Here is a 72,089-nt window from a genome sequence, read left to right on the forward strand (position 1 = left end):
TCCTCTGTCAAACAAGACCATTGTGATGCCAGTGCTTTAATTGCATTACTCACAAAGCAACACTATGCCCTGATATGAAAAGTCACATTTATTTTCATTCTGGACACTTGCTCTGTGGGATCACACCAGTGAATGCTGCTGTCATCCCCACTCAGCCTTAGTCAGCTGAGTTGGAAGAGATTTTGTGTTTGTTTTATTTTATTTTTTTAAAAAGGAAAAGAGATGAGTGAATACATGTCTGTATGAAAGCAAATTCCTTTTTGAGCACAACACCAGCTTGGAGCCCTGGTAATGAGTCCTCTCTCTAGTCATCTGGTGAGCCCTGACCTATGGATGAAGAGTATTAGATAATGAAAGGTTTATTTAAAGGAGAATCATAGATAAAACTCTACAGTTCCCTCATCTCACAAATGCACAGTTTTCTTTTCCTTTTATGCTCTTGTGTTACATCTTTTTGGAAGCTGTTTTCTCATTCAAACAACCCCTACTGGGCAAGCACGTCTGGACGAGCTGCAGGTGTCCCCAGGCCGCTGCTCACAAAGCCTGCTTGTTAATCAGCCCCATCACGTGTCTTTTGACCCCCTTCCTACCCTGATCTCCCCACATCTCTCCCAGCCAACCACCACTGCTCCTTCTAAAAGGGAAAAAACTGAACGGCCAGTCAAAAGAGCTATTATCTTAAAGACTCCTTTAACAAGGCCTGCGGCTTTCCAGTAAATTAGTTCAAGCGTTTGCTGTGCTCTGTCTTCCAGCCCTTCCAGCCACAGTGCCCCCCTGCACCTATTCACTGGTAACTGCAAAGCTTGTAGACTCTGCTACGTTCTGAGGTGACTGGACACTCCACCAAGTGTCCCTCCGGGAGCCTCTCGGCCACCGTTATCATATGCCAGCACCAGTTAGGAATATAAATCCACATGCAGATCATCCTGACTCCACAAAGTACAGCAATGGTGACCGTGCATGCAACAGTCTCTGGGGAGTTTTATTCAGAGGATTTGGAAGACAAATAAATCATGCTTTTTTTCCTCCAATCTTTTATACATGATTATTAACTGGTCTGCTTAGGCAAGTCCTTCCCCCACCACTTGACTCCAATGCAAAATGAGAAAGTTAATCCTGTGATATTATGACTTGGGAAGAAGTAATTTACTAATACGAGTCAGTGTTTGTAGAAGGCACAGGGGTTGGCATAGATAGATAATCTGTGTCAACTACATACTGTGAACCTGAAACTGAAGGAGGCTACACGCACCTGCAGGTCCTAGATGGGGAAGTTTATTTGCACCCCTGCGACATCCCCACCCCACTCCATAGGCAACTTGTCTCATGACTGAGTTCATGTACTCAGAAACCTGAAAGGAGGAAGTAGGTTAAAGTCTGTTTTTGGTTTTACTCCGTGGTATACCAGGAGAGGAATAACACCTTTCCCCAGAGTCCCTTGCACTGTATGTCCCTTGCAGGATTTTTCTCCTGGAAAGGGCCAAGGCTGCTTATTGGTAAAATGCTCTGTGTCTTGAGATCCTTTCACGGTATATTTCCTGTGAAAATCTAAGAAAAATAAAAAAGAAAGGAAAGAGAAAAGGCCACTTCACTTGAAGGGTGAATAAGCAAAGGAAACAGTTTTTCAGCAGGTTTATAAAACTTTATAACAGACAGTAAATGACCTGTTCTTTTTAGATAAATAGAAAACTTCTTTTCCTAACGTTGAAAAATCCTCAGGAGAACTTGATTTAGAGCTCTAGCTTAACTTTGTGAGTAAAAAACTCTAAGATATGGTCCATGGCATGACATCCTTATGGCTGAGTTTTGGCAAATGATCACTAGGTCTCAAAGGTAACGTTACACAGAAGGCTTCCTATAAAAGTCAGCAACAACACAGAGGTCAGGACCCTCGGGAGCCTTTTGACCTCGTAAAATCGAAACCGAAGCTGCCTTGGGGAAGATGAGGGGAAAGCAACAGGGATGGGCTGTTGAACCACTAAAGCATATGATGTTGTATCAGCCCTGGTTTATCAGGCAGCACTCAGTCTAAAGTTTCTGTGATATTACAGAATTTATGGATTCATCTGTCACCTACAGCAATTTAAGTTCTGATGGCCCTTTGAATGACGAAGGCTCATTGAGCTAAAGATACATAAGACTTCTCAGACCAGCTTCATCTTTCAAAAATAGGCAGTTATTTTACAGAGACACAGGTAATATCTCTTTCTAACTGTAATTAATATATACAACATAAAATTTACCATTTCGACTTTTTTTAAGTGTTCGTTTCCAAGGCATTAAGCACAAGCACATGGTTTACAGCCTTCACCACCCACCATCCATCTCCAGAACTTCTTCATCTTCCCAAACTGAAACTGCAGCAATTAAACAACAATTCTAAAGTCCTTCCTTCCCCAGCAGCTGTCAACCACCATTCTCCTTTCTGCCCCTGTGAACTTCACTACTCCAGGTACCTCATATAAGTGGAATTCTATAGCAATTGTCCTTATGTGACCGACTCACTTCACTTGGCATTGTGCCCTCAAGGTTTGTCCCTGTTGTAGTATATCTCAGAATTTCCTTCCCTTTTGAAAGTTGAATATGATTCCATTTTTCACTTTTTATAAACAAATTTTTTGAGGCCTTATTTACATAGCATAAAGTTCAAATTTTTAAGTGTGCCATTCGATAATTTTTAGTAATTTTGTCAAGTTCAATTATCATCACAATCCTGTTTTAGAATACTTTCATCATTTCAGTAAGATCCTCCAAGTTCATTTACTGTTCATTCTCATTTCCAAACCTCTTTCACACCTCCAGCCCTAGGCAACCACGAATCCACTATCTGTCTTGAAAAGTTGCTTTTCTGGATACTTCCTATAAATGGTAGCATACATTAAGTAGAATTTTTGTCTCTGGGTTCTTCCACTTAGCACTTAGCATGATGTTTTTGAGGCCCATCCATGTTGCCACATGGGTCAGAATTTCATTTTTTTAAATTAGGTAATAGTATTCCATTGTCTGGATAAATCATACACTGTTTATTTAATGACCAGTTGATGGATATTTGCATTGTTTCCATTTTTTAACTATTAGGAATAAGGGTGTAGAAACATTTGTGTACATGTTTTTATGTGAGCATATTTTTCATTTCTCTTAGGTAGTTATCTGGGTGGAGAATTGCTAAGCCATATGACAAATTTACAGTTAACTTTTTAAGAAATCTGTCATGATGTCTTCCAAAGTGGTTATGCCATTAGGAGCCTTTCTTTAGGGTAACCAAACAGTTTTTTCAAATGGGTTTATTTTTTCTTTGCGACCCTTCCCAATGTGAAATATTCTGTTTCTTTTCAACTCTGACCCCAGCTCAGTCAGAAAGCCAAGCAGTGGGTGTGATGAATTAATTCTTCAAATAGTTCTCATTTTCACATCCTTAACTCACAGTTGAATTCACATTAAAACCAAACAACCTTGAAAGCTCAGAGGAAGTGCTGTGAAATGTTCTATGAGAACTTGAGCAAGTCACATTGGTCATTTAGGGCCGCAGGGTCTCCACTGGTCAGTGAAGGATTGGACCAAGATGACTTCTAATATCCATTAACGGCATCTCTGGAAGTCTGTGGACCCAGAACAATCCCCTAATGGACCTCAAGATACTTAGGTCACATTGCCTGGGCGTGGAGGTAAAGAGTTTCTCAACCATGCAAATGCAAACTCATTCAAGGAACTGAGACTTTCCCCTACCCTTGGACCCTAAAACTGGAGAAAGAGAGGGCTATAGATGAAAGAGTGATCATTCTTAGGACAGGTTGAGTGAAGGGGCACTCTGACCTTCTTATTCCAGTGAACTGTCATGGTGGGCATTGATTAACATATCTCTGTAAGTCATGTTCTTTTGAGTTGATTTTTCAAAAATCTTGATAATCGATCTAGAAGCAGCAGGGTATATTACTCATTGGAACATTTTTATTTTAGGAACTATATTAGTTTCCTAGGGCTTCAGCAAAGTACTATCATCCCTCAGTAACCTCAGGTGATTGGTTCCAGGAGCTCCTAGCAGACCCAAACCTGAGGATGCTCGAGTTCCTTATACTAAACAGTGTAGTTTAAAGAATACAGTTGGCCCTCGGTATCCTTGGGTTTCTCACCCTCAGATTCAACCAGCTGTGAATCGAAACCCCTGGAAACAGAAGGCCAACTATACCAAAGACTGGATGGCTTAGAACAACAGAAATGTATTGTCTCATAGTGTCAGAGGCTAGAAGTCCCAAATCAAGGTGTCAGCAGGTCAAGCTTTTTGACAGCTCCAGGGAAGAATCACTTCCTTGCCTCTTTCAGCTCCCGATGTGCACTGGAGATCCTCGGCTAGCACATGCATCACTTCCTCCCTTGTGAAGTCACACTGTCTTCCTTCTGTGTGTGTCTGTCTCTGGGTCCAAGTTTCCCCCTTTTACATGGACACCAGTCATAGTGGGTTAGGACTCACCCTAATGACCTAAATTTTAACTTGGTTACATCTGTAAAGATCCTACTTCCAAATTAGGTCACATCTGAGTTCTTTTTGGGGAGAGAAGGAAACACAATTTGACCCATAAGAGTAACATTTTGGGGAAAAATGAGGTTTGCAATAATGTGTCTGTCACTGGATGCACCATCTAACTATAACTAAATTATAAAAGGAAAAAAATTATGTTCCTTCTTCAACACCTGACATCTGAGTTCTGTGGCACTCGAGCACAAAGAAAGAGCATAACAATCTTGAACCCCTGGCTCTCAGTCCCATATGGGTTGAGATTCCGGCATCTACAGTTATCCAAATAATAGCTTTCAGTTTTTTAGGGGGAGTGGAATCTATTCAAGGCTTCAAATATGATTCTGTAAATTATTTAGAATGGTTTATCCTAGGTAGCACTGTCTAGGACTAAAGACGGGGAGAATGGATGTTGGGAATGGTTTTAAAAAAAAGAAAAAAAAGGGACACAAGGATGTGATGCCATAACCACAGGACAGGGGCTAGGCAATCAGATTACTTGAATTTCCACAACTCCAAGAGGGAAGAGTGAACTTAGGCTGGCAACACGAGGAGATGATGATAACTCAGGAAGGAGAGAGGGGGTAGGACTATGTGTGCTTGTCAGATCAACCTTTAACTGGCTTGCTGAAAATATCATCTTCCAGCAGAACAGAGGGAACCCAGAAGGACAAATTTCACAAGCAAATTTTCACAAGACCTTATCCCTTCTCTCCTTACCCTTGCAATCCCCTCCCTGATGGTTTCAGGACCCCAAATGCCACCAAGACACGCCCAGCATGTCCCCAGGTTTCCAGTAGTTTCATCATTTCTCACCTGCGTCACCCTCTTCCCCTGTTAAATGCCCCTTTTCCCAACTTGCATCCCAATCGTGCCCACTTTTCCCACCCCATCTAGGCTCCCATTTGATTTCATGGGTTGTTTCATGGGTTCCTTTGGAAACTCCTGCTATTATAAGCAAAGTAGCTAAGAGTTTAAGCTGGTTTCAAACATGCCCCACTTCTTGCAATTAACTGAAACCTGGAATTCCCATTGATAATGTCTCTCCCACCCTCTCCAAAAGACCTCTCTTCACATGTTGTTTCCAAAGGCTTGGAAGAGAATGCCTTTGTTTTGTGGCTTCTGCTCACTGTGTTCCCAGTATTTCCCCTCTTCATCTTGTCTTTGCTCTTTTCTCGCCACACTCCTCCAAGCTCTTTTATTTATTTTTTTCCCTATGGCTTCAGACACCACTCTAGCAGGAGAACTTCTTTCACCAGATAGCTACCTTACACTTCAGGCTCCAACAACCAGAAACAAAATCCTCCAACTTCCCTATTTGTACTAATGACACCATCTTTCTACCAGTCTATTGAGGCTGAAGTTCTATTGGTTATCTTTGATCGCTTCCTCTACCTCAGAAACAGCACCAACCTCAGAGCTTCTGTTCAGTTTAAGTGAGAGAAGGCACATAAACCATTAAGCACACAGGGCTTGACACAGAGGAAGCATCCTATCATGTCAGCTATGTCAATACCTTACTCCTCACAGTGATCGGGAAGCTGCCAGTCCCTATAGCTCCTTCTCCTCCGCGTCTTTCAAAACCATCCATCCAACAGCCATTCCTTCCATTCCCCTTGCTGTGTCCCTTATCAAGGCCTACCTCCCACCTGGACCAGTCTCCTTGTCTCCAATCTTTTTCTTCTTCCACTTTCTAATCCGTCTGAACTCTAAGATCCAGATACGGCTAATGAAACACGAACTTGAAGAATGTCATTCAGCTGCTTAGAAATGTCAGTCCTCTACTGTTGGCTCATTTAGAAAGCAAGCCTTTCCTGTCTAGCGCCCCACACCATCTCCAAGCTCCAATAATCATGCTCCAGGCAGACTGGATAAGAAATCTCTCAGAGTCTTCTGCTCACTCACATCCATTCCTTTGTGGATACCATTCTCCCAGCCTGGAAAGTCCCCACCGTCCACAAACGGTAATCTTTCTCATCCTACAAAGCGTCCGCCCTCCCTGTAACCACTTTTTTGTGTTGTTGTCTCCTTTGAACTCTCACTGCCCCTAGCTTATCTTCCTCTCATAGAGCTTATACATTGTCTCTGATTCATCTTTCTTTTTTTTACCTTATATTCCCTCATCCTGTGCTTCATAAGCACAAGACTAAAACTGAACACCTCTCTATTATTTGAGGTCTCCTCTCCAACTGGGAAGGCACCAGGCTTGGATTTACTTTGGTCCAATCTTCACGCTGCCTAACCCCTCAAATACCCCAGCCAGCATTTTCAATGTATCGTTTCATGGTATGTATTTCCTCATTCTGCCTCTTCTAGATCCAAATTACTTTATCTTACCCACCCCAAAGCACCACCTGCCCCAGCCTTTGTCCGAGTTTCCCCCAATTTAACTGCTCTCTTGTACAGAATGATGCTCAGGGACTAAACCTTGAAGGGAATCACTCCTTTTCAAGGTCTGATCTGTATCAGCAAAGCCAAGCCATGCAGTTTAAAATGTCGTGAAAATGAACTGATAAGTAGCTAGGAGCAGAGTGCTGTGTATACACAAATTGTACTGCATTGCAGGGTGCAGTTTGGAAGTTCAAGCAAGAATTGTTTATTAAAATGCATGAGCTTACCGTAACTTCACTGAGGAGAGATAACACACTTAACAGTCACTGGTGGAGCCCTGCATAAGAGAATGGGTATTTTATGTGGATCTAAGTGACTCTTTTGAAGCAGTTTTTGATTCTTTTCATTAGGCGAGATGAAGCCACCTTTAAGGCCATGTCGCTGGCATAAAGTGATGCACATTATAGGTCAGCAACTACAGCATAATGCAGTTATTTTGTGTGAGTGCAGCAAAACACTTGAAAACACAGTTTATTTTGCAGAAAGACAGAATTAACCCTTCAATTGCTGTTCCATGCTACAGAACTGCAACCATCATATTATAACTTTTGCTTCTTATAATTGTGTGCTTTAGTCTGTTAAAGTATTTAAGATAAGTAAAGAGAGGAAAAAGTGGAAACACTGGTGCCTCCTATGTGCTTCATCCTGTGGGGTGTGTGTCCCCACCAGGGCTTAAGGAGGAACTCACTTATCCAACCCGAATCATGGGAACCAGGAACTTCTTAAACATGCAGGTTCACCCTCTTTCATGGTAACTGAATTGCATACACCTCCTGATGTCTTTGTATTTCTCCAGCAAAGATCACTGTGTCCCTTCCTGTTTATCGACATCTTCCCCTCCTGGGACTCAGTAATTGAGTGGGGTTGACTCTTCAGTTTTGTTGGATGCTGATGGAGCCTAAACAGAGCTTTCCTTCCATGTTTGTTCAAATGGCTTCCCCCTCACCTTGAGGAGAAAAATAGAGCTGAACAATCAGCACTAGGAGGGGAGCATGGCAGGCAGAACTGCCCATCAGTGGAGCCAGACAACCCTTGGTTCTACCCTCAGTAGCACCTCTGGGGCCAATGGGCCCTGGCTTCAGTCTTCTTCTCTGTGAAATGGGGATGCTACCCCTCTCATGGAGTTGCTTGGCATACGGTATGTTCTTAACAAATGTTAGTTCCACTTTTCTGCCTCTACACCCCCCCCCCCAATTCTATTCATACTCAGGAGAAATCAGTGAAGTTGCAGCACAGGAAGTATTTCCCTATAACCTTTCTTTTTCTTTTCTCACACAGAAGCCAAATTTCAAATACATGTTCTCTCTCTCTCTCCACTGCACATTCTCACCCTATCTCTCAGTGTAGCTATGTCAAGGAGAGATCACAAAGAGAGCAGGAATCTCAAGGAGAACCAGACTTTCTTCTCTAACTGGGCGGAGGCTCACAGGCTCATCCAGGTGGGCTGCCTGGCAGAAGTCCCGCATTGGAGTTACCGTATGCTACCTCTCTGAGGTGGGGGAAGGGGCAGAGGGAAGGCCCCAGGTGCTTTTTGTTTTTGTTTTTGTTCCTGTTTCATTTCACCGAATTCCTCCCCAACCAGGCGGGCACAAGGTGGTGACCTTAGCGCTGGCTCCCTGGAGAAACACCCAGGTCAAGGTACAAGCCTGCGGTAGGCAGCAGGAGGAAGGGAGGAGGCTGAATGGGTCGTAGGCTGTCCAACTCTCTCTTAAACGTTTTTTAGCCGGAGGACTATCTCGAACTCACTCTATCTCAGTGAATGAGTCACTTACTGGAAACGGTGTAAACACAGGTGTAATATTGGCCTGCGGAAGCCCTCGAGGTCCCAGCCTGGAGGAATACCAGCCCTTTCCAACCCTTGCATTCCAATTCCAGAAAACTAAAGTTCAAGAGGTTAAGCCATTTGCCCCAGGCCTCCCTCAGTCGAGGGACGGAACAGGACCCAGAACCCGCTGTCAGGATTCCCAGCCCAGCTGGGTCTCCCTCAGCCTCCTCCCACCCGCCACAGTCATGGGCAGTCTTGGTGCCCACGCAGCTTTCGGAACCAGTCTCGGGTCCTGACCTCATCGTTCCCCTGGTTCTCCTCTCTAGCTCTAGGGCGGCACCTCCCCGCCACTCTCGTTCTCTCAGGGTCTCACAGAGAAGGCTGCATGAAGAGACGCAGAACACCTCTGTGCACCTTTTGGAAAAGGGAAAACAGGCTTCAAGACAGCGAACCTCGCCCCTGCAGAGCTGCGCGGGCCATCCTGGGAGAAGGGTGCACAAGGGCGCTCGCTAGCTTGAGGGTCGGAGGGCGCCAAGTCTCAGGCTGGGGGCGGAGCTTCCTGGTCGCGGGCGGGAGGGAGGGACGGGGCGTGGATCTCTGCGAGGCTAGCCCGCCGGGGGGCGCGGAGCGGCGGCGGCGAGGACCGCGGAGGTGCGGCGGGGGCCAGGCGGGCGGCGCCACCGGAGGCGGAGGGGGCGGAGCAGCGCTCGCAGCTGCCACCCGGCTGCCGGGCCCGGGCAGACGACACCTCCCGCGGCCGGGCACGCACGGCGCGCACCCTCTCTCCAAACAATGCTCGGAGGCGCCCCGCGGGGCAGCTGGCTACTCGGCGACCGGCGGCGAGGCTGGAGGAGCGCGGCCCCGAGGTGAGCCCGCGGCGCCTTCTCCAAAGTCGGCCTCTTTTTGTCTGGCAGAAGTGGCTGCAGAAGGGAACTCCGGGGGAGCGCGGCGATTGCAGAGCTGGCGACCCCCGTTGGCGTCCCCTGGGCTGACAGGCAGCGCCTGGGGGTGGTTGGAGCATCCGGACCGCGTGCGCCCCAGGTTGCACCCGAGGTGGTGGCACCGAGCCCCGAAGATCAGGGAGCCGGCAGGGTTTGTTCGATTCATTCGAGAATCGCGCTTTTTCGAATGGGGAAACTTTCCTCCGAGTTCCGGGCGGGGAATCGACTGTTCTGCTGGTCTCGCTGGTCTGGCTGCTCTGTTTGGGGCAGGAGACCGGGGCGCTTTAGGAATTGCTATTGTGGAGACTGCTTTTCCTTGGCCGCTAGGTTTGTCAAAGGAGCAGAGAGGGAGAGTACGCCCGGGCGTCTTGGACTAGGCCCCCGGGAGTGATGCTTTGGGGCCCCACGTTAGTCGCTGCCTCTTAGGCAGCCCCGGGTTGGATGCCAGCCTGAGAATCTCCCGGGGGAACGAAATGATCCCTTTTCCCAGAGCCCATGGCAGAGCTCTCTGAAAGACTACTGTGGGCACGTTTTTAATCTTTGCTTGTGCTGCCCCTTCCCCAGCTGGACGGACACATAAACACACATTTAGAAGATAGAACCTCTCCACTTTCCCTTCTTGCATGAGAATGCAGGCAGGGCCGGCTCACTGTGTCTGTTTCTCTCAGGTGAAGCTCAGCCAGCAAGCACATGGCTTTGCAGAGCCGATAGCAAAACCCAAAGGTCTAGGAGGGAGGAGTTTTGCAAGGCCTTCAGCCCAGAGTCAGGTTGGGAAGGTCTTATTGATCACTGACCTGAACTATCCTTAACAACCCCTTCCCTTTTGAGCCGGAAATCTGACAGGAAGCGGTGAGGAATTCTGTGGTTATTTCGCTATCATGGGGTCTTGTGGAACGCTGGTATCTTCCTTACTGGTTCAGACTGTAATGGGTCTAACCCACAAAAACCACATTCCTACTACAGAGATTAGATTACATAGCACTGGAGAAGGAAAAAGGAAAATAAAAGTCAGGTGAATATCATGACTTACTCTGTGTGTGGGGGGCGGGGGGTGGTAAGGGGTAAGCCCTCACTTTCTCCTTTCTGCCTCGGCAACTCCTGTCCACTGAGTGTTAAAATCCAGATAATCACTTTCATACCTATTTCTCTTTTCCAGTGTTGCATTCTTTTAGTTGTAATACAGATAAAAATTTTAAGAGTATTTTCTGTCACCTGAGGGTAAGGCATTAGGAACTTTTGATGTAAGTTATGAGGTGCATTTGGAGCCCAAAGATTTTATTTTATGGATCTCTTCGCCAGTCTTAGGATTCTTTTTTCGATGGAGTGGGTGTGTATATGACAGCTTCAGTCTTGCAAATTGTAGCCACAAATCTGGTGCAGAAGTTTGCAGAGGCAAAGATATTTTATCATGACTTGGATCAAAAAGAATGCTGAGCTCTTTTTCTAATTTTACACTGCTTCCTCTCACTGAAATGGGAGAATTTGCATAATTCTGGGGGCTGCCTCCCCTTGGAGGTAAGGAATGTGGGCTGGGAAGGTGCCATTCCCAGGCTGTGGAGAGCTGGCACTGGGAGGCGGGCAAGGCTTCTGCTTTGTGAGTGCCACTTGAGTTTTTCCACCATCTTTTACTTAAAACAAATAGGAGATAATTCCAAACACAGAGCCTCTCTAGACAGAACTGGAAGAGAATCCTCTCTGGCTTGATGTGGTGATAAATTCTGTTTGCTGTGACTGAGAAACCAGTTTTAACAGGATGTGTAGTGAGTCAGTGATGGTGAGGAGCCCAGGGCTTCATTCTGTTCCTGTCTTCGTTCTTTTTCCCTGAAAACCTTTCCAGTCTCTGAGCAATTGTGTGGTGAAAGTTGCACCCATTGTCAGAGAATTTCAGAATTGAGGATGGGAGTGAGGAGAGTGCTTGTGAACTGGTGAGAGGTTCCGAAGGAACCTTCCCAAATGCTGGTAGTCCAGAGCCCATCAAGAGTTCCAGGGGTGGAGTGGAGCATCCATCTGTGACACAGGAGAGGGGTCTCCGGCACCAAGCAACCATGACGAGTTTGTGACAGTTGCCTGGTGAGTGGGAAAGGAGGCGTGGCCACCCCAAGAGGCTTCTTTGCTGATCTGTGAATGCCAACCTCCTCAGATAGCCCAGCCTTATGAGGAGCTGCAGGAACAAGAGGAGCCCACATAGACGAGATTGCCAAGCTCTCTCCCTCCATCCGACCTGGGGTGTGGAGCCTCTCCCTGTGTTAGAGGGGGGCTGTCTTTTCTGCGGCCAGCATCCCCAGGAAGGGACCTTCTCCCTACCTCAGAGTGGGGGTATAGAGATTTGCCGTAGTGGACACGGAAATACTTCCTACACTTTTCCCTCTTTCCAAAATTTAGCAGGAGCCTAAAGCTCTCTGTCGCCTGGGATTATAGGAGAAAGAAAAGTCCTTGCTCTCCTCCTCTGCTTGTTGAAGCTTAGTGACCTCTTCTGGGGAACTTGGCAAGGGATGAACCTGCTACTTGGGTGTATTCACAGAAGAGTCCAACGTGCAATCATCTTGATACATATGATGCTAATAGTGGTCACAGAAGACAAATATACTTATCTTTTTTTTCAGAGAGTTCATTTAGTGTAAAGGTTCAGTGGGGTTTCCTGGTTAACTTTGGAGGGAAAAGAGGCAAATTTAGCTTCAGCAGTCTTTGAATAAGCACCCCTGTCTGCAAGTGTGGGAAACCAGAAAGAGACCTCTTCCCACAGAGATTCTGGAATGATTTGGGGGGCTCCTGGCTCATTCTACCTGGTTAGTGCTGTTGATGGTTTAGAGAGCATCAACCTCAGAGCCAGTTCTCACGGAAGGAGAGTAGAAAGCAGACCCGGGGGCCAAACCCTCTCTGTTTAATGAGAGTCTGTTCACTATACATTCTTCAGGACAGATTTTTTTCTTGAACCATCTCCTTATGAGGAAGTCAGCTCATTTAAATGAGGAAAGAAGAGCAAAAAGCGGCAGATGCTAGGGAGCAACTCAGTATAATGAGTGAGGTGTTGATGTGAGGGGACAAGGACAGAGTTGGCTTCTCTCTCTAGAAGTCCTGAACTCTCTGTGCCCGTGGATATTTCTTAATTTATGTCACTGCCATTGTTTTCCCACCAATAAAATGGGATGACAGCTCTCTGACTGGTGTTATTCAGGTTAACTGCTTAACCACTGCAACCAAGTTTCCCCTCAATGGTGAGTTAATTTACTGGGTGAATTTCTGTGGTACCAACTTTCTGCCTTCGGTTTTGTCAACTCTCAGAGGCAACAAACTCTTTCAGCAAGTTTTCTGCCTCCCCCTCCAGGGTTCTCATAGGGAAAATAACTGTCCAGCCCTAGCCCACAGGGCTGTGGTGACCAGGAATCTCTCTTTTGGTTGGTTTTCCCCCTTGGCTTTTAGCTCTGGCTTGTATAGATCTCACTGAGCCCTGGGTTGAATAACGAGCATATCAAGCAAGGGGAGGGGGTTGAATTCCCAAGATGCCAGACCTCCCGGAGGATCCCCTGGGGGGCAGGCCAGCACCTCACCTTTCCCCTTTCTCACTGCTTCTGTCCCCGCCTCTTAACAAGTATGGATTACAGTGCTGATTTCAGAGTCCAGGCTTGCCTCCCCTCTCACATAGTTCTTGGTTAAAAATTGTGGCTTATCTTCTGGAAGCCACAATTTTTATTTGCCGTCCTATTTGGTAGTTCTTGTTTTTCTGGGGCAGAGTCCCAGGCAGCAGGGAATGGGCGACAAGCCACTCATCTCCAGCCCTGTGTGATTTCTTCCCATTAACTGCCCCCCAAATCTCCAAGCTCAGGATTTCAGGGAACCGAAGTGTCCTTTATACTCTCTACTCGTGCAACAGAGCTATGTTTAGTTTTTACAGCTTTTAGAGGATCACAGCACTAGAGAGGGACCCATGACAAAGGGGTGAGAGTCTTGGAATAAATGAAATACTAATCTTTACCTCTTTTCTCCGGCTCCCCCCTCCCCACCCCGGCCATGCCCCAGTCACATCGTATTGATCACCTCTTTGATCACCTATGCATCCTCTGCCAGGTAAGATCTCTGACTTGGTAAGTGTTCTGCCTTTCCAGGAAGCTGCCCTGTGAACCCCATCCACCTCCTGTGAGAGGAGCCAGGCACAAGATGAACCAGCCCCCCGTTCGCTGCTCAAGATGCACCAGACCATCCCACTGAACCCCGAGAGCCCAAAAATGTCCGCGTGCAGCGACTTTGTGGAGCACATCTGGAAGCCCGGGTCCTGCAAAAACTGCTTCTGCCTGCGCAGCGACCACCAGCTGGAGCCCGGCCGCCCCCAGCCCCGAGCGAGCAGCCTGCCCCCTCCGCCTCGCTTGCCCCCCAGGCCCGAGAACGGGCGCCCGGAGGATGACAGCCTGAGCAGCTCGCCCTACTCCAAGCCCACCATTGCTGTGAAGCCCACCATGATGAGCTCCGAGGCCTCTGATGGGTGGACGGAGCCCGGCGTGAGTGCTGACGTGGCACAGGTGAGGCTGACTCAGCCCCGTGGCATTTTACAGGGGCTGCTCCTGTTGTAACACTGGGACTGGCCGGCGGCCAGGGAGGGCTGTTCCAGCAAGACTCCTGCAGGACAGCTTCCAGTCAGCTCCTTCCTGACTGCGGCCCTCTCTTCTCATTGCCCTCCTTTCTCTCAGTCCCTTTAGGGTAAAAACCATTAATCCAGTCCCTCCAAGTTTATTTGGAGACTGTATTAATGATTTATTTTCAGGTTGTATCAGCGTAGGCCAAAATAAAGCTTTTTCTAAAAAGTTAAAAAAAAAATTTCAATGGAGTATTTCAAATATATACAAAAAGTAGCTCCCATGCATTCACCACCCTGCTCTATGAGCAGAAACAATCAACTCATGACCAATCTTGTTTTGTCTCCCCATCGTCCCTTCCCTGGGATTTTAAAGCAAACCCCAGACATCACGTCATGTTGGTACTTCTTTAAAAAAAAAACGAAGTCTTTATTAAAAATACCATCGGAGTTCCCATCATGGCTCAGTGGTTAACGAATCCAAATAGGAACCATGAGTTTGTGGGTTCGATCCCTGGCCTCACTCAGTGGGTTAAGAATCCAGCGTTGCCATGAGCTGTGGTGTAAGTTGCAGACATGGCTCGGATCCCGAGTTGCTGTGGCTTGCATAGACCGGCGGCTACAGCTCCCATTAGACCCCTAGCCTGGGAACCTCCATATGCCGCGGACGTGGCTCTAGAAAAGACAAAAAAAAAAAAAAAAATTTTAATTAAAAATTTTAAAAATTAAAAAATAAAAATACCATTATCACATTTAAAAATATCAGCAGTAACTCCTTAATATCATCCAATCCCAGCCAGTGTTCATATTTACAATTTGGAAGCCTGAATTTTTTCCAGCTTTGATCTAGAACCACTAAAAACAACTATATACTTAGAGATTAGGCCATTCTGCTCATCCCTTAGGTGACTTTGACCAAGGACTAATTACTTAGAAGACCTGTAGACCCTGCTGCCTCTAGGAAGCTGTATGTCTAGGGCATATTCTAAGAACTTCCTGTGACCTTTTTGACCTCTTTGCCCTTTCTAGTTTTCCTAAACTGTCGTGTTGGGTGGGTCAGGAAGTGTGCATGAGCTTATGTTAAGTCAGCGGTCAGTTTTAAATCAGAGGAAGCTTGATTGAGGCCAGCCATCTCCTGGGGTTTTCTCAACTTCATGTCCCCTTCAAAGGTGCTCCATTTTCCCAGAGCTGGTTACACCCATTACCCAGGCCTTTCTCCACACCTTCCACTCTCACAGATGTAAACCAGGGACTCTTTCCCTTCAGAGTCATCTTGGAAAGGAGCCAGAGGCAGCCCTGCTTTGAGGCTGCTTTAAAGTGAGGGTAGGGAAGGAGGAGGGGATTTCAGAGATGGAAATGACCAGCCCACATGGCTGTCTAGCTCAACTAGTCCAGCCACTTGTGCAGGCTCGGGCTGAGGTCACTGTCTGTAACTGGGAGAAAGAGCATGGCTCAGAGCAAAGCAAGGGAGCCAGGACCCAGCTCAGAAACCACCTCTCACCCTCCTGCCCTCTGACACCACCCAAGGTGTTTTTAAGTTTCATGACTTTGGTTTCTTCATACTGTGACACTGTTATCAAAAGACTAACAAACACAAAGCAAAAATTAAACAAAATCCCTAACTTTATTTTCAAAGCCTGCAGAAGAACTTATCTCATCCAGCAGTTTCGAGGGAGAAGGCAAAACGTTCTTTGTTAGTGTTTTTCCCCTTACCTCCCAGACATGGGTGGGAAGTGCACTGGAAGACCAGTGGCTCCCTGAGGGCTACAGCAATGATGAAAAGGCTGTGGTGGATTTTCTGTCGTGGTTCAGCTGTGACATAACTGACTAGTATCCATGAGGACTCCGGGTTCCATCCCTGGCCTTGCTCAGTGGGTTGAGGATCCGGCGTTGCCGTGAGCTGTGGTGTAGCTCACAGACATAGCTTGGATCCTGTATTGCTGTGGTTGTGGTGCATGCCTGCAGCTGTAGCTCCGATTAGACCCTTAGCCTGGTAACTTCCATATGCCGTGGGTACGGCCCTAAAAAGTAAAAAACAAAAAACACAAAACATGAAGATGAGAAGGCTGTGGAGAGATCAGAGGGTAGGTGTGCTGCCCCTCTGCTTCACAGCAGCTCGGAAGACAGTTTACAATGTCATGGCATTGCTCTCTCACTTACTCTCTCTTCCTTTTTTCTCTGACAAGGTCTAATGTAAGTCTTTTAACCTTGGGGCTGTGTAGGTCATCTGGAGACGAGCCCCCGGCAAGCTCCCCCTCCCGAAGCAGGAAGATGTGCCACTAGTTTACCTGGGCAGCTTCCGAGGTGTCCAGAAGTCTGCTGGGTCCTCGGCCCCTGCAGACAGCCAGCCTTGCTGCCCCCCTGCCTGTGCCATGGTCGGCCTACACAGCATAGAGCCCCGGGGGGAACGGAATGCCTCCTTCCACCCGCTGAGCTTCCCAGATGAGAAGCTTGGCCAAGAGGATAAACCCACGATTCCCTACCAAGAGCTGACCTCCACCCAGGAGAGCTTCCGCCAGAAACTTGCTGCCTTTGCTGGGATGACATCTGGCTGCCACAAGGGCTCCGGGTCCTACCCCTCTGCCCAACCCCTGCGGGAGTCCCTGCCCTCGGAGGATGACAGCGATCAAAGGTGCTCACCCTCAGGGGACAGCGAAGGGGGAGAATATTGCTCCATCCTGGAGTGTTGCCCCGGCAGCCCAGGAGTAGAGGATACCTCACAGGCCGAGGGCTCCCGACACAGACATGGCGGCAGGGACTGCTTACCAGCGTGCTGGGAGCAGGGCGTGTGTGCGAGGCCAACCCCGGAGGAGAAGCGGGCTTTGAGCTTCCCTAGGGAGTGCTGCAGCCAGGGCCCGGCAGAGAACCCGCCCCGTCTGGGCCCCAAAAAGCAGTCCCTCACCTCAGAGGCTGCCAGCTCTTCGGATGGTCTCTCCTGTGGGAGTGTCAGCAGCCGTGCCAGCAGCCCCTTGAGCCCCCACGTCGAGAGTGATTACTGCTCCCTTATGAAGGAACCTGGGTCTGGGAAGCAGCAGGACCCTGGCTGCCACAGGGTGGCCTCGAGCAGGTGCCTTGGGCTGACTGTGGAGCCCCAGCCCCCAGCCCCCTCCAGGGAGGCTGCACAGCCTGAACCCATCTATGCTGAGAGCACCAAGAGGAAGAAAGCTGTTTCAATGCCTTCCAGGCCACAGGCCAAGGCAGAACAGGCAGCAGCTGCCCCAGGGCCAGGTGCGGACAGCAAATACCTGGGCTCAGAAAACAGCCCTGGCCGGGGCCAGGACAAGGAAGGCTCAGATATGGCCCCCCAGGTGGCAGCCACCATCACAGTCATGGCAGCCCACCCAGAAGAGGACCACCGGACAATCTACCTGAGCAGCCCAGACTCCTCAGTGGGGGTACAGTGGCCACGTGGGCCCCCGAGCCAGACCCCTGAGGCAGGAGAAGAGAGCCCTTCAGCGGGTCAGGGGCTTAGCTCCAGGGAGAGCCACCATCTTGGTGCCAGTGAGAACACGCCCAAAGGGAGACCTGCCATCCCCCCTAAGCTGTCCAGGAGCAGCCCTGGAGGGTCTCCGGTGTCCCCCTCTGCCTCCCCACTGTCCGACCTCAGCGAAGGGAACTCCGGTGTCCCTGGGCCCCAGCGTCCATCCAGGGGCCCTGCTGACCCCACTTCTTCCTGCCAGGCCAACAGTGTCCCCACCAGTGACTCTGTCAGAGGCCCCCCATCTGGCACCACCACATCAGCCTGGACCAGAGGCGGCCCCGGTACCAGACCGGGGCCTGGAGTCGCCAGTGCCGGATAGAGGAAGAGGAGGAGGTGGAGCAGGACTTGCTGAGCCAAAGCTGGGGAAGAGAGGTGGAAAATGGCCCCACGGACCCCTCCAACTCCTCCACCTTGCACCACCTCCGCCCCACAGATGGCACCTCTGGGCAGAACAACAAAGCTGGGACCGGGATGAGCAAATCAGCCTCGTTTGCCTTTGAGTTCCCCAAGGACAGAAGTGGGATTGAGACATTCTCACCTCCCCCGCCACCTCCTAAATCACGGTGAGTACGACTGTGTGTGTGTATGACAGGGGTTCATCTGGCAGAACAGAGGGCTCTTCCAGAAACCTTGGTCTTTGCCGCCTCTCTGAATGGCATTGGGCCTGGGCTCAGGGTTCTAACTCCAGGCACCAGTGTCAGCCCAAAGGCCCTCATGCCTTCATGTAAATTTCTGCCACTTGGTGCTGGGCACACAAACCTACCAGCAGTGTCCTGCTTGGGACTGGCTGTTTGGAAGGCATCTTTCCAAGAAGCACCGACAAGCGGTCCCTCTTTCCTGGTGCCCATCCTCTTGTCATCTGGTGCCCTTTTTCTTCCCATCCCTCTGAAGTGTCTTCAGCAGGCTTTCCCCCCCACCCCCCAAATCCTGAAATTCTCCATCTATTTAAACCTGCAACAGAAGGCTACAGGAGGCTATGCTGCAGAATCACAAGAGGCAAAGAGATGGGGAGGCAGAGGAGCAATGCCACTGTGCTCCATACATTGTGACCTTGGTGGTGATCAGGCCTCAGGGCCAAACACAGAATAGTAGGAGGTGCTGCACATGGTTCAGGGCCCTCAGATGTGGGTTTTTAAAGGGGAAAAAAAACATATATAGTTTCATGTTAGCATGCTGAAACTCACAGCTTTCTTCACTGCTTTATTGCTCTCTCTCCTGCCAGTTTAAAGTCCCTCTCAAAGGCCTAAGAAAAATAAATGCGTTTTTAAAGGTATTGAGTTGTGTGTGGAATTTAAATTCTGGGGTGAAAAAAAGTCCCTTTATTAAAGCAAAACTGATTCCTATCGGGAAAAGGACAGCCTGCTGTTTTTCAAAAGATGACAGCCTTTCGGAAAAGATTTTCACGAATGGTGTCATTGCTAGAGGTTCTGTTTCAGCTCATGTGTCTCCAGGCTGATGTCAGAAGCAGGGAATTGATCACAGGGAGAAACAGCTGTGGCACTTGACTTTGCACATCAAGGTGTCTCAGGCTGTGATGCATTCTAACATGGGCATTTTTTGGGACCACCACATTGTTCTGGTATTGGATTGGCCACCTGCCATGCAGAGTTGACCACCACTCTCCAGATCCTTCGGTGCTTGCAGCATCTTTGGCTACAGTTTTCAGTCCCTGAATGAATGAGGGGTTCTCAGCTAAGAAGAGCTCCCATTTATATGGCACTTACTATGGGCCAGGCACGGAGCTAATGGACTTAGATATATGAACTCATTTCATGCTCAGAATAATCCTAGGATGTGGGAATTCTCTTCCCCAATTTAAAGATGACAAAATGGAGATAGAAAGAGCTGAAGTCAGAGTTCCCATCATGGCGCAGTGGTTAACGAATCCGACTAGGAACCATGAGGTTGTGGGTTCGGTCCCTGCCCTTGCTCAGTGGGTTAACGATCCGGCGTTGCCGTGAGCTGTGGTGTAGGTTGCAGATGTGGCTCGGATCCCACATAGGCTGGTGGCTACAGCTCCGATTCGACCCCTAGCCTGGGAACCTCCATATGCTGCGGGAGCGGCCCAAGAAATAGCAAAAAGACAAAAGAAAAAAAAGAAAGAGCTGAAGTAACCTGCCAAGGTCACACAGCTGTACCTGGCAGTCTGCCTCTGATGTCTGTGCTTCCAAACACCTAGGGCGCATCAAGACATAGGGAGTGTGAGCTGGGCACATGAGTAAAACGTGGCCATTGTATCTGTCTGCCTCAGGCCTGGGAAGGTTGGTAAGAAGCATAGGGTTTGGAGGCAAAAAATTAAGTTCATGCTGTGTGTCTTTCCTACAGATTGAGTGATCTTGAGCAAGCCATGCACTATGACCAAGCCTCAAAGTTATTTTCCAAAACAGGCTAATAATAACAATACATTTATAATACCCTGTTGTCGAAAGGCTCAAATGAGATGAACAGAATCCAATGCAGAGATTAGTTATGAAGGCAGAAGCGACCCCAAGCTGTTGATTATGGCAGGGACAACCACATCCTTATAGGAACCGGTCTAGCCCGATCCCAGGAACTCCACCTGAGCCTTGGAAAAGGAACAAGAACTTTCTTGCGTAAGAATCGGAGGGTTTGGAGAAACCCCAGTTACCATAGCAGTGTGACTCAGGTAGAATCTTTGTTAGCCTCTGGGTTGTGATCAGAGTTTTGGGGGCCAGTTTATTATGACAAGATCATTAGATTATACACATCTCAAACCAGGTGGGAATCTCAGAGGTTCTGGGTTCCAGCTCTTAACGACAACAAAAATTTTTTTTATGTTCAGAACTTTTGGGAGAAAAGTCTAAAATAAAATTAACAAGTGTGAGGGCACACAGAAAAAGAGCATCTGGTACTATTTAAAATAAATCAAACTAGTGTATATATTTATATTCATTTAGGGAAGATTTTTTTCAAGCATAACCAACATTACCTTTTGAAGCATCACATCTCTCCTGTGAAGAGATGACAGGGCAGGCTCAGGACCATAAACTGAGTTTTAATTCTGGAACTCTGTACTGCATGTACTGAATTCCTCTGAGGAATTCACAGCCTTCAAACCTACCATGTCATGGTGATGGCAAATCAGAGTATTGATGAGAATACTCACAGTTGACTCAGTACCAATACCAGAACCATGCTGGTAACCATGGCAGGCTAATGTCAGTTTTCCAAGATGGAAAAAAGTTGAAGGTCTTTGAGCACTGTCCAAGTTTAACTGAATTTCTTCCCTTGGACCATCTGTTAAATGGTCTGTTTCAAAGGATCAGCCTCACCTGTGAACCAAGATAACGGCTTTCATGATGTGTATTATGTACACTCTCAACTCTTGAGAGAGGGGCTATTCCATGCAGGGTAGAGTTACTTTTTACTAACACTTCCTTAAACAGATCCATCTGCTTTCTTGGGGCATTATGGAGGAACAAAGGGTCATTTTCTGGCTTTGTTATGGTCCTGTTTCACAAAACTGACTGACCTGGAGGGGAAAAAAAAAAAAAATAGATTTCAAGAGTGACTTGGCTTTCCTATGGTCTTGTTTTGAATGTTTGGCAGTACCTTGTCTGCCTGTGAGATATTGTCTTCTATAAATTCCCATTAGGGTTCCTGAGAAAACTCTTGCTGTAATGCCAGGTAGTACAAAGGCTCTCAATACTCATTTAATGCCTGAAATCCATTTAGAGGTGTTTAGGTACATGTTCGTCCCACCGCATCAGGTAAGGCGGTCTGGGTCCTTTTTTAACCGGGGCCGCCAAGGCAACCTCTTGTCTGTACAAGCTCACACCTCCTTAGACTGGCTGACCCCACCAAGTCTCTAGGTCACTCCTGCTCCAGTTGAAAGCAGAGTTAGAAGGTGAGAATCAACAAATACTTCTTGTTAGGAAATGAAAACCTGCAGGGAAGAGGTGTGGACTTCTTAGTTTACATGTCACATTCAAGACTTAAGGCAGTTTAATGAGAGCAGCCAGTGCCTGGGGGAATAATTAAGATGTGAAGAAATCAAATTTATTTCTACCTTTTATTTCCTCGCAGATGCAAAGCTGGTTTTAAATGGTGTATGGCTTTTGAGTGACAAGGTCAGTTGAGGGAAAATCATCTGATTAGTGCAGAACAAGCCTTTCATAAAGAAACCCCAAATTAAGCTGATAGCCCTGAACTCAGAGGTGGAATTAGAGGACAACAGGTAAATGAGATATAAGACAGGTTTCTATGGTTTTAGTGTCCAAATGGTCTAGCCCCAGGTGAGACTAATCAAAAGAAAGAACAGTTTCCCCAAGAAAGTGAGGGATGACTTTGTTTTAAAGACTTCCCTCTTGTTTATTATAATTTAAACCCATTTCTTAACTAAGTTCCTCTGTCTTCTATAGGGATTCTGGGAAGCAGAGGCTGAGCCTATCCTGGGGTTTTTTGTTCAGTCTTGATTCCTCTCCCTCCCTCCCACATCATTCCTAGCAGACAGGTGGTGATGGACGGTGTAAGAGACAGAGGTCTTTTTCGTCCGCAGAAGTGGCCACATTGCCAGCCAAAGGAACTGAAATGACTTCTCGGTAACCAAACGGCCTCTGAATGACATGCTCTCTTAGCATCACCTCAGGATGGGGGTAGAATGAGTGAGATGCGTCATGGTCTCTAGACCCCATATCCAATCTGATTAATCCTCCAAATGCTTTTATTCTTGAGACGCTTTCTACTGTAGTGGATTGCAGTGAGATGGCAACAATTTACTAGGAAATCCCATAGTCTTCGAGTCTAATGAGCTTTTCTGGGTGGCATTTTGAAAATTGCCGTGTGTATTACAAAGCACTATCTGTGTTTCAAGAGGTCTCTGTGTTCAGCCTTTGTGACAAAACTGAAGTAAGTCAGCTGAAGGTGGAGTGGGTCCAGGGGAGACTGAATACTGGGCATACTTCAGGGGCGAAACTGCCCTTCCCCCACCACACACATATACACAATTTGGCAAACAGAACAAAGCACATGTATCAACAATGCAAGTTTATATTCTGCTCCATGCCAGGGGTAAATTAATAATTGTCCTCTTCCCACGAGTTTATGCATAGAACCTAACACGGGACATCTAGTGATGCCGAAGCAGGGAGAATTAAAACTGATTCATATCTTCCTAGTCTGTAATTTAAAAAAAAAAAAAAATCACTGAATAGAACAGTAGTGTATATATATATATAAGATATTTATGACAGTTTCTCCGTTTTTGAGCAGGCATCCATGCTGAAGCCTAGGGAGCAGAGATTCTTTAATTCATCAGTTATCTACGAATTGCCTACTTTCTATTACACTCTGTTCAAGGTACTAAAAGGACAGTGACTGGTGTTCTGTCCCTTAAGGCCCCTGAGAGTTGAGTTGGTAGGAATTAAATCAGCAGTTGTGCAAAATGACCACCAAAGGCTCACTTCTGTTTTGATTGCCTTTGGTGAGACTGGCTATCATCACGTCTGGATTCTCACCAAGTTCCCTCTTATGTTCCGTAAGGCCAAGATAAGCTCAGCTAGGCGTGCACAAGTAGTGAAAGAATAGTCCTGCCTTTAAGGTCTTTTGACCTGATAAAAGATCAAACTCAGTACAGGCATATGGATTACCTTTTTTTTTTTTTTTTCCCAAAGCCAGATGCCCCTTGAAGGTAAAAGGCATGCTCAGCCATCTGTAAATCCAAAATATCCTGTTTGATGCCTGGCACATAGAGATGCTCAAGAAATATTTATTCACTAGGCAGTGGTAGGCAGAGGCCATACCCTGTTTATTTCAATTTCTCCAGTAACACCTTACTCTATGCTGCACATGAAGAGATATTGAGAAAGAAACAGGTAGCATCTTTAAACACTTATATCAAGTTATCTTTCTTATATCCAGGTTTTGGATTGCCCCAGTACTCTGTTCTTGCCTCTGTTTTGATGGTTAACACCATATGTCTTGCATTAAATCAGTTCATATTTGTAAGCTCTTAAGCTTGTAAACTCTTGGGAGTACAGGAGCATATTTCATACATTTTTCTTTGGCTTTCCCATAAGATACCTTGGGACATAGTAGGTATTCAATAAATGATTATTGAATTAGCAAAAAGAAAAAAAAAAAGCTAGGGGAATTACAGATGTTGGCCTTATTTCTCACTGGACACCCCATTATAATTCTGTAGCCAGCCTTGTTCAATAGAACATTGTCACTTTGAGTTAAAGAAACTGAAGTTAATAATTATTAATGCTTCAAGGTGGGCAAACACCATGAGAGCACAATGCATCCTTTCATGGATTAATTACTCTCCAATGATTGTACTTTTTTTTTTTTTTTTTTTTAAGCTGAGCAGGTGTGTGGAGCCCAGCCCTCTCTCGCCACAAGAATGTTCCTTTCAGGCAGTAATCACCTAGAGAGTTTTTTTTTTCCCCACCCATGAATTGCAAGGAATTTGAGGGTGTGGTTTCATTTCTCTGAGAATAGGTTTTCTCTGCTTTCCTAGGTGGGTTGGGAAACACAAGCATGGGTCCTGTGATCAAACTCCCTCTGACCATCAAGTGATCAGAAACTCTTTGTTCCTAGAATAGCCAGTCTACTCACCAGTTGGTGGGAACTTTTCTCTATTTATAGCGCAAGAAATTTGTTGTCGTTTGGTGATCGTTGATGTGCTCGTGAAAAGACTTGCATTTTTCTTTGTCTGAATAGATAGACCAACTATACAGAATCCTTAGCAGCCATTTCTGCAGCCAATAATTGTTAGAGTTTTAAGATCAGAGTCTTCATCCTCTATGCTAAGGTCACTCATTATTTCTTTCTGTTGGCATGTGGGCAGAACCCTAAAAAATGTTGGCTGTTAATAGTGTTTGCGCTGTCCCCAAACAGCTCTGTAAAATCCCCTGCTTCCATTCGCTTTTGTCTGGTGCCCTGAAGAGTTTATCGTCTGTGCTTTTCTAATAGGCAGACTTACACAAGCGCTCTTTGTTGAGAGAAAAGGGGAACTTCTAGATTAAAGCCTATTTTTAAAGTCCTTCCCCTTTTGGAGTTCCTGTCGTGGCTCAGTGGTTAATGAATCTGACTAGGAACCTTGAGGTTGCGGGTTCAATCCCTGGCCTTGCTCAGTGGGTTAAGGATCTGGCGTTGTCGTGAGCTGTGGTGTAGGTTGCAGACGTGGCTCAGATCCTGTGTTGCTGTGGCTCTGGTGTAGGCTGGTGGCTACAGCTCCAATCGACCCCTAGCCTGGGAACCTCCACATGCCGCGGGATCGGCCCAAGAAATGGCAAAAAGAAAAAAAAAAAAAAAAAAAAAGTCCTTCCCCTTTTACTCAGATATGTTACTCTTCAGTTAATTTTAGTATCTATCACTATTAAATGATCCCCCTGACTTCCTGGCAGTTTGGTTTTTAGCCTTTTTATACCCATTTTAAGCGTGTGTTACAAAAAATTTTTTCCTAAAGTTTAAAACTTGTCTTTTAGGGTAGTTAGTGTTTCCACCATATGTCCCTGACTTGTAGAACCTCTCCAGGGGGCTGTTTTCAGGAACTCCATAGGCAGTCAAAATAAATGAAAATTCAACTATCTTGGACAAAGACAAGAATAGTTGAGATAAAATGGTGTATTAATTAGTAATAAGACTTGAAGATCAGGAAGAAAACGAAGAAGAGTCTTTGGAATTTTAAAATCAGAGAGTTCCCCTTGTGGCTCAGTGGAAACAAACCCAGCTAGGATCCATGAGGATGCCAGTTCAATCCCTGGCCCTGCTCAGTGGGTTAAGGATCTTGCGTTGCTGTGGCTGTGGCATAGGCCAGTGGCTATAGCTCCCATTCGACCCCTAGCCTGGAAATTTCCATAAGCCAAGGGTGCGGCCCTGAAAAAAAGAAAAAAAAAAAAATTCAACAAGAGGACAGTATCTACCTCCTCAGGAGAAGGCAGAAGAAAACCAGGACAGGAATATTCAATGATCTATTATATCTACTTGGTGGCCTCCCTTCGAATTCTCTCAAAATGCCTCTTCTATATTCCTGTTCTTTCCAAAACTTGATTCTGCTTCTTAGCCTACCTTAGTGCTTGTCCATGCTGCTTATAAAAGGAGAGGAAAAAAAAAAAAAAAGGAGTTCCCTTGTGGTGCAGCAGGTTAAGGATCCAGCTTTGTCACTGCTATGGCTCAGGTTTGATCCCTGGCCTGGGGACTTCCACATGCCTCAGATGCAGCCCTTCCCCCCAAAAAAAATCAAGAAAAGTGATGAATGTTTGAAATAGCTGCTTTGGAGAATAGGAGGTTAAGTGAAAGGATGGCCAAGGAACCCCAAGAGCTAGCCGAAGTCAGGAAGCATAAATTAATTGTGGTCCCATATGCATGGTTGTGTGCTTTCCTAGAGAAGCACTAGGCGACCTAAGCGCAAAAGTGAGGCTGGAAAAGGTTTGGAGTTACCAGTGTGATAAGGTGATTTGTAATAAGAAATACATATTTGGCCTTCATCCCCATTTCTGGCACAGAGCTCTTAAAACCCTTGGAATTTCCTAAGTGCTGAGAGCCATAAAGGTGTCTTTTATTATGTTAATGAGGTTGTTTTGGACCCCACTGGAGGTTGAGGCAGTTGCCAAAGGAACCACCCAGAGTTGGTATTTCAGCAAGCTGGTATTTCAGTCCTACCCCTACCCCTACCTCCAGGGAGGGGAAAGGGCTGGAGGGTGAATCAGTTTCCAATGGCCAGTGGTTTCAAAGATTTCATCCGTCATGCATATGTAATAAAGCCTTCATAAAAACCCGAAAAGACAGGGTTCTGAGACCTTCCAAGTTGGTGAACAGGAGAGATGTGGGAGAGTGGGGAGAGGGCAGGAAGCACCCCCCCCGGCCCCGCCCCTCCTTTCCCCATATGTTGTCCTAGGCATCTCTTCTGTCTGGCTCTTCCTGAATTATATCCTTTTAAAAAAATGCTTCTCTCAGTTCTGTGAGCTGCTCTAGCAAATTAATCAAATACAAAAAGGGAAATGTCGGAACCTCCAACCTGAAGTCTTGTGGGACTAAGCCCTTAACCTCTGGATAGATAGTGTCAGGATTGAATTGAACGGTAGAATACTCAGCCGGTGTCTGAGAACTGATGGTATGGAGAACATACCACCCCATGTTGGAATTGGGTGACCAGAACCCTTACCTAGGGTGGGGAGGGTTCAGCTAGGGCTGAGAACAGAAGAGGCAGCTGTTGGGGAGCAGGTAAGAGGGTGCTAAAGCAACGACCTGGGAGTGAGGAAGGAACCTTATCCAGCAACAGGCTGGACCAGAATGAAGAGTAGAGAGATAGATCATTCTAGAAGCTTAGTTACAAATATCCTAAAACTTCCCAGTCGGGAGGGTAGGAATGAAATCTGATAAGTACACTCACAGATTTCTTAAGCCCAAAAGCTGGGTCCACAAAGTGGACTTGAAGCATTTGCTGAATCAAGAGAAGAGAGAGATGATTCTGAAAGCAAGGTTGCCAAAACCAGTAGTCTAGAAACAAAAAGATCCAGGCCAGGCATAGATCATTGTGGTGGATGGATTCCAACAGGAATAGGTCAGGACTCAGTGATTCCCAGGTTGGTGAGTAACAGCTCACTACTGTTGAAGTTTAGCCCATTACCGGAGTCCTCCATGTACTGGGGGTAGGAAGATGGTGTAAAGGGCGAAGGAGTCATGGGAGCTTCTCGTCTTACGGAGAGGAGGTAGGCTAATATAATAAAAGCAGTTCTTGTGTTTCTAAATTTTCATGTGATGGAGCTAAGCTACCTTGTCCTCTGAAGGGTGCCAGCCCCTGAATCTGGGGCCACACAGCAAATTATCAAGCTCTTAAATATGTCAATTCAAACTGAGGTTGTGTTGATGGACAAATCAACTTTTCCTAGCTATGTGAGAATAATGCACATCCTCAGAGAATCATCCCAGTGAACTTTCTCCTTTTCGGTCTCCTCAAAGTAACATAGTAAAATTAGAGGTACCAAGAGAGTCAAGTCTCAAGTCCATCTGTTTTCTGCATCTGTCCAGGTAGAAGAAAGACTTGCTGGAGTTCCCGTCGTGGCTCAGTGGTTAACGAATCCGACTAGGAACCATGAGGTTTTGGGTTCCATACCTGGCCTTGCTCGGTGGGTTAAGGATCCGGCATTGCCCTGAGCTGTGGTGTAGTTTGCAGACACAGCTCAGATCCCGCGTTACTGTGGCTCTGGCGTAGGCCGGCGGCTACAGCTCCAATTTGAGCCCTAGCCTGGAAACCTCCATATGCTGCGGGTGCAGCCCTAGAAAAGGCAAAAAAAAAAAAAAAAAAAAAAAAAAAAAAAAAAAAAAAAAAAAAAAGAAAGAAAGAAAGAAAAAGAAAAAAGGAAGAAAGAATTGCTGGGTTTACTGGGTGTTGCTCAAGTCTTTTCTCCCTCTCTCTCTCGCCCCCTATCTACCCATCCATCCATCTTTCTGTATAACCAACACTTTCTATGTACCTGACACTGTTTTTAGAACTTATCAAATATTAATTCATTAGATCTTCCTAACCATCCCATGAGATGAGTAGTGTCGTTATCTGCATTTTAGGGGTGGGAAGCTGAAGCACAGAGATAAGTGCATTTTCCTAAGCACCCAGTCAGTAAGCAGCAGAGTGAAGACCCCAAACCCAGGCAGCAGAGCCCTAGTGTTCATGCTCTTAACCACATCAGGTGACTCTGAAATCCATCTTCAAAGCTGTTCAAATGCTTACATTGCTGTTGTTCCCAAAGGCTCCAGAGGGTCCTGCTATACCCTGCTGGCCTATGGGCTGGGCAGCTAGTGGGAAGGGCCCCCCTGTGGATTGTAGTTGTTCAGTCTTTACTTCCATTAGTTATTAGTTACCGTTTCATCTTCTCTTCCCATCTGTCCCTTGCGTGAACAGATGTAAAAGCTTCCTCCTTGATTTCCCAGGCCAGGAGTTGGAGAATTATTGTTCTTAGTGTTGGGATTGAAGATGCAAGTGTGGTGGACGAGGTGACAGGGCCCAGGCGCTGAGCTCTTCTGCACTCTCTTACCTGCTCTCAACACGTGTCTCCCTGTCCTCAGCCTTAGCTGAAACCTCCCCACACACACCAGGTAGCTTCAGGCACCTGCCCTCCTCACTCTTGCACCAGAACTTCTTTAGGAAAGGACACAGCCCTGCAGACTTGGGGCCACAAATAAGGGACTTTGGTTTTCAGAGACATGAAAGGTCATTTTTAAAAGCCATTTGTATCTCTCAGTGCCAAAGTATGTTTGTATATAGTCAGGGCAAATGTCTGCAAATTTCCATTTGACCAATATAAGTATTTTTTTATCCTTCTCTAAAGTTAACTAGTAATCTAAATGTGTGTGTGTGTGTCTTTAAAAACAAGCATGACTTTATTCCTATTTTTAAATGGTTTCCACTGAGTGCAAAGTGCATTCATTTTCAGGTTGAACCAAAGGGTTTTTAGCTTGTAGAGCCCCAGCCATCACCAGTGCATTAACTGCAAATGCAAATTAACAAGCCTGCACCATAGGGAACCTAGAGGTCATCTGACCCAAAATGAAACTGATTTCCTATCTTTACACATGCTAATAAATCAGCAGGGAAACCTGCCCCAGAGCAGACTGGATCCTTTAGTTCCTTCATTTCTTTCGGCACTTAAGACACTTGCAAAATAACTCCCATATCATCTTTTTTTTTTTTTTTTTTTTTTTTTTTTTTGTCTTTTTAGGGCCGCACTTGAGGCATATGGAAGTTCCTGGGCTAGGGGTCAAATCAGAGCTACAGCTGCTGGCCCGCCTACACCACAGCCACAGCAACGCCAGATCTGAGCCAAGTCTGCGACCTGCTCCTGGCAATGCTAGATCCCTGACCCACTGAGGGAGGCCAGGGATCTAACCCACATCCTCATGGATACTAGTTGTATGTTTCCACTGAGCCACAATGGGAACTCCCTCCCATAGCATCTTCAGCAAAAAGAACTAAAGATAAAAACAATAAAAACCTTTCCAGCTTAATTATCTGCCTTTCTCATCCCATCTCTTGAAAAATTAAAATTTTAACTAAAAGATTATGTAAATTCAGGATATTCGGGTACTGTCGTATTTTTTACATATGAGAAAGCTTCAGCTATTGAATCCAGCTTTCCTGAGGGCTGTTGTTTGCTCAGTGTTCTGCCTTTTGCAAGTTTTGCCGGGCAAGTGTAATTCTTTTCTTAAAGGAAACATTTTGTGGAGTTATTGAAACAGAGGCAGATAAACTTAATCAAGAAGTATTTAATAATTACTCTGTGTTCTGGCATGTCCTGCCTATGACACAGCTCCTCAAACAGTTTATAATTGTGGTGGTAACAAGCCTATTTCACATGAAACAGAATAATCTACCCAGGATTATAACCAAATGTTCGGTGATGTGAATCAGACTCAGTTTGGTTTGAGTTCTAGAGGGGACAGACCAGTCAGAGAAGACTGAGATGACTTGGGAAGGCTCTGGAGGTGAGTGATGTTTCTGCTAGGTCTTGCGGATGGAGAAGGTTTGAAGGGGGGAATGTTTCCCTCTGTGCAGAGATGGAGAGGGGACAGGAATGCAGGGTGCTTTGGGAACAATGGGAGTCTAGGCCCATTGGAGCAAAGGATTTATGAGGGCAAGTAGTAGGTATTGATTCACCAAAATGGTGATAATTTTTTCCAAACAAAAATAGTAGGCGTGTATTCTGATGTATAAATAGTGAGGGGAAAATATTTGAAATCAAGAATGTCAAAGAAAATCTAGGGTGTGTGTTTCCGTCATTGTGGGGGACCAGAGCTGATCCAGTCTGGTGGCCAAGGTCAAGAATACTTAGAAGAGGTCTACGCAGGGCTCTTCTGGGTTGGCCATCATTATGTGAGCAGGATTTTGGAAAGATTTGGAGTTAGGTTGATCTGCCTCAAGGCTGCAGATCTTTTCTGAAGATGTGGCTTGTACCTCTATATATACTTTTTAGAGGAGTTTGATAATATTTATCTACCAGGCTGTACCTTTGTAGAGGCAGGGATGGTGTCACTCCTACTTACTATTGTATCCTCAACACCTGACACAGTGCTTGGCACACAGCAGGCAGTCAATATTTACTTGTTGAAAAACCTGAGAATGATATTCAGAAGAGACAGAATGGGGTATGCATTACAGGTAATACAAGCACAAGATAAATAAAAATGAGGTGCTCTTATTCACCAAGCAAATCCATTGTTTCAGCTTGAATTATTGAATGATTTCGATTTTAGGATGTGGCTTTTATTTAAAAATGAATGGGATGAAATTGAATGTATTGGGGAGGGTATAGGAATTGCTTCTAATGATGGAGCCCAACAGGACAATTGGAGATTGAAAGCTGCAGGTCCCGGAGGCAGAGCCGTCCCTGTTTTCCTGTGCTTTTGCAGGAAGTGCATTTTGTAGAAAAGTCAGAGAGGAACTGAGGGGAAACGGAGAGCTCTGAGCTGGTGAGTTCACAGCAGGCTGACAAGGCAGTCTTGCGGCTTCTGAGGCTGGCCCTTCACCCTCAAGGCTCCTCCACGGGATCCCAAAGTCGCTGGCCCAGCCTGTCCCCGGGCTCCAGGAGGCAGTGCGGATGATCACAGCGCCACTGGCTGGAGTCCGGGATGGTAAGAGGCTCTCATTCTTTGATTTAGGCACGACATGATTCATTTGCATCTAAGCCAATCTGTTTTCACTTCTTGGTAATTTAAACAAAGTTTATAGAGTTTTCTAACATGTTCATACTTTCAGGTCTTTCCCAAAAGACTAAATTGACCAACCCAAAGACTCAGTAATGTTCTCATATGCCAGGATCTGGAGATCTAGTCTAAAACTGCACGCTGGCATTATATGACTTTTCATATCTTCTGTTCCAGAGGCAAAACGTTCTCAACCAAAAGGATATGAACTAAACCAAAGTCAGGGTTGTGAGAATAATAATTTGCCTTGGTCACACTTTAAATTGTGCTGCTGTGTGAGGATTCTAGCAGCTGAGTGAAGTTTGAGATATAGCCCAATACGGGGGTCTGGCATCCGTTAAGGATTTGGGACATTCTGAAAACCCAGGGGGAGTATTTTTAGACTCAGCTTTTTCCTATGAATGAGGAAGTCTTGGCAGATGGCTCTTCCGGCTGGATTATTATTATTATTATTATTATTTTGCAGCTTTCTACCAATACAGTATGGAGAAAACTTGGGCAAGGCTTCTTTCTTTAAGGACAATAGGGGGAAAAGCCATTCAGCAAACACTGGGCAGCTGCATGGCTCAGATCTCTCAGGACGCTGTGCCTCTGGCTCTGTATTTCATGCTGCTCTCCCGTGACTGTGTCTAATCAATGGGGCGGGGGCGGGGGAGAGGCAGGGAAGGAAGTCTGAGCAAGAACAAGTCATTTGTCACCATGCGGAGCAAAGACATCTGTGTGGGCTGCACTCTCGCTGCAGCTGATAAGAGTGTTATTCACCACCCAGAGAGGAAAGACTAGAGTGTGTGGTTTTGGCCCCATGAAGCCACTTCCTTAAACCCATGACATCAGATTTTATCTTATAGATGGTTTGCACCGGGTTTATGAAAGGCAAATCAAACTATCATTAATGAGGGAAAAGGGCTTTTAAATAAAATAAGTATAATCTCGTTATGCCTTGCTGAGTGCATTTGGATTGTCACTTGGCCTTGCATCTGACAGAACAATCCATTAGGGCTCAGAAACGTCACCTTTGGAATATTAAGTCTTTTGCAGGGATTCTTAAGAATCTTGCATACACAAACTGGAGACACAAAAACAACATGATTGTCAGTCTCTGCTTTGATGGCCAGCTTCCCCTTTCATTTTCAAATCTGATGTGATTTTGTTTCTTTGCTAATTAAAGTAGCAATTCTCTAAGAGAGCAGATCACCTAGGCTTCTAAGCTGGAAGATATTTGATGTAGTTCACATGAGAGATTAAAGAGAAAGGGTCACCCCTTTCCACCTTATTTACAACTGAGCATCCCAGTTACCTACTGGCCTTGAATTACTTAGTGGGATCCTGGGCTTCTTAAACTTTTTTGATAGAAGCCATGAAAACAAGAAAATTCCACTTATGGCTTGGATATAAAGATTTACCAAGATCTACTACATTTGGAGGCTCCCCACTTAGACACACACACACACAAATAATTTATCCTGCAGCCACAGAAATAGTCTGATTTTGTCTGCATTCGCTTGATGGAGCTTCAAAGCTATGAATTCTCATAGTGACTAGATGCAGAAGAATTAACCCTCAAAGTCTCAGAAGATTTGTTTGTTAGGACTGAGAAATAACTCTTTCCATTCATGAAGCTATTCTGCAATGGAACCAATCCTCATGGAGCCTGCCTGTCCCCCTGTGGGGCCTGATGGAGGAAGCTCCCTGGGTCAGCCCTGTGTTCCTCGCCTTTCAGAGACTCAGCAACAGGTCACCAGGAGTGGCCATCCCTGGACTCATTCGGGCCCTAGTTATTTTCTTTCCTTCTAGAAATGTTCATTTTCAGTTTATCAAGTAGTTCAAGTGTACAGTGAAATTCAAAGAATAACTCTCTTTCATGTGTTCCCCTAAGATTTTTCAAGAATTCTTTTATTTTATATTCTTTATTTTATTTTTTATTTTTATTTATTTGATTTTTTTGGTCTTTTTCTAGGGCCGCACCCGCGGCATATGGAGGTTCCCAGGCTAGGGGTCTAATCGGAGCTATAGCCACCGGCCTTCACCACAGCCACAGCAACTCAGGCTCCAAGCCTCATCTGTGACGTATATCACAGCTCACAGCAACATCGGATCCTTAACCCACTGGGCAAGGCCAGGGATTGAACCCACAACCCCATGGTTCCTAGTCGGATTCGTTAACCACTGTGCCACAATGGGAACTCCTATTTTATATTTTTTTAAAATAAAATATTCCAGGTACACTGGAAGATCCCTGCCTATACAGTTTCTGTTTCAATTTTCTATTAGTACCCAGAATCATCACTATCTTGAAGCTGATGAGTATCATTTCTACTTTATCACATATGTGTAATATATAAAAATACATGGCAATACATAGCATTATGTGTTTTAAAAATGCTTATAAAAGGTATCATACTTTACTTGGGCCTTTGTGAGCTACTGTTAATATTCAGCATCATTTTCATACTGGTACATTAGAATAAAGTTCATTTATTTTTGAATGCTGTATCCATTACAAGACTATGCCACAGTTTATACATTCCTTTGTTGATGGACTTTGGGCCATTCATGAGTTTGTTTTTGCTGCTAATAACACTGTGAACAGCCTTGTCCATGTATGAGCTTCCCATATCTGCACCACATAGTACGGTAGCCACTAGCTAAAATGTGGTGAGCCTAAATTGCAGCGTGCTGTAAATGTAAAATACATGCCAGATTTTGAAGACTTAGAATGAAAAATACATATATAAAGTGTCTCCTTAATAATTATTTATATTTATTGCATGTTGAAATGACAGTATTTTATTTTGTGAGATAAAATATATTATTAAAATTAACTTCACCTGCAATTTGATGCTAAAAATTTTAATTATATATGCCATATATATGTGTGTGTGTGTATGCGTGTGACTTGCATTATATTTCTATTGAATGAGGCTGTTCTAGACTTGCATTATATTTCTGTTGAATGAGGCTGTTCTAGATTAGGAATCAGTAATCTACCATCCACAGGCCAGCCATCTGTGCTTGTAAATGAAGTTTTATTATAAAACATGCCCATTTGGAGTTCCCATCGTGGCACAATGGAAATGTATCCGACTAGGAGCCATGAGGTTGCGGGTTTGATCCCTGGCCTCATTCAGTGGGTTAAGGATCCAGCGTTGCGGTGAGCTGTGGTGTAGTTGGCAGACGAAGCTCGGATCTGGCATGGCTGGCTGTGGTGTAGGCCTGCAACTACAGCTGCAATTCAACCCCTAGCCAAAACAAGAAAACATGCCCATTTGTTTACATACAGTCTATATCTGCTCTCCTGCCACAACAGCAGAGTTGATAGTTGCAGCAGAAATTATGTGATCCACAAGTCTAAGATATTTACCATCTAGCCCTTTATGGAAAAGTTTCAATCCCTATTCCAGAGCAATACTTTCTAACCATTTTGTGACTAAGATCCACAAAAAAGTATTTAATATCGTGATCTACCACACATACAAAATTCATACAAACCTGATACAAAAGATTCAAAAGTTCCACAAGTCCTTACTATATATTTTCATATTTTTTCTAGTATGTTCAATTTTGTTAAACTGCTAGTCAGTAAACTGCACTGACTCACTAAATTGACTGAGCTATTCATTTACTCCTAGTTATTTGAATATCATTGTTCCCTCTTTGCATCTGGCACCTGAGAATTTTTCTTGCTTTTGATGCTTCACCATTATACTAAATAATCGTGTGTGTGTATACTCATGCATACACACATTTAGGTGTTTTTTAGTTTTATCTTTTTATATAATTTTCATTGAGTGTTTTTCTTTTTTTAAATTTTATTTTATTGGGATATAGTTGCTTTACAACGTTGTGTTAGTTTCAGGTGTACCGCAAAGTAATTCACTTATACATGCCAGTGCAGCAGCTATGATGCTGGAATTTCTCCCTTGGCGGTTTTCTGAGCCTGAAGACTAGGAGACTCCAGAGACCACTTTAGGAAGGGCAGCACAGTTCGCTTGCCTTAGATCTGGCTTTTCTCCTAGATTGAGGACTTGTTATTCACGACTTCGTATCTTGGCTTCATCTGCCAAAGCGATGGATCTGATGAGGACACAAATATTGTATGAAACTTTCCATGATTATATTTTGCCAGAGGGTAAAATAAGGATAGTCTACTGTCAGAGCACTTCCTGAAGATTTGATGTCTCCAAGATCCCTACAGTGACATTGAGATACAAAGAATATTGTTAGTTGTAACATTACCATCACTGTCACTCTTAGGTGTGACAGCTTTAAGGTGTTTTTTAATGTAGTTTTAAGGGTTGGAGGTGGGGAGAGAGACAAGTTTCTAGGGAAGCGTACTTTCTCTAAACTTTTCTGCTAATGAACAGGGGATTCCAGTGCTTGTGAGAACCAATATAGGGCGAGCAACATTGAACACAAAGAACAATCAATACATTCTTGGCTGTAAGGTCATATGCATTAAATAAGGCAGTTCTGATGCCAAATCAATACTGAGTTGTGTATTTCCTACAGCGGATATTGAGATATAGATCTGCCGTAGTGGGAGCAGGAATGTCATCAGGAAATATCAGTTCAGACAAATCTGGGTTACTACCAACAGGAAAGGTCTGGATTGATTGTGGTCTGTCCCACTGCGTGGGGAAAATGTCAGGTCAGAGTGAATATTCATGCAGTCCTTGGGAAGGGGGAAAGAGAAATCAATAAGCTAAACCCTTTACTTCGTAATGGAACTCTTTTCTCCAAGGCGAGTTCTTTTGTCTTGAACTTGGTATTCCTGTCCTGATGTGTTGGTCATGCTATTTGATGCAACAAAAGATTTCATAGAAAGCCTAAGGGCAGATTCAGTACATCGTTCTGGAATAAGGGTTATATTAACACGGTTCCATCTAAGCATTGCAGTAGAAGTCTGGTTAAAATTGAAATAAAGTTTTCCTTAATTCCAAGGAACAAGCTAGACCCTTTGAAGCTATGTCGAGAGACTACTGGCCATAAAAGAAGTCCCATGTTTTTGGTTCAGATTTGCAATTCACTTATCCTGTGATCTTACAAAACCTACCCAGTCTTTATATATCTCTATACATTGGCTTGCATGATAATGTTTAATTTTCTTTGTAGTGATGTTATGCAAGGTATAAGAGACATAATATTTTGGCAGACAGGTCCTGAATATGAAGACAGTTCCTCCTAAATCATGATCTTCATGCTTTTTGGAATGTAATAGACTCACTTCTTAACCACACTTGAGAAATCATCTGCCATTGATATACATAAAGTTTCAGAAGAGCCCCTGTTCTCTCTTCCCCAAATCATTTTTTCAAAACTTCCTGGTGCTGGTCAGGCTTCAAGAGCATAGTAGGTTTATAATCTGTCTGCTGGGTTTTTTTTAATTAGAAACCAATTTAATTACTTTTATCATTTGTTTCTACATTTTCCAGGCACCTTTTAAAAATGAACAAAAGCAGCTCTGATTTGGAGAAAGTGAGCCACGGCTCCGCCGAGAGCCTTAGCCCATCCTTCAGGGGTATCCACGTCAGCTTCACCACAGGCTCCACCGACAGCCTGGCCTCAGACTCCAGGACTTGCAGTGACGGAGGTAACAGACTTGACCTTGATGGAGCGGCTTAGATTCTCCTGAGTCTGGAAACCCAGGCTGGGTTTATTGCCTGGATTTGGAAGGGCTGGGCTGGATCTCCCATCTCGGTCCCTCTTTCCCCATGAAATGGACTCTCCCACGGAGCCATTGTCATTTATTCCTTATTGAATTTATGACGCAGTTCCTCACCCCATATCCTACCCCCACCCCCAGTACATGCAGTGCAGCCACGTGGCTATAGGGTGGGAGGAGGCTGAAGTTGAAAGCATATCAGAGGACTCCTGATTCCTTGGGCTATGAGCCATCTCTGCATAGGTCTGCTTTCCATTTCTGTCCTTGGGATTAGTTCACAGCAGATTGTGTGGATGCCAAGCACAAGTTCCCCCCATGCCCCTGCCCTCTGTCTCTCTCCTTTCATAGGCATGCAACATACTTACTTGGACACACAGCAGGTGTTTACACAAATGTTTGTTGAATTAAAGTATGAAGGCTTCTTTAGACCACCATCTACCCCACTTTCTAGATCAAGCTCTAAGGCGTAATATGTGGGTAGGTCCTGATTAGTTGGCCCTCTGTAACCTGAGGGTTCCAGATACCCAGATTCAAACAGTATCCAACTGCTGATGGTTAAATCTGAGTATGTGGAACCCATGGAAACAGAGAGCCGACTATACTGTTATTTTATATAAGGAACTAGAGCATCTGCAGATTTTGGTATCTGAGGCAGGGGATCCTGGAACCAGGGGGTCCAATTCCCCACAGATAAGGAGGGATGATTGTATTCTTAAAAAAGAACTTTTGTTTTTCTGTAGCTGTGATGGGTAGTATTAAAACGTTAACCCTTTAACATTCTTTGTGTCTGTGTCCTCTCCTGCATGTCTCATGGACCTGCCTTAGCATGTTAGGTTTGGACATGTTGTAGCATGACTCTTTTTTCTCAGTCCTAAGGAAGTATTTCTTCTCAGTCGGCATTTTTAGAGTAGACAGTTCCACTGTAAATTTACTGTCGCTAACATTTTTGTATCTGAAAGATTAGTGCTGCTAAGACAAAAGCATGTAAGTCAGCCTGTGGTGTGCTCTGATGGGAAACCTCTGATAACTCTGACTTAAAAACAGGAAATAGCTCAGCCGTATTTGGGTGGGATGTGGCAAAATCTCTTTGCAGATTTGCTTGGGTTTCTATCTTTTCCCCCTTTTCCCATTCCATTGTGCAAAAATTCTACCAGGTAGATTATTCCATGGAGAGCCGGGCTGGGCTGGTCAGCTTGTGAACCATTAGACCCTGTGCTGGTCAGCCCTGACCTGCTTTCTTGGGATTGTGAACAGTTCTGAGGGAAGGGTCTTCCATCCACCACCAGCCAGCTAGTATTGGTGAAACTGGACTTAACTGCCCCATCACTTTTCTTCTCAGAACCAGCAAATCATGATGTTTGCTCCTGGAGCTCTTAGAGTCTAGCTAGGAAGGTAAGGTTAGAGTATCTGACACATAGGTGGATGGGTTAAGGTAGGAAATTGGTCTGCCCAGAGCAAGAGTGCTTATGAAATTTTCCCGGAGACAGGAATCAGTGAGGGCTGATGGAGGCTTCAGGGATGGCTTTTTGAGGAAATAGGACTTCAGCTCTTGTCTTAAGAATGGTTAAAATTGAGGAGGTAGGAGTTCTTACTGTGGCACGACGGAATTGGTGGTGTCTCTACAGCGCCAGGACACAGATTCGTTCTATCCCCAGCCTGGCACAGTGAGTTAAAGGATCTGGTGTAGCAGCAGCTGCAGTGTAGGTCACATCTGTGGCTCGGATCTGATCCCTGGCCCAGGAACTATATTTGCCACCGGGTAGGGAAAAAAAATGAGGAGGTAGAGAGAGGAGGAGGGGACTTTGCAAGCTTAGGAAATAGTTCAAGAGGAGAAAAGGCACAGGGTTAGCAGTGCACACAGGGAAAGGATAAGGTCAGCCTGGCACACTTCAGTGCAAGCAGATGAGGGGACAGTGGGACATGAGGTGGTGGGAGGCTGGAGTCTGGATTGTACAAAGCTCTCAAAACCAATTTGTGGAGTTTGGAAACAGGGAGCCACTTGGGCGTTTGTGGGTGCTATGGTGACACCTAATACAGACGTTTTCGAACTGAAGTGAATACATTTTCTTGTACACCTGAAACTGAGATAACATTGTAATCAACTATACTTCAGTTTTTAAAAAAGAATGTATTTTCATTGTTAGTTCTTTATCATGAGCCAGTTATTCAATAGAAATGCACTTCCAAATTTAGATTCCCTCCTAGAGGAAACCAATTTCTAACTGTACCCAGAACCATTCTTTGGAACTGGCAAGAGACCACAGACATTTTCTCTCTCTCTCTCTCTCTCTCTCTCTCTCTCTCTCTCTCTCTCTTTCTCCTTCTCCCTTTCCTTTTTTAATGTCTCTGAAATACTGATCTGGAGAATATCCAGAACCAATGATCATGAAATGTGAGGAACCCTTCATTCAGCTGCTTGTCATTAACCAGGGCAGCTCACTTTGGATGTGCTACTGAACAATTAGCTTTCCATCCCATGAATCCTTTCTCGCTTTTACTTTGTAGTTGTATATTTACCCACCATGCCTTTTCTTGCTATTTGGCATCTAGCACTAGAGCTGAGAGAGGGAATCCAAATAGGAGGGTAGGGGAGTTCCCATTGTGGCTCAGGGGTAACGAAACCGACTAGGAACCATGAGGGTGCAGGTTGATCCCTGGCCTCGATCAGTGGGCTAAGGATCCAGCATGCCGTGAGCTATGGTGTAGGTTGCAGAAGCAACTCGGATCTGGCATTGCTGTGGCTGTGGCATAGGCCAGCAACTGTAGCTCCAATTTGACCCCTAGCCTGGGAACTTCCATATACCACAGGTGCAGCCCTAAAAAGACAAAAAAAAAAAAAAAAAAAAAAAAAAAAAAATAGGAGGGTAGAATTCATTCATAAAAATCATGTAAAATTCTAAAATTAGGTTAAGTCCAAAGATATCATTGGACTATACATTGATTTTGTCAGTAATTCACTAATAAAAATGATGCATTTCATAGACTTTCTGTGTCCTCAGTATAGGCATGCATAAGTGAGTTGAGGACAAAATCATTCTAGGGCCTGTTGTGACAAGTAGTTTGTGTAAACTTCTTGGAAGCTAATGAGGGTTAAACACTTAAGAAACACTTAAGAAGTTTTCTCCTATTCAGGTTCTGTGGCCCTTCCCCCCAAAAAAAGTTTAAATTTTATAGGAAGAATAAACATAATTGAAAGTTATAACTTTGATGTATTTTAAAAATGAATTGCCTAGACTTTGTTTACAAAATATTTTTGTATCAATGTTGATGTCAGCTCTTTGTGCTTGTATCGAATTTTATACTCTTCTAAGCACATCTGTTATCCCATTTGTCCATGTGGGCAGTTCCATTGAACTCGGTGAAAGGAAAAATCCATCTAAGCAATTGTTGGGTTTCTGCTTGGCTTGGGAGGGACAAACTGCATGTGTTAGGACAGACCCACGAATGCTGCCAAGGGGACCGTCATCTGCAGTGAATGGACAAGGATGGGGGCGGCGGGGGGCGGGGGGCAGTGATCATCAGAGCTGGTCATCAGAAGACTCAGTGCTTTAAATGGTTACTTTTAAACATGCAGACCTCATAAGCACATTAAGATCCTTTTACCTTTGATTTAGGACAACATTAAAATTCAGTTTCACATCACGAATGCCAGTCCCTGCAGCACAGGAGATGAGTGCTGTGCCAAACTGAAAATGTGGGCCCGAGGGATAGATAAGAAGTCTAAATAACCATACAGTAGTGAATAGAGTTATAAACTCCTAAGAAAATATGTACCAAGGCAATGCTGGTATTTTGATTTTAGTAGCTGGCAAACCATAGACACAGAAAGTTAATTGACAGTATCAGCTTGTGTTTCTCAATAATAATGCCAGGAAGAGTTTTAAAATACAGACATTGATTCAGTTATTGGTTTGATAGATATTTGTTGAATCCACACCATAGGCTGTGTACAATTTTAGATGTTGAAGATACAGCAATGACAAAAAAAAAAAATGGCCCCCTTTCTTCTTTCATGGCGTTTACAATCTAGTGGGGAGAGAGAGGCAGTGAGGATGATAAATGAGTCAAGTAGCCCATGTGTCATAATGGCAGTAAGTGCCATGGGGACAGGTCAGCCAGGATGGGGGCAAGCAGGTATGTGAGCACCTGCCAAGGGGAGATAGTAAGTTAAGTCCACAAAGACCATCCATCAGTCAGGATGAGTGACAGCCTGACCTTCATCCAGCCCTTGCTCTCCCACTCAGGCTATTACCTGAGGCTCTGTAAGAAGAAACAGAATTTTTTTAAAAGGGGTCCCGTAAAAGACATCTTAAACTCTCCAGCTAAAAATAATGTGTTTTCTGACAATTAAACAGGCTTGTTAGACCACTTGATCCTCAATTAGTGGGTTCAGGGAGTTCCTGTAGTGCGTGGTTCAGCGAAAGTGAATCTGACTACTAACCATGAGGACTCAGGTTTGATCCCTGGCCTCGTTCAATGAGTTAAGGATTCAGTGTTACCATGAGTTTTGGGGTAGTTCACAGACGCGGCTTGGATCTGGTGTTGCTGTGGCTGTGGTGTAGCTATATCTCCGATTGTACCCCTTGCGTGGGAACCTCCATATGCTGCTGGTGCAACCCTAAAAAGACAATAAATAAATAAATAAATAAATAAATAAATAAATAGACTCAGTCTAATATGTTACATTGGTGTTTGGCTCCAGCACAGAATGTCCCTCCCTGCACCAACCTCCCCCGCCCCCCCCCCCATCCCCTATGTAGACAGAGTCATGGGTTTTGTTTCTGGAGATCTCTTACTAAAGGATGGATAAGTTATCCCAAAGGAAAAAGGTACTCATTTTAAGATTGCCTGTGACCTGGAGCCTCACCATATCACTAAAGAAAAGCTTCATCTTATTGCGTTGTTGCCTGCCTATAAACTGAATTTTCTATATCATCCCAGAAATTTTTATGCATTTTTTTGAATATCATAAACCTCTACATATTTTTGTACTTACTATATCTTGAAGTCCTTCAGATCAGAACCTCTAAATCTATCTCATTTTTTTTTCCCATGCTGCATAATTTGTCATTGAATGCATTGGTTAAACCCTTCTCTTGTCAATGCATGTTTAGGTTACTTTCATCACAGCTCTACAGTAAGATCCTGTGACATGCATTGAAATAATTTGATGAGTATATCTGTAAGATAAATTCTTAGAAGTGGAGTTGATATATCAAAATGTATATGCATTTTAAATAATGTTACCAAATTAACCTCTTAAAATGTCAATTTATGCTTCCATCAACAGCATGTGGAAGTGCTTTGAACTAGCTTTTAATTTTACTGTTAATTTGGAAGAAAACCCTAAAAGATTGTGTTGTAACAGGATTGAAAGATCATGATTCCAGAACAACACATGGGCTGTAGACATGGAATATTTCCCATGAGCCTGTCTTCCAAACTGAGACCATGCTTCTCCTTTTTTTGCACGTAATTCACCTTCTCATCACTATTTCTTGGGATGATGAAATGGTCTGGAAGGACTCCTCACAAATGCCATATTTCCCATCCTGTTGTAAAATGTTAATAATATGCTTCCATTTTCTGACCACACTTGCCTTCTTGAAAAAGCAAGGGTTCCTCCTGAAGAAATGCTTTGCTGCCCTCCCCCTCTTTTTTTTCTTTAAACATTTAGACTTGAGCCTGTTTGGATTAGGGGCCAAACAAGAGGTTGCACAATTTTCCTTTGGAGGAAAAAGTTACCACATGTGAGGCTAGAACATCCCCTCCGTCCCTCACCCTTCACGTCTTTTGGGGTAAGGAGAGGGGATTTGGCTAAAATCTGCGAGACTGCCACTTCCCATGTGACGGTGGCAAGGTGCCTACGCAGATGGCTTTAGTTTTCTCACCTTTAACAAGAAGGGACTGAACCAGGCCACAGAGCGTAGAACAAAGTTTTTCACCATCTGCTTTGTTCCCTGTGCCTTGCCTTTAGTAGATGCTCAAGAAATACTGAATAAATGAAAGGATAGATCTGTACAGCCATTTCCAGCCAGCCAATCTCTTATCTTCATTTTTAAAAAATGATCCAACGAACACTAAGTATTTCGAACAAAAGAAAATTCAACTTGCTTTACTTTAGGTTGGAGAATAAGCAGGCACCAAAGCTAAAGCTTGTAGCTGGGGAACTCCTAGCTGGGACCCTGACTTTTGTCCCCACATTTGCTGTGGCCCAGCTGCTGTCAGAAGGCAGAGACAGGCGCCAAAGGAGCTACACAGGCTCATTTACACAGTTCAGAACTAGACTGACCACTTCCTCCTAAAGCCCAGCTCCGATTTGGGCTGTAGGGAACAATGAAAGTACCTATTAAAACTCAGCCAGAAGAGAGGACTCTGTAATAAGGAAAACCTCAGAGTGCTGGGTTTGAACTTTTGGCCTGCATTTCTGCATCAGCGTTAAGCTCTTTTTCTCTGACCAGTGAAATCCTGATTCTTCTTTGCTTTCTAAATATAATGGCACCAAACTAGTAAACCTTCCTCTCCCACCAAGTACAGCACATGTGATGTGTAGTTTCTTCCTACAAACACTTTTTCTTCTTTGAAGCACAGGTACTGAGGAGAGGCCAGAGGTGTTTTACTCTATAGATGGCTATGGGCATCATATGCAGAATTGGAAATTGGAAGGAAAACTTAGGAAATGGGATTCGTGGCTCCCTGGCCCAGTTAGTGTGCAAAATCATTAAAAAAAAAAAAAAAAAAAAAAAAAAAAAAAAAAAAACCACCAATGATGTTAACTATGATGTAGGCAGACTTCCTAGAAAAATATTTTCCATTCTCACCCTTTTTACACCCTTAATTGTAAGCCAGAGTTTGGAAATAGGGTGATCCAACACCAGCATAAAACTGGGATATATTTGACTTCGTCTCACGTGCCTTTGGATTTGAGTCCTGCGAATACAGGCTGTTGGCCAGTTTTTCACGATTTTTTTTTTTTTTAGGCACGTTTTCCTGAACCAGTGGTTTGCCTGTGAATTTTGAAACTCTTTTAGGCATCAAGCCATATTTGTTCCCTCTTTTTACTGGCTCTTCTAAATGCAGAGGGTGGCAGCTGCTACAAATAGTAAGAATCTAACCTCTGTGGGGCCCATGGGCCTGCTTGCAAGGAGTCAAGAAAATGACAGGACCAGAATGGGACTTTAGGGATGCCCTCTGACCCCACAGAAGACAGCTCCTGCTTGTCTCCTGGTGGAGAAATCACGGTTTCATCAAGAGTAGCCTTAAGAATATTAAGAGCTGAGAATTCTGTGGTCCTGGGGTGTCTAGGGACAGTCAGAGTGAATTATTGCCTTCTCACCAGCTTCGGGTCCACATCTGGAGATAGGAATTCTTTTAGGGGGGAACACCTGCAGCATATAGAGGTTCCCAGGCTAGGAGGTCTAATCAGAGCTACAGCTGCCAGCCTACACCACAGCCACAGCAACACCAGATCTGAGCCGTGTCTTCGACCTACACCATAGCTCACGGCAACGCTGGATCCTTAACCCACTGATCAAGACCAGGGATCAAACCTGCAACCTCATGGTTCCTAGTTGGATTTGTTTCCACTGTGCCATGACGGGAACTCCTGGACCTGTGGATTTCGGAATGCCTCAGGTCAGAAGGTGGTGCGCCTGTTGCCAAATGAGGTGATTTTTTTCCAAATACAAAAACCATGGTATGTGTACGTAATGCCCAGTCATATGGGGAAAGTGCACGTTTCAGCTAAGCCTCGGTTCACTGGATGAGGTCTGTGTAACTGGCTGGAAGCCTTCTTAGGCAGTGCCATCCTCTGATTATTGAGTGCTCTCAGTAGCGGTTGTTGGGTGGCAAACACCTAACCTCTAAGAAATAAAGAAAAATGAACCAGCCCACAAGCTAATCCTTGAAGCCACGCCTCCTCCTACTGCTTAGTCTTCCTGGGCGGCTTACCTAAGTGGTGATGGGGTAGAGATCTGATCAAACCCACTGACTCACAGTTCCCACAGGAAAGCAAGAGAACACACACAGGGCAACAGAGAAAATCACTTCCTTCCAGCCACCTGAACACATGCTTTATTTTTCTGCATGTAAGCAGAGCCTCTTGGTTCTCTTTGGTAATCTAGGGAATAAGAATTGTTACCGTTTTTTTTTGTTTGTTTGTTTGTTTCTTTTTAAGATTCCTGCTATTCTTACAATTGAAAAGTTTTCTAGCAGCAGCTTGTGGGAACTAGAGATGGAGAGAACAGTGGAGGCAAGATAACCATCTGCCTGGAGGTATTTTATTTCAGGAGCAGCTTTGAGACAAAATGCACATGAGAAGCCATTCAAAATGGAGAGAGTGGCTGACTGGACAGGCTATTAGTGCTGTCAGGGGCCTTCCCAGGCAGGTAATCTGGTCAGTTTTCATATTAGGAAACTCTGCAGAGAAAGATTGACAGCTGGCATCAGGGTTCATCCCCTGTGCGCCCTTAGATCAGAGCAGAGGCAGAAAGGGGCGCGGTGAAAGTATCAGGGAGAGCCCTACACAGAAGACTGACCGATAAGGGGTGGGAGTAAGCATAAGGTTTAAAGAGGAGACTAACCAAGAAACTGACACAAACCTCCCCCACTGGTTGGACAGAGGACCAAGAGTCCTGATCATCAGCAGGCTGTCCCTGTCACTGGAGGTGCTAATTAAAGCACTCCCAGGGATTCTGGTCACACTCCACTCTGCTTCCTTCTGGGCAGTGTGGGGTAGGGGACCCAGGACTCAAAGGGTTCAGAGCCTGCTGAGTCTACCTGCAGTATGGCTCTCCCTCCTCCAGCTGGCTGGTCCTTGTGTGGCCCACGTTCCTGCTGTTGAGGAGAGAAAACACAGGCATGTAAAGCTGACTGGTCCTGACTGCGCCACTACTGCATGATTTATAATTAACCTGGGCCTCCTGGAAAGGGTAGAAATCACTCAGTCAGCCCTGCTGGCAGGCAGCCCCACCTGTCATTAGCAACTCGGGGTGAGGTGGGAAGGAAAACTTGCTGTGATCTTGATAAACCACCAAGAAGCCATAGTGATTGCCTCCTGGAGACTGGGAATAGAAGAATCATTATGCTTTCTCTGGGGTTTGGTGAGAGATGGTGGCCCTATGGCCTTGCTCTGTGATATCAGACATCTCTTTGCACGAACCTATGGGTTCCCAGTCCTGTATTCATCGAGCTGCATGTACCAACTTCTGGGACATGGCACTGGGGCTTGTACCGGGCAGGAGGCCTCTGCTGTCATTCACTGATGCTGCGCTGGTTGGTGGGTACAGATGTCAGTGTCTGAAAACATGGGCATCCACCTTGCTCGCTCCTGCTTGTGGAACATCCCAAGTAAGGAGATCCCCATGTCGCTGGCTTGGTGTCAGCCCATTCTGTCCCCTTTTGGCTGGAGAAAGCAGAGAGGGACTCAGGCATATTCAGAAGCAGCCCTACAAAGGCCATGTGCCTCAGTGAAGTGCGACAAAACTAACAGCACTTTGCTTCCTTTGAGGCCTTTCTCCACTTGCCTCAGGCCTCTGTGTTTGTTGCACATCTTTCATTCTAGTTGTGCTGCTAAGGTGGGAGAGGCCCAGAGAGGGACTACATGGCCTGCGTTAGGTGACATGCCCTGTCAATTAAATGAGGGGCACACATCGTAACTGCCCATTTCCTTGACCGTGAGACCCAGGTTTCTTTCCATTTTAAGCTTCAGGACAATAGGATACATTTTGTAATCTATGACTAAAGTTAATTGTTTTTAATTCCCTGAAAAGCTGTTATTAAAATAGTAGGTATATCTTTGAGTCAGTTCTTGGAAAGATATGAGTATTATTTCAATCCTTTCCCGTCTCCATTGTCAATACCATTTCATATATTGATAGGAAGAATAAAGTCCAAGCTTGGCCCCATCTAGACTGGCTACCCATCTCCCCTTCTGTGATGTTTCTGAACATCTCCATGCTCTGCCAAGACCTGAGGCAGTGATGGAACTTTTCCAGAATCACGTCACTATCCCCGTGCACTCCAGGAACTGTGGACCTAAGAATGACTCACTTCCCCTGGAGATTGGTTTCTTCTTTTATAAAATCATATTCCTCTGTTTTCTAAAATGTCTGTGGGTCTGCTCTGTGCCTAAGACCACCAGGGTGTGTGTCAGAACTCATTGAACTAGATGCTAAAAGGGGGGAGTTTTACTGCAGCCAGATTGTACCCTCTATAAAACCTGACTTTTCGAAAAAAATCCAGTCAAGCCACACTTGTTCACAAGTTTGTTGCTATTATTGCAACATTGTTTGCATAATATTAGAAGCAACCTAAGTGTCCATCCAGAGGGGACTAGATAAATAAGTTATGATACTTGCATATGATGGTACATTGTGGGATAGCTGTCAAAAAGAATTAGATCCACACATCATCAGATGTGGCATATCTCCAAGCCATAGTGGCAAGTGAAGAAAAGGAATATTCCAATCACTGGGTACCATTTGTTCTCCTTTGTGTAAATGTGTGCTTCTGTGTTTGTTTGGATTGTGTGGCAGAGCTCCAGAAGGATGCATGGGGAATTCCCAGCAGTGATTTCCTCTGATGAGAGGGACTGGGCCCTCAGGGACAGAGTACGAGGAAGACTGCATTGGCATTCTATACCTTTTTGCATTTTGAATTGTATTCATTGTGCATATATTATCTCTTTAAGAAATAGATAAAAACGAAATAAAATTCATTGTTTTGATCAAAAGAAATAAAAAAAATAAAAATGGCCCACAGGACCCTGAAAGTGAGCGGTATGGGTCTCTAGCCTGATGGTTTCTATTTCTCTTTTTTTAGGCACATCATCTGAGCCGCCGCACTCACCCATCAGCAGTGGAAAGAAGCTCTTTGCCCCTGTTCCGTTCCCTTCGGGTTCGGCTGAAGATATGGCCCCCAGTGGCCCCCTGCAGCCCCCACCTCTGCCCCAGAAGAAGTTAGTGAGTCGGGCTGCCTCTTCGCCAGATGGCTTCTTCTGGACCCAAGGCTCCCCCAAGCCAAGAACTGCCAGTCCCAGGCTGAACCTCAGCCACTCGGAAACCAATGTCTGTGTCCACGAGGAGTCCCACTTTGGTGACTCCTCGGGCCCCGGCCACCACCACCAGCACATCTTCTCCGCTTCCGAGCCTCTGGAGAAAACGTTCAAAGGCAGCGGCCACTGGGGTCCCGCCCGGGGACTGGCGGGCAGCGGAAGCCTCCAGGGCAAAGGAGTCACCTCGGCCTCAGCCTCCCAGCTGAGTGTATCTGGCCAGGCCTCTGCGGGCAGCACCCAGCTTCAGCTCCACAGCCTCTTGAGCAGTATTGGCAGCAGGGAGGGCACCTATGCCAAGCTGGGGGGGCTCTACGCCCAGTCCCTGGTCCGCCTCGTGGCCAAGTGTGAGGACCTCTTCATGGGTGGCCAGAAAAAGGAACTGCACTTCAGCGAGAATAACTGGTCCCTTTTCAAGCTGACCTGTAACAAGCCCTGCTGTGACTCGGGGGATGCCATTTATTACTGCGCCACCTGTTCTGAGGACCCCGGCAGCACCTATGCTGTGAAAGTAGGTACCACCTCTCCTTCCCCGGGCTGGATCCAGGAGGAGGGTAATTCCTAGAATGCTCATGATTTCACTTTGCCTGGCCCAGGACATGATGAGAAGTGATTTGTAAAATGAATAGAAGGTTCAGGAGTTCCCGTTATGGCTCAGTGGAAATGAATCCAACTAATCCATGAGGACACAGGTTTGATCCCTGGCCTCACTCAGTGGGTTAAGGATCCAGCATTGCCATGAGCTGTGGTGCAGGTCGCAGACGCAGCTTGGATCCCACATTGCTGTGGCTGTGGTGTAGGCCAGCAGCTATGGCTCCAATTCAACCCCTAGCCTGGGAACCTCCATATGCCGCAGGTGCGGCCCTAAAAAGACAAAAAAGCAAAACAAAAAAAACACACACATGATAAAAGAAGGTTCAGTCTGTGCTTTCAGAAATGAGCCTAGGTGATCAAGCTGGATTGAGAAGACAGTTGCCTTTTAATGTAACATAGTTCATTCATTTATTCAGCAGGTTTCTACTGAGTGCCTACTATAAGCAAGGGGCTTTAGATCTGAGTGTGTATAGGTGAACATGTGGTTTCTTTGCAGCCAGACAAGAGATAGACGGTTAAGATATCATACTTCCATAGAGCCAGAAGGAGAATTAAACCTGGGTATCATCTTGAACAATAAGAGAAATAGCATTGGTTGAATGATCCCTATACAGCTAGCCTCGTGATGGGTGTATTAACTAGATGATCTCTAATCCTCACAGGTAGGTAGGTTTTACAGGTGGGGAATCTGAGGCTCAAAATGATTAAGTTATTTGCCCAGAGATAGATGGTAGCTGAGGTGGATTTGAACTCTGCTTTGTCTTATCTCCAAACTCTATGCTACCATCCTGACAGTTAAGAAAAATGAAGTTCAGAGAAATGACTAGTCTGAAGTAACAAGGCTCTTTATCTTTGGCCCTGGATCGAGGCTTTTGCTAGCACACCCCACTGCTCTCTTGGCACACAGCTCTGAGCAAGGTGGTAGAACCATCTCTACCCATCTGGCCCCTCTGGTCTCTGTCGTGGACTCTGGCCCTTCCATATGGCCCTGTCTCAGCTTTTGGTGCCCCTTGAATACCTGGTGGCCTGTGGTCCTTCTATAGATGCAGACTTTTGTGAAGAGTGAGGAAGGAACTCTGAGCTCTTTTCTGCCATCACCTGTCCCAAGACATTCTTTTATTTATCTTTAGAAAAAATGCAAAAAAAAAAAAAAAAAAGGAGTTCCCGTCGTGGCGCAGTGGTTAACGAATCCGACTAGGAACCATGAGGTTGCGGGTTCGGTCCCTGCCCTTGCTCAGTGGGTTAACGATCCGGTGTTGCCATGAGCTGTGGTGTAGGTTGCAGACGCGGCTCGGATACTGCATTGCTGTGCCTCTGGCGTAGGCCAGTGGCTACAGCTCCGATTAGACCCCTAGCCTGGGAACCTCCATATGCCGCGGGAGCGGCCCAAAGAAATAGCAAAAAGACAAAAAAAAAAAAAAGAAAAAATGCGGGAGTTCCCATTGTGGAACAATTCCGACTAAGTATCCATGAGGATTCAGATCCGATCCCTGGCCTTGTTCAGTGGGTGGGGATCCGGCATTGCCCTGAGCTGTGATGTAGGTTCCAGACACGACTTGGATCCCAAGTTGCTGTGGCTGTCATGTAGGCTGGCAGCTGTAGCCTGGGAAGTTCCGTATGCTACAGGTTCGGCCCTAAAAAGCAAGAAAAGAAAAAATAAAATGCAAACAGTAAACTAACATACATGAATTGTTCTTGATGGGGGTAGCTTCCTGCTCACAGTAAGATTTTTTTTTTTTTAATATTATGAGTTTTAGCCAAGGAAAAAATTGCAGTGAATTTTACTTTGAGATTTTTTTCGTTTTAAAAATTGGTGGAGTTCCTATCATGGCTCAGCGGAAACGAATCTGACTAGCATCCATGAGGCTGAGGGTTCGATCTCTGGCCTCACACAGTGGGTTAAGGATCCAGATCCGGCGTTGCCATGATCTGTAGTGTAGGTCGCAGACACGGCTTGGATCCCACGTTGCTATGGCTGTGGTGTAGGTCAGCCGCTATGGCTTTGATTCAACCCCTAGCCTGGGAACTTCTATATGCCACAGGTGCAGCCCTAAAAAGAAACACACACACACACACACAAAGAAAAAGAACCAATCCCAGAGTTTCCCTTCCTTTTAGGATGGTGTGTATCCAGTAGAGCAAAGAGTGAGTAGACCTGGCGTGAGCTGAATGTGATCAGCCTGGTTATCGTGTCAGCCCAGAGTCAGGGGTCTGTATCCATCCAGTGAAAGGGATATAAATTTGAGCTCCTCAAAAGTCAAGGGGTGGAGGTGACTTTCAGAAGTTCTTTGCTTCTGCCAACTCAGTGGACTTGAGAAAGTTATCTGTGACTCATCCCTCTGCTCCCACCCTGAATATTTCCTCCGTTTAATTGCATCCCTTACTCTCCCTATCCTGTCTCCTGGCTGGACCTGGGGGCTCATTCACTGTCAGAGACAGCTGACCGCTCCATTTGAGAAAGAAAGTGCCTGGTGGGACCGCCTTAATCCCTCTTGCTCATAAGGTAGTAGTGAGACCTACTAAGGGGCCACCTGGTGCAAGATCTGCTGCTGGATCATAACCTCTGGGTAAAGGGGCTTGGTTTTTATACCCCTAAGTGATTGTGATATGCAGCTTGGATTCTATTCTCCAGTAATAATGTAGATTTAGCCACATTCTCTGAAGAACAGTGCAGAACATTCAGCATTCCCAGGGGCTATTAAAAGCCAGCATCCTTCATTTCCTTCAAAATCTAAACCAGCAAGTAGACCTTAGTCCTCTAAGGAAGAGAGCCCCAGGGGTCTCCCGTTTGATTTTACTGAAGTCTTGGCAGCTGAAGGACTATTTCTGCAACGTGTGAAAAGGAAATTTGGAGAAAAGCTTCAAGTCTGGGGAATAACAATACCAATCTGTAAACGTGCCTGCCTGGTGATGGGGGCGGGGGGTGGAGGGGAGGAGCATCCTTCCGCATGCGCAGCTGTTCCACTTCATTAGTGCTGTTTTTACACGGGGCATAGTCTTCTGAATACGCAGGATAGGGAGCAGGCTCCTTTTGGCGCCACCTGTCTGTCCATCTGTGCCTGGGAACAGGAACCTTGGGCGTGGGTCCCATTTAACAAAAGCAGAGCTCTGCTCTGCTCCTTCCTGTGGGCTCAGGACCCTGTGGCAGTGAGGAGATAAAGCTGCCTGGCAGAGCCCTACTCCACAAATATGAGGCGGGCGGGGGATTGGAGGAGGGAGAGAAAGAAAGAAAGAAAAAAACAAAAAACCTTAGCTGTGTGTGTTTTCGAAGCTGTTTCACGTCTGTCAGACAGCACTCTGGTTCGGTAATTAGGGACCTGTGTTAAGCCAGCTGGGCTTTATTTAACAAACGTGCCTTAGCCCAGATTTTCAACCATGAATTGGCCCTTGGCACCAAAGTTTAAATTGAGACTCTGCTCAGTGAAATGTTTGAAATTTGAGCTAAACCAAATTTTTGTGTGACTGTCTTGAGCCAAAACACAAGTACAGACTCCCTGAAAATGAACCGGGGGCAATGAGGGGAGTTGGGCTGGAAAAGAAGCCTTCCTTTCCCCCTTCCTCTGCCCTCAATCCCAATTCCATGCTGTAGAATCATCTTGGAAGCCCCCCGCCTCCAGGGCTCCCCCACTTATTAATCTGCGCCCTAGCTCTTGTTCAGGGCAGTGAGGAAAATTCTGGTCTTGCCAGAGGACCAGCCCACTGATTTTTGAAAGGCATCCAGCCTAGTTGCCCTTTACTTTGCTCCTTCATTTACATCTCTGTGCAAACTGTCTGGAGCTCTGGCGGGGAGTGTTTACTGGGCCAGGCTTTTGATACCCTTGAGAAAAGGGATCCTTGGAAACACATCCCAGGCTCCCCAGGCTCGAGCCAGCTGCACCCTCTGGGTCTGTACAGTCACCATCCAGCCAGCTATGGATTGCCCAGCACCACCACAGGGCTACTGCCAGACCCAAAGGCAGTCGCCATAGCCACCTTTCCTAGTGAGTGCTCACCTGAGCTAGGCATTGTGTTGAAAGCTGCACCCGCGTTGTGTCCTTTAATGGCCCGGTGAGGAGGGTCACTGCCCTGATCTACAGAGGAGCAAACAGACTTTGAGATAAGTACAACTGATCTTCAATATTCATGGATTCTGTGTTTGTGAATTTGACGCTGAAATTTATTTGTAACTCTTCAACAATATTTGGGGTGCTTTTGGGTTCATTAGTCCAGCAATGAACTAGCACAGAGTGGAGGCAGAGATATGAGTCACCAGACATGTAGATCTTCTTCCGCTGAGGTGGAACTAGGGGATCCTCTGCCTTCTTGTTTCAGCTTTCACACTGTAAACAAGTGTCTTTTTCATGTCTACTTAGTGCCTCATCCTTTTTTTTTTTTTTTGGAGATTTTTTTCTCTTTCTTTTTTTTTTTTTTTTTTTAATAAATGGTTTTATTTTGGTTTTTTTTGTTTCCTTTTTTGTCTTTTTGCTATTTCTTGGACCGCTCCCGCGGCATATGGAGGTTCCCGGGCTAGGGGTCGAATCAGAGCTGTAGCCGCCAGCCTACGCCAGAGCCACAGCAACGCAGGATCCGAGCCGCATCTGCAACCTACACTACAGCTCACGGCAACACCGGATCTTTAACCCAATGAGCAAGGGCAGGGATTGAACCCCCAACCTCGTGGTTCCTAATCGGATTCGTTAACCACTGCGCCACGACGGGAACTCCTCTCTCTCTCTCTTTTTTTTTTTTTTTTTTTTTTTTTTTTTAAGGGTCACACCGTGGCAAATGAAGGTTCCCAGGCTAGGGGTCTAATTGGAGCTACAGATGCCAGCCTACACCACAACCACAGCAACACCAGATCTGAGCTGAATCTGCAACCTGCAACACAGCTTACAGCAATGCTGGATCCTTAACCCAATGAGCGAGGCCAGGGATGGAACCCTCATCCTCATGGATCCTAGTGGAGTTCGTTAACTGCTGAGCCACAGTGGGAACCCCTGATTTTTTTCTCTTTAAAATGGCCATGCTAAGCACTGAAGTCCTGCCTCCTGTTCCTAATGTCTAGAAGGCTGTGATGCACCTTTGAGGGGTGTTAGGTCAGTGTGACTTACAGTGTTGTTGGCCATGAGTCAGTGTTAGTGCATCAACAATATCTATGAATAAGGCATCTTGAAGGGGAAAGACGCATACAACAAGGTTTTCTGTTGGCCAGTTGTGAACATCTTGTGACCAGAGGCTTGCAAGTACTTCACACTGTGTTTCCCCAGGGGCAGTATGGTTCAGCATTCACACATTCAGTGTCTGTGGCTACTTAATAGAACATAACAATGGCAGATAATGAGAATCAGGAGTAACTTGACAATGTCTGTGGAGTTCCTATTTAAACTAAGATCCCTTTCACTCCAAAGCCCACGCATTTGACCTCTGGGACACTTCTCTGATGTGTAAACTTGGGCAAATAGTTTAACTTCTCAAAGTCTCAGTTTCCTCCTGTGTAATAGCATCTACCTCATCAAGTTCAGTGAGATTTTATGAGACACTACATGAAAAATGCTTTGTAGGCACCGTGCGAGAGTTCAGTAGGTGCGCGCTGTAGTTGAGTAGCCCTTAATGGAGGGCATGACTTGAACATCTGTATCCTTAGATGGCACAGCAGCTAGGTCCATACACAGTGGTTGATATTTATACACAAAACTGTTTTTCCAAGGACTCCTCCCAAGTTTCCTTTAGTGTAATAATTTTCCAGAAGACTGCCATTTATTTAAAAACCAAATACAGCTGGATGGGCTAGGATAAGAAAGAACCTGCAGCAATACCCTTTGGACATCATTTTTTTTTTTTTTAGTATAATAGGAAGCAAAGTCTGGGATAAAGTGTACTTCCCTTTTATTTCTATTCTATTTCTCTAATAGAGAATTCACTAAATTAATGTGTTAACCCCCAGCTCCCCAACTGTCTTTTAAAGAGTTTTCTCAGAAGCTGAGCTCTTTTATGCTGGGTTTAATGCTGAGAAGGCTTGTAGAGCTGCAATGTAAATAAATCTCTTTGAAAAGGTGCTTGCATAGAACTTATAAAAACGTCACCTGTAAGCATTGTGGGGCTTCATAAACACTGTTGTAATCGTTCGAGTGTGGCATGCAGCCGCCTAAAGGGTTATTTGGGGATTGTTTGCAGGATGATATTTTATAGATGCCTTTCTTCTCAGGATTACACACTGATCCTCACTTTGTATAAAGCATGGCTGGGATGGCACAGTATTTTTTTGAGAGGGGCACCCACAGACCACCTTCGGTCCCTTTCAGTGTAATTAGAAGGAAATCGAGGCTTGGCAGGGGGCCATTATGTCTGGCTCAAGACTCACTTTCCAGTTGTGTGGCCACCAGGGAAGGATTCCTGTTGCTCAAGATTCTATGGTAGCCAGCACTGTCATTAGGACAGAAAGATGTAGATGGGGTGGGAAAGACAGTGTGGGAATTCCTCAGAGGAGCTTGAGATCATCTGCTTGTTTCTTTCCCACCTTCAGTTCAGAGGGTGCCTGGGGCTCTTTGGGTTCCCCATTCCCTGGAGAGCTTTCTGTTTTCTTTCAGCTACTATGACTCACCCTTGGAGGTAGAGTGCGTGACTTCCACTTAGCGCTTCCACTAAAATCAGCTCTGCAGGTGGTGCCAGCCAGTAGATATATTAACCTGGATCTAGAAACTAGGGCAGCCTAAGAGAATTTGACCAAGCCCTAGAGGTTTACAGGGCCTGCATCTGCCCCTGAGATTCTCCAAGAAGGGAACATCCCAGCGGTCAGATACATCTGCTGTCAGGTAGCTGCCAATTCAGGTGTGAGGGCTGGGTGATGAGGCTGACTGCCTGCGTAGGCTCTTATCTGGCTCCATGAGAATTTGTCCAGCCCATGCTGTGGGCAGGGAGATGTCTTCCTACCAATTCCAGGGGCCCTCACTGCATGTGCTGTAGGAAACTCATTCTTGGGGGTGGATGATAATTTGAGGTTTGACTTTTAAAGAAATGTCCTAATCGCAAAGTGATGGTACCGTTTTATATGCCACCAACAATATATGAGAGTTCCCAGTTCTCAGCATCCTCAGAGACACTTATTACTGTGTGTCATTTTATTATAGCCATTCTGGTGGGCATCAGGTTGGTCTGTCATTGTGGTTTTGATTTGCATTTCCCTCATGACTCATGATATTGAACATCTTTTCATGTGTTTATGTCCATTTACATATTTCTTTGGTGAAATGCCTATTGATATCGTTTGCCCACTTTTTGATTAGGTAATTTATCTCACTACTGTGTTACAAGAGTTCTTGGGTAGAAATCATTTTATCAGATGGGTGTTTTGCAAATATTTCCTCACACTCTGTTACTTGTCTTTCCATTTTCTTAGTATCTTTCAAAGCACACACGTTTTGAATTTCAATAGGTCCATTTATCCATTTTTTTCCTTTTATGGACCATGCTTTTGGTGTGGTATTTGAGAAATCTTTACCTAACCCAAGGTCTCAAAGATTCTCTAATGTTTTCCTCGAAAATACGTTTGTTTGGGCTCTCACATCTTAGTCTCTGTGATCCATGTTGAGTTAAATTGTATGTCTAGTGTGAGCTAAGGTTTTAATTCACTATTTTGCATGTGGATAAATACCCCAGCACCATTTGTTGAACAGAGTGATGACTCCAGCTTTTGACCTCACTTCCCATTTTCCCCACAGATCTGCAAAACCCCTGAGCCCAAAGCAGCCTCCTACTGCAGTCCTTCCGTGCCAGTGCACTTCAACATCCAGCAGGACTGTGGCCACTTTGTCGCCTCCGTGCCCTCCAGCATGCTCACCTCTCCGGATGCACCCAAGGTCCCTCTGCCTGCCCTGCCCTCACACCCCCCTTCCCAGGAGCAGGACTGCGTGGTGGTCATCACCCGAGAGGTGCCCCACCAGACCGCCTCGGACTTTGTGCGGGACTCAGCCACCAGCCATCAGTCTGAGCCCGAGGTTTACGAGCGGCGCGTGTGCTTCCTGCTCTTACAGCTCTGCAACGGGCTGGAGCACCTGAAGGAGCACGGGATCATTCACAGAGACCTGTGCCTGGAGAACCTGCTGCTGGTGCATTGCGCCCCCAGGCCTCCCCTGGCCCCTCCCCCGCTCCCTCTGCCCCTCCCATCTCCTCCGCCGCCGCTTCCAGCGCCCCTCCCACCACCATATCCCCTGCCCCTGCTGCTACCCCTTCCTCTTGTCCCTCTGCCGCCCTCCCAGCCAGCGTCACCCCGACCCCGCCAGCTGCCCCCGCCTGTCAGGGAGGGCCCAGTGAGAAACACTTGCCCCGACTCATCATCAGCAATTTCTTGAAGGCCAAGCAGAAGCCAGGCAGCACCACCAACCTGCAACAGAAAAAGAGCCAGGCCCGCCTGGCCCCCGAGATCGTGTCTGCCTCCCAGTACCGCAAGTTTGATGAATTCCAAACAGGCATCCTCATTTATGAGCTGCTCCATCAGCCCAACCCTTTCGAAGTGAGGGCCCAGCTGCGGGAGCAGGACTACCGACAGGAGGACCTACCCCCACTGCCCGCCCTGTCCCTCTACTCGCCAGGCCTGCAGCGGCTTGCCCACCTGCTGCTGGAGGCCGACCCTATCAAGCGCATTCGCATCAACGAGGCCAAGCGAGTGCTGCAGTGCCTGCTGTGGGGGCCCCGGCGGGAGCTGGTAGAGCAGCCGGGCACGTCGGAGGAGGTGCTGTGCACCACGCTCAACAACTGGATCGACATGAAGCGGGCCCTGATGATGATGAAGTTCGCGGAAAAGGCCGTGGACCGCCGGCGTGGGGTGGAGCTGGAGGACTGGCTTTGCTGCCAGTATCTGGCATCTGCAGAGCCCGTAGCCCTTTTACAATCGCTGAAGCTCCTGCAGCTTCTGTGAGGCCGCCCCTGGCTGCTTCCTTACCCAACCCCCTTCCTGCACCCCCGTGCCCTGCCTTGCTTTGGAAACACCTGTGGCTCCTGGGAAATGGTACAAATGACTGCGAACTTGGATGTAATATATATATAAAAAATGTAAATACAAAAGGCTGAGGATGTCATTGCCCACTCTGGTCTGGTGTCCCTTCCTCCCCAATTCTTGCAGTTTCCCCCTGCAATTATGTACATTCTTAGCTCATTTCAAGGCCCTGAGGATAAGCATGGCCAGCAGAATGAAGCCTGGACTCTGCCCTCACTACCCCATTATGAGAGCTCTTTATCATCTTGTTAACTGACTATTAAACAAACAAACAAACCCCTCCATTTTTAACTAAAATTTTTGGTTGAGTCGTGAGCAAATCTCTTTTATCCCCAAGTGCCTAAATGCACTAATACTTTTGGGGGGTAAAATTGTTTTTAAGCCTCTTATCACTTCAAGAACCCTTAAAGTGTCCTTGATCTTATACTTCTCCTAAGACAGAGCAACAAGCCACAAGGTCCTGGGCATGTCAGAACCAATCAAGCTTCCCTGCTTCTCTACCCACCTAACAGTCTCTTAGGAATAATCCAGACACAGCTGGTGTGATCCCAGAGTTTCAGAATTCAACCCATCTGCTCAAAGTCCATTTCCCATCTTCTAAGGCTGGTTATCCTTCGTATCAGAAGCCTGGCTGAAAACAGAAGCCACCCTAGGTGGTTCAAATGACAAGAACATAACAAGAGACAACTTAGAGAGTAGTTAAAAAAAAAAAAAAACAGGGTTAAGAGAAGAACAAAGGTTGATGAGGCAAAAGCAAGGGCTGAAATGGAGAGGATTCACTCAACCTGTTTCCCACCTGTCCTCCCCACGCCAAGATAGTGACACCAGCCGACAAGAGCGCGGGGACAATGCGGTTGGCAGGATCAGGAAGAATGGATGGGGTGCCAGATGGAAAATGTCCCCTAGATAAGGACAGTGCAAGAATAGAACTCAAGTGTTCCCTGTTTTATTTTTATTATTATTTTTTCATTATTATTATTATTACTATTATTTTTTGTCTTTTTGCCTTTTCTAGGGCTGCTCCCATGGCATATGGAGGTTCCCAGGCTAGGGGTCTAATCAGAGCTGTAGCTACCAGCCTACGCCAGAGCCACAGCAACGCAGGATCTGAGCCACATCTGTGACCTACACCACAGCTCACGGCAACGCCGGATCCTTAACCCACTGAGCAAGGCCAGAGACCGAACCCACAACCTCATGGTTTCTAGTCGGATTCATTAACCACTGAGCCACGACGGGAACTCCTGTTCCCACTTTTAGACTACTAGATCCCCTGCTCTTGTATGCTCCTTTGGGTTTCCATTTTTTAAAAACTCGGTTAACACACTTATTGGCACCTACTATATCAACATTTATTACCTTGACTCTTAAAATGATCAAAGAAAATTAGAAAGCACCAGATATTTCCTCCTCAAAACTAGAGACACAAAAAGTCACTAAAGGAGATCTCATTTTGGCTCAGTGGGTTAAGGACTCAACGTTGTCTCTGTGAGGATGTGGGTTCAGTCCCTGGCCTCGCTCAGTTTAATAAGGATCCGGTGTTGCTATGAGCTGTGGGGTATGTCACAGATGAGGCTTGGATCCGGCATTGCTGTGGTGCTGTGGATCCAAATGCTGCAGGTGCAAGTAAAAAGAAAAAAAAGTCATTAAATACTCATTTGAAGTGAGAACAGCCCAAGGCCCTTGTATTTTTACCTAAAGGGTGGTCTTCCAGCTTGCAAACAAATTAATTTCTTAAACTTTATTAATAACTATGGACAATTTAAAAACAAATGCAAATATCTTAATAGCTGTCCTAGAACTCTAGGAATGTGGCTACCAACCAGAATGGGGAAATCTCCTATGTCCCTTTTTGCATGTTAATTTCACTCCTTTGCAGGCTCTGCATTGTAGCCTGGGACTCCAGGTAATCACACTCACACTTCCAAGCAGCCTTGGTGAAAACTGGTGGTGTGGGAACATTTGTCTTTTCAATTGTTGCTTTGGCATTGAGGGAAGAACTGGTTAAAACCAGCTTCCAAATATGTATAAGAGAAAGAGTTTAGAACATCAAAATCATAATAATTCTCCGTAGGATCCATTTTTCTGTTTCAGGAGGTATTATTTTGTCAGTTGTTTCTTCCTGGGAATCTTCCTGGCAAACCCTGCCCTCGATTTGCTGTCTTTTGCTTTCTTATTCTTTCTCACTTCAAATAAATAAACAATGGAGAGAGAGTAAATGAATATTCTGCCAGGGGAATGCAGCGCTATTTTGGAAATACATGTCTCAAGAGGCACATTTAAAACCTCTGAGTTAACTGCACCTTTTTTTATATGCCACCTATTTCAGGGGAAAAAAAAAAAATTGAGATGGTAGAAAAAGTTTTAAGAACCAAAATGAGCCCAAAATTAAAGGTGGAAAGAGACGGAACTATAGCAATAAATTCTGATTGAGAAGAATGGTAGCGATCAAACCTAAAATTTTTCTTCTGAGCTCTCTGCCAACCTAGAAAAGTAGAAGACAGCCAGCTGCAAAATTCTTGGGTAACTTTAGGAAACAGTTCATCTTGAAGAACAAACCTTTTCCCAGTGCTTGGTTTTGAAGGGACTTTGTCAAGGATTTCCTTGTTTAAAGGTATTGAATGATGTTCCCAGAAGCACATATAGAAAAAGATGAAAAGATATTTTTCTGGATAGGGCAATTTCTTATATCCACTGTTGATGAGTCCAAGTGGGGAGCGTTCAGGCCTAGCTTCATGGAGGTGGTTCTGCAGAATACTTGCCACCCACTCATCTCCATGGATTGGGCTTTATCATGAACGGGAAATCACATGGCTACAAATATTTGGTTTGGCAAACAGCTTCAGTCACACAAAATTCAAGGGCTCAGCGTATTTTTTGTTACCCCAAAATACACCTGGGATGCATGGCTTTACCTGATAGAAAGCTCAAACAGCTAATAGATTTAGTCTAGAAACAAGAGTTTCTTCCATAGGACTGAGGTTCGGAAATAAGCAGGGACCATTGTATGACAATCTCCTAACATCCAAGTATTTAATATTCCTGTTATCTGTGAGTTCATCTCCTCCCTGGCTTTCAACCTGACTACTGGTATTTAAATCCCAGGGTTTTTCCCCTCCAGCTCTGAGTCAAGTTGCCCCCACATCCTTTCCACATTATAATGTTGGTTGTTAATAGGCTTTTCCCTTTTTTCATGCCAAGATGTGAAATCTTTCTCTTCTCCTAAATTCTTTCCTGTAGGCGTTACAAGGCAGGCATCTAAATTATTATATCCTTGCCAGAAGCAAGATAAGTGCTTCAGGGATGATTTATTTTTCATAACACATGGTTCAGATCTAACAAGACAGGGCTCTGGGGAGCTGTAGTTACCACTTTGTGTGACAGGTCTTGATTTTCAAAGGCTAGGGGCTGGAGAAACCCCCTTTGTGATGCACATGTGTACACAAAACAATGAAGATTTTGAAGAGAGAAGACACAAGTTGCTTTAATGACTTCTGTGAAATGTGTTCTTTAAATATACAGCCAGTAAAGGAAACAGGGCTTTCCCACTCAAGAAAGTCCATAAATCTTTGAGGATCTAAGGATAAAGCTTATTAAATCTCATTTCAATAGTAGATTTATAGTGTAAAATCTGCTTGGCTTATATAATAGAGGGTGTGGTAAATGGAATTGATTTATTAGAAAACCAAAACTTAAACCAACTGCTGTCATTGCTAAAAATAAAAGACAAGAATAAAACATCTGGGGCAAGTTCTATGGGATAAAAGTCTTGACAAATTACTCTTTCCTTCTCTTTTCCGATGCTAATTAATGTGGTTAATGACAGTAAAGGAGACCTATTTCAGGCATGAGATGTCTTTGGAGGACCTGTGCCCTGGAAAGGAAGTCATCTTCAGGAAAAGAGTCCTGAATTAACCCAAAAATTAACCCAAAAACAGTATCACTGATTGGGGGGAACTGGGGCTGGACCAGAACGTCCATGATCAATTTGGACTGTTACTGGATTCTGGGTGTTTAATCTTCTCTGCGCAGCATCTTTCCTCCTGGGTCTTGACTACAACCATCCCACCTTTCTGGAATGGAGGAAGCAAAGTCAAGTTTACTCAGGATTTTTCTGCATGCCAACAAGCCAACTTAGTATCAGATTATCCCAGGAGAACTTAAACATGTACACTTATTCTAAATGCTGGAATCAAATCTTTCCAGATCCTTTACCAGAAGTGATGCAGCTCTTTCCTACAAAACACGGTCCAGGACGCGGATGTGCTTAGACTACCAAAACATTTACATATGGGAAGAGGATCTAAAGATCATTCTTCAGACTCCCAACTTAGGGATAATCGGCATGGAGACAGGTTTCAGGAACTGAGCGCTTCTTCTGAGGTTGGAAGAGAGGGCAGGAAATGAGAAAGCGAGATTCAGAGACAAACCATCTGCTTTACCACTTGCCTGGATCCAGGCTTGAGGACTTCCCACAACCCCCAAAAGGATATTCTTTTTTTTTTTTTTTTTTTGGTCTTCTTGCTATTTCTTGGGCCGCTCCCGCGGCATATGGAGGTTCCCAGGCTAGGGGTCGAATCGGAGCTGTAGCCACCGGCCTACGCCAGAGCCACAGCAACTGGGTATCCGAGCCGAGTCTGCAACCTACACCACAGCTCAGGGCAATGCCAGATCGTTAACCCACTGAGCAAGGGCAGGGACCGAACCCGCAACCGCATGGTTCCTAGTCGGATTCATTAACCACTGCGCCATGACGGGAACTCCCCCAAAAGGATATTTTTATGTCTTAGTCCAGTCGGCCTGCTAGAACAGAATGCCATAGTCTGTGGCTTATGACAACAGAAATTTATTTCTCACAGTCCAAGAGGCTGGGAAGTCTGAGATCAAGGTGTCAGTAGATTCAGTTTGGGTGTGAGCCCACTCCCTGGCTCATAGATGGCCATATTTTCATTGCATCCTCAACTGGCAGAAAAGGCAATGGAGCTCTCTGGGTCTCCTTTATAAGGGCACTAGTCGCACTCATGAGGGCCCCACCCTCATGACATTCTCAGTTCCAAATTGCTCCACCCCATAATGCCATCACATTGGGAATTGAGTTTCAACATATGATTTGGGTTGGGGGGAAACGGGGGAGGGTGGACACAAACATTCAGTCTAAGGCATCACTCTTGTCAACCCTTTACTGGGATCATGCTGATACTATTCTATTCTCAAAGAGTTCCAGCAATGTGAAAGCTATAGATGTCAATTTCTTTTTTTTTTTTTTTTTTGTCTTTTTTTGCCATTTCTTGGGCCACTCCCGCAGCATATGGAGGTTCCCAGTCTAGGGGTTGAATTGGAGCTGTAGCCACCAGCCTACGCCAGAGCCGCATCTGCAACCTACAGCACAGCTCATGGCAACAACAGATCCTTAACCCACTGAGCAAGGCCAGGGATCGAACCGGCAACCTCATGGTTCCTAGTCAGATTGGTTAACCACTGAGCCATGACGGGAACGCCAAGACTTCAATTTCTAAGTTTACAAAAGATTCCTTAAAAAGTCAGAAAGACTTTAAGAATTGTGTTCTTTGTGTATGTCCTTTCTTTATTGACCATTCCTATCACTATGATGATGGAAAAAATTTTCATTGCCTCTCCCCTTCCAAGTCTTATTGGTTTTATTTACTTTGAGTATGTGAAATGTAACACGGCATGAAAATCCCAAACTATTCAAAAAGATATACGCAGAGAAGTATTAGCCCCTGTCGCCATCCCATCCATTCCACCCTGCTTCCACCCATACCCTGTAGTTAGCAAACTCACTAATTTCTTCTTTACACTTCCTTCCTGAGTTCCATGTACACAAATGAGCAGATACAAATATATTTCTTCCATCTCACACAAAAGTTAGTAGACTGAAGGTGCAAGGGCATTTTGCTTTTCTTTCTTTTCTTTGTGTCAACAGAAGCTTTCTTAAAGTGAGGAGGCAACTTGATCTCTCACTTGATTCAATAATTGACAGGTTTCATCGCCTTCTCTCCACATGTTAAAACCATCATTTGCACAGCCTGAAGAGCATTCATCCACCAAAGTTTTAATGATCCCTTAGTGCTATTGCTCCTTGGTTCTTAGGGTAACTCATTTCATTTCCATGGAGAGATATGGACTGTTTTTCCTCCCAGATAGAAATCTTGAGGTTTGCCCCAAACCACAGTCAGCACTGGCAGCAGACCCCTGAGTTAAATGATGAATTTTGTCCTTGATCCTCACTCCTCTCTAGAGTGGTACTGCTGGTTTTTGCACTTGGAATTCAGCACTTCGTTGATAAGCCATGCATCCATCCCTTACAGCAAACCAGACCTGCTGATTATGGCCAGGTCTCAGAGGAAAAAATTCTGGAGGTGATCTGCCAGAAAGTGTTCAAAGAGGGAAAAGATTGTGCTACTCTGTGGCTTGGCTTTTCTGTGGCTTTTCCCTGACTGTAGACAGTGCCATGTAAGCAACAAGAACTCTGCTCATTGAAATTGTTTATGGAACTCAGAGTTAATGCCTCAACAAAAGGAGCTTGATGTTGTTGGTCTTGGCTGGGTTCAGTATGAGTCATGCACTGTTTCATGTACCTGACTGACTATGGACAGCATGAAGGGGATCTCTGGCTGGCTGTCCAGTGGAACAGTTCCATGTGCAGACAGGGATTGGGGAGAATGTTGTGGGGTGGAGCTATGTTTCCTGTGAAGAAGGCAGGCAGGGGCACAGGGCAGAGAGAGCCTTCTCACCAGGGCTGATATCCCCCTTCAGCTGGGGCTGGCAGCCTCCTCCCGTCTATGAATCGCACATTTGATTGCAGCCCTCCTCCGGCAGACGCCTCGAGCCAGCTGCCTGGCCCTGGCTGATCGCTGGGCAGACCCCTTTGTTTCAACTCTGAAAAGGCAGCAGCCCATTGGCAAATGCTCTGGAATGAAGAAAACCAAGGGCAATGTGGCCCTCTGGGAGGGGTAGTCATTTCTGAACAACTCCCAACTCACAAGTGCGCCTACAAAGGGGCTTTCACTGGGAGCTGCTCTCTGGGAGCAGTTTGCTGGAGAGTTGGGATTATCACCTTCCAGGGGACAAGCCCTGGAAGGTCTGGAATTTCTCCTTTGTGGTACCAGTAAGGGAAAGAAAAGCTGCAGGAGAAAGACACTTAATACCCTGGAGCGGGCCTGTCAAGAGCCCACCACAAGCCCTGGGAATGGTACCGCAGGGCTCCGTTTGGTGTCTCTGTGTCTGTAAGTGGACACCATGATGTTTAGTGAACAGAAACCAGCCATGTAATCCAGTTCTTTGTCCAGCTCTCACTCACACACCCCTGTGGTCTAAGCACCGAGAAAGGAATGCCTTCATCCGGGCAACCTTTCATTTGTGGACTCCCTGGTTGCACAAACAGAAGTTTCTAGTTGGGCGTCAAATGAAAATATTGGACAACTATGAATGACATAATAATAGTCTCTTTGTTTACCTGATTTCTCCACTCCAAAAGACTTTCAAGTCCTGGCATTTGAAATATCATTTTACTTCCTTACAACATTGCTTTGATGTATGCAGGAATCAAGACAGGAAATCTATATTTTCAGAGAAAATCGAGGTCTGGAAAGGTGAATTGAAAGGTCTGGAAAGGTAGTGTAAACCAGGACTGGTGTCTAGACTGCATGCCTTCCAACTCCACCAAGCATCACTGCGTGGTCACATGTTTCCTGGGTCTCATCAACATCCTTCCTGGCCTTCAACATTCAGCTTAAGTCTTACCCCTCCTGTGAAAGCTGGTGTCCCTTTCACCTCTGCATTCACTCCCTCTCGGATCACTCTTGACCCAGTACTCTTGACTCACCCACTCTGGGGTCACTCTTGGAGAGGCGGGTCCTGCTATTTTTTTTTTTTTAATGGCCACACCCATAGCACATGGAAGTTACTGGGACAGTGGTTGAATCCGAGCAGCAGCTGCAACCTATGCCACAGCTGCAGCAATGGCAGATCCTTAACCCATTGTGCCAGGCAAGCGAGCGAACCCTCACCTCTGCAGTGATCCAAATTGCAGCAGTTGGATTCTTAACCCACTGCACCACAGCAGGAACTCCCAGGTCTTATTTTGTATCTCATTATAATAAAAGTGATAATGAAGTATCTTCTTTGTCACTTAGTAGACTATGAGCCCCTCGAGGGCAATGACCATCTCTGAAGCTAGCCTAGCCCCTTGTGTTGTATACAGTGGCTGCTTAATAAATGTGTTGGTCTCGATGATGACGCATGGCTTACAGGTGCGGACCGCGACCACCGCTTAGGAAGAAAGATACCCCACACATCATCCAGGGCCACGCTTTCACATGCCTTATCTCATGCCAACCCTCAAAGGGGGTCCAATATTCCCAAGGACAGCACACAGTGAGTCTCAGAGAGACTAGGTGACATGCCAAGAGTCTGTACAGCTGGTGAGTGATGGGACACAGGTTGGAACCATGTCTCCTGGGATCAAACACAGCATTCTCCCTTCCACATTTCTGAAGAATGGTGCACTCCCATTCCCATGGGGTCCGTCTTTTACACTGAAGCTTTCTGTTTTTCCACTCTGATGGGGACTACCAGAGCTCCATGACTAATACTAAAATTCAAATCAAAGGAACATTTTACAACTTATCAAGCATGTCATGTGAAGACTGTCTGTCCCTCTAAAATGTGTAGGAACGAGGTGGGTAGTAACAGATGCACAAAAGTTTTATTAGCACCATTTCCAATTGAATTACCTTAAATGCACTCCCAGAGTAAAGATGCCCCCCCCCCCACGGTACCCAGAGGGAGAACATTCTCTCAGACTGCCTGCTTCACCCAGACCAGGGCTCTGCCAAGCTGCCACCCCCACCTACCCGTGCTGAGGCCTCGAAGGGCCTGTGACGTGAGGAGCAGGGAGGGGAGGTCCCAGGCAGCATTGAAACTGCTGTGACTACACAATCACCTTCCTGAAGTGCCCCCACCACTACCCAGGGCTTGTCAAGCTGGTGCCCAACCCCATGCATTACAGCTGGACAGAGAAAGCAGTGCAATTTCTCTGCCAGACTGCTCTAAAACATCAAATTCCATTTCCTACCTGGAACTGAGTTTCCCTGGACAGAAAGGGAACAAGAGTTTTCAAATTTTCAAGCTGCTTTTTTCTTTTTCTTTTTCTTTTTTTTTTTTTTCCACTCTGCATGGGAGATATTTCTTCTTAAGGCTGAGTCTGAGTGTTTTTGAGATGCCAACTTGGTGGCACAGGTCAGATTTATGACAAGGCTGTCCCAGCATCCTTAGTACCTAACCTCTTAAACGAGGATCAAGATAGTGGAGATCAGGATAATGGGGCTCAGAGCTGAAAGGCTAGGCACACTGTCATCGCAGCAGGACTCTAGGCGGAGCATTGACTGAGTTACTTGCAATAGAATTTCACGTGATTTCCCCTATAGAAGACACATGTTTCTTCAATATTTAGGTAAAATGTAGGATGCAATTTGATGGCAACTGCCTGAATTCATAGGTGTACATAAATTTACAAATTATTTAAACGTTTATCAGTGATTTTTAAAACAATATTGTTGAGAAAAAATTTCCATTACACAGTGCTCTATTCTCCGAGCTTCTTCCCAATTTGGGTCAGCTTTAAGACACCCTTCTATTTCCTGTCTGTCCATGCCTTCCTTTCGAGCTGCTTCTCAGTGTGATGTTCTTACAGCAGGAATTCTGTGCTCCAAAATAATTTCTCAGTCTTTCTGGGATAAAGGCTCCATAAACCTCAAGAACGAGCCCAGTGTCCCTGAGAACAGCCCTCGAAGTTCAGACCTCTGCCTGGTTTCTTTTGTTTCTGGTCAGAAAAGTCTATGACAGGGAGCTCCATCCTCAGCAGATTATTTCACTGGCCTTCATAAATGCATGTTAGGGCTCTGGCAGGAAGAATCTCATTTCAGAAGCAACTTTTCTTTAAGTGCCAGGGTAATCGCGTCTACCTCAACCCATGAGGATCGCATTGCAGGAAGCAAAAATATGATAACAGGGCATCGTGGCAGGCAAGTTTCTCTCCTCCCTACCCCCCAGGCCCCGAAAGCCTCCGAACAAACAGCTCTCCGGGGGAGTCATGTCTACATCCAAAGCTGCTTGTCGCTCAGTGGGCCTCCCAGATGGAAGTGTTTGCTTTGGCCGAGAGTGACTATATTCTCTGCATCCGGAATCAGGGTCTGACTGCCACGGGCTCTTTCTGGCTGCAGCAGGGCGGATCTGTGGGTGCCATGCCTTTCCTCCAGCTCCCATCATCCTGGAAGGTCAGAGGAAATTAAGACAATACAAGGGCCTTGAAAATAAATGAAAACCTCCAAAGTGGCAGAGGCTGCCAGGCATGCTGTAAAGATCATAAAACCTCTTTTAAGCTTCTATCTGGGCTGATAATATCCAGCTCTTGGTAAAAACCTGGGATCTTGTGGGATGCTAAAATTACATATGTATATTTTTAATAACACATTAAAGGTAGAAACATAAATATTCCTATTTAACTTTTTTTTTTTTTTTGCTTTTTCCTTTTTGGGGCTCGCAACTGTGGCATGTGGAAGTTCCCAGGCTAGGGGTCTAGTAAGAGCTACAGCTCCCAGCCTACACCACAGTCACAGCTATGCCAGATCCGAGCCACATCTGTGTCTTGCACCACAGCTCACAGCAATGCTGGATCCTTAACCCACTGAGTGAGGCCAGGGATTGGACTCACATCCTTATGAATACTAGTTGAGTTCGTTACCACTGAGCCATGATGGGAACTCCCCTATTTAACTCATTCTTGCATCCATAGACCTCCTCAGGAAATTTACATTAAAAAAAAAAATAAAAGTTGCTGAAACATGTGACATGCTACAATCCTGGGGTGAGAAAGTCATGTTTCCTCTCTATCAGTCACTGAGCTGTAATGCGATCACTGTCGGATGTCCCAAGCCCTAAGTAATGTCTTCAAGTCATTGCTTTTTTGATTGATAGAAACGTGTAGCACTGATCAGCTGTGAATATCTATGATAATCTCAGAAGTTTCCCGAAGTCACTTTTACACCCAAGTGAGACCCCACTCTCGGTCACTAACCACCTGTTTAGAATCCTTATAAGGAATAGGGTAAACACATGGGGAAAAAAACAGAGACCAAAGACATGGCCATAGGATATAAGGATAGTGAGGCAGTGATGGCCAAAATAAGTTAGTGATGGTTCAGGGCTTGAAAATAGTTATAATCATTTTCTTAGAGCATTCTAAAGGCTGGAACTTGGATAATTTTCACAAAATTGTATACCACTTAAAGTTTGCACACACACACACATAGGCACACACACCCTTTTTTCAAACACATCTTTTTTAATCAATAGTTTCTGGTCACCTTGTCTCACCACTTCTTGTTCAAATTCTTCCAGGAAAATAACTTTATCCTCTACATCTTTAACATCCTTGAACATGTGATTCATGGGCCAGAAGCATCTCCATCCCTGGGAACTTGAATCTCAGAATCTTAGGCTCCACTGAGGACCTGTTGGATTAGAGGCAGTGGGAATTTTAACACACTCCCGCACATGATTTGTTTGCACATTAAAGTTTGGGAAGTGCTGCTGTATTCTTTTTATTTCTCCAGAGCAACAGTCTTTAAGCAAAATACTCAATTATCATACAAATGTTTTACTTTTAAAAACTTTATTGAGATATAACTCACATGCCATACAGTTCAGCCATTTGTAACGTACACTTCAACAGCTTCTAATAAATTCAGAATTTTGCATATTCACCACAAGTTTATAACATTTTTATTATTCCATAAAGACACCCCTAAGTTAGCCACCACCTCTCAAGCCCCCAAGTCTCCCAGGTCCAGGCAACTACTCCAAATTTACTTCATTTTTTTCTTTTTTTCCTTCTTTTTAGGACTGCACCTGTGGCATATGGAAGTTCCCAATCTAGAGGTCGAGTTGGAGTTGCAGCTGCCAGCCTATGCCACAGCCACAGCAATGTGGGATCTGAGCCGCGTCTGCGACCTACACTGTAGTTCATAGCAATGCCAGATCCTTACCTGAGCAAGGCCAGAGATCAAACCTGCATCCTCAAGGATACTAGTTGGGTTCTTAACCTACTGATCCACAATGGGAACCCCGAATTTACATTCTGTCTTTAAAGCTTTGCTTCTTCTGGACATTTTATATCAATGGAGACAAACAATATAGATTCTTCTTTTTTTTTGGCATGTGGAGGTTCCTGGGCCAGGGATCTTACCCGCACCACAGCAGCGACTCCAGCCACCACAGTGACAACAATGGATCCTTATCCTGCGGTGCCACGGGGGAACTCCCTAGGCTCTTTTGTGACTGTCTTCTTTCACTCAGTGTAGCATTTTCAAGGTTCACTGATATCATAGCGTATGTCAACACTTCATTTCTTTTTTACCAAATAATGTTTCACTGTATGGATATGTATTTTTTTATTTGTCCTTTTTTCTGTTGATGGGCATTGGGTTGTTTCCATTCTCTGGCTGCCATGAGTAAAGCTTATGGGAACACTCATGTACAAGTATTTTTATGGACATAGGTTTTCATCACTTTTGGGTCTGGAATTGCCAGGTCATAATTTATGTTTTAAAGTATTTTCATGTTGTAATTCATGTTTAAAAGATGAGGAAACTGAAGTCCAAGAGGGTGACTTGGCTGTGGAGAGGCAAAGTTATCTAGTTCTGTCTTTTGAACTTTATTAGATTAGTAAATGGTATAATTGAAAGAGAGTGGGTGAACTGGTTTTTCTAAGATCACCCAAAAGATTTAGTTTACTAAAGGAAGACCGTGATCTTAGTTTTTCTTCTCCAAGTCCTTACTATCTATCTATAGTGACTGGGAGCTTAATACAATTTCTTTAGCTTTTAGACTGGACTTAACTAAAGAATGAAACCTTTCTCATTAATTTCTTTTTTTTTCTTTCTTTTTTTTTTTTATTTATTTATTTTTTTAATTTTATTTTCCCACTGTACAGCAAGGGGGTCAGGTTATCCTTACATGTATACATTACAATTACAGTTTTTCCCCCACCGTTTCTTCTGTTGCAACATGAGTATCTAGACATAGTTCTCAATGCTATTCAGCGGGATCTCCTTGTAAATCTATTCTACGTTGTGACTAGATCAGTATTTTAATTGTACAAGACAATCTGAAGAAAGACATTTCTAAAGATAATTAATCAAAAGCCAAGTCCAAGATCAGCTCTCTATCTCAGCTTTCCCATTACTTTTATTTATGCTAATTAAATTGCATGGTTCCTTCTGTTTTTGTCGAACATTACAGATTAATGTCATAATGAGTTGTCCTTAAATAACAGCTTTATGCATTTCTCTATGATTTAGTTATTAGATTCCTGTAGTACCTTTCACTTAAGAGCTCACAGTACTGGGCATGTCATGTTAGGATATTATTTTTATCATAAACATTTCCAAGCATCTTAATGTTGACAAAGACTAGCAACAGAGATGGTTCCCAATGTAGATAAAGAGAAAAGGCAACAAATAAATTACTTGAATGACATAAATATGAACTATTATGGAAACATGGGTTAAAGTACAAGGAAGGTACAGGAGGAAAAAGGAAGGCTAATTTTGCCCTATAATGTAGGAGAGGGGAGGAGACCTCCTCTACATTACAACAAAGGAAGTGATATTGGAGGTGAATTTTGAAGGATAATTAAAAATATGAAAGATAGACAAGGCTGGAAAGCATATTTAATTTTTAAAATCTTTTTTTCTTTTTTCTTTTTACAGCCACACCCATGGCGTATAGACCTGGGCTAGGGGTCGCATCTGAGCTGCAGCTGCCAGCCTACACCACTGCAACAGCAACACCAGATCCAAGCTGCATCTGTGACCTATGCAATAGCTTGAACCACTAAGCAAGGTCTCACAGACACTATGTTTTGTTCTCAACCCACTGAGCCACAAAGGGAACTCCCATTCCATTTTTTTGAGGTATAATTGATACACAATGAGCTGCATATATTTAAGTTTCAGATTTGGTAAGTTCTGATATACATATGCACCCATGAAATCATGCCACAATCAAGATAATGTACAGATTCATCACTCCAAAAAGTTTCCTCCTGACCCACTGTAATCCCTCCCTCCTGCCTCAACCCCTTCACCTGACTCTCATCCCAGCCCCAAGTAGCCAGTGATTTGCTTCCTTTCACTATACATTAATTTGCATTTCTCTAGAATTGTATATAAATGAAATCATATGGCATTCTATTCAGAATTAATCATTTTGAGATTAATCCATGTTGTTATGTAAGTCAGTAGTTTATTCCTTTTTATCATTGAGTAGATCTCCATTGCATGGATACACCACATGGTGTTCGTCACCTTTTGATGGATATTTGCATTGTTTCTAGTTTTATGAAACTGTTGCTAAGAATACTCACATAAAGTCTCCATATACACATACACTTTCTTTTCTCTTGG

The 72,089-nt window shown here is 45.1% G+C and overlaps 1 protein-coding gene across 1 annotated transcript; it reads left to right on the forward strand.

Annotated features, from left to right (window-relative positions):
- Positions 9,319-57,689, forward strand: PRAG1 (PEAK1 related kinase activating pseudokinase 1). The gene is given in 10 exon segments (XM_021077408.1): positions 9,319-9,535; positions 13,714-14,124; positions 16,400-17,394; positions 17,396-17,441; positions 17,444-17,920; positions 17,923-18,221; positions 36,756-36,913; positions 47,807-48,546; positions 56,327-56,723; positions 56,726-57,689. Coding segments are annotated over 9 exon segments (4,239 nt in total). The 5' UTR covers positions 9,319-9,535; positions 13,714-13,794; the 3' UTR covers positions 57,523-57,689.

The sequence above is a fragment of the Sus scrofa genome, chromosome 17, assembly GCF_000003025.6.
Source record: "Sus scrofa isolate TJ Tabasco breed Duroc chromosome 17, Sscrofa11.1, whole genome shotgun sequence".
Classification (NCBI taxonomy): Eukaryota; Metazoa; Chordata; class Mammalia; order Artiodactyla; family Suidae; genus Sus; species Sus scrofa.